Raw genomic sequence first — 64,669 nt, 5'->3', positions numbered from 1 at the left:
ATACAAACTTATAATATAATCTTAGTAGATCAATTAATTACCCGAAGGAGAGGGACAAGATGAAGGTGATGGCCGGAATCAGGTTGGATATGGCGGTTGCAAATGTTACAGAAGTTAAAGCAAGCGCTTCCATTTGTAAGTTCTGAGGCAATGCTCCCCTGAAATCAAATTAATTGAGAAAACACTTCTAGCCTACTACACTACTACATATGGCATAAGGTGGAAACTTAGGTGCAGTCGACTTCACATGAAATTGATAGTTGAGAGTTCTTTATATGAAAATTTAGTCAAATTAGTTAAATCATCTAAGGACTCTCAACTATCAACTTCACCTGAAGTCGACTGCACCTGATAGCATAATCTCTTTTAAATTGAAGCTACCTACACTTTAACATTACTTACATCTCAACATAATATATCGTATTAGATTATGTTAAGCAATTTAGTTAAATATATACATTATTTTTAACTATCATACACAATAAAAATTTCATATCACTAGTCACTTAGATTTAATGTGCTTACATGTAAGGCACAGGTAATGCACCACATAAAATATGAATTTAATAGAATTATAGTGTATAAATAATGAGAGGTATATTTTTATCTTAATGGATAACCATTGCTATTTCGAGGCTAGGTGTGTTTGCTTTATTTTTAAAAAAATTATTTATAACTTTTTTTTTCTTTTTTATATATGGTTGAAAATAAATAAAATAATTTTTAAAAATATGTGAAAAGTAATTGTTTTAATAAAAAAAAAATTTTTTTAAATTAAAAACTGTAAGTATAAATTCTATAATTAATTGGTCCCAAAATTATTCACTTACATCAACATCTCAATAATGATACAACATAATTTTAATATAATTTTTTTCAACAATAATATAACAACATATTAAAAAGAAAAGAATAATATTATAACAATAAAAAATATCTCTATTTTCTATTAACTTTTTAAATAGAAAAAAAAAAGAAAAAAACTCTTAAACTCATATCATATTTTTTACAAACTAAACTTAAGAATAATATCATATGCAAATCTTTATTTATAGGCAAATAATTATAACTAATTTTAATGTCTAACATGTTCTATGATTGGTGGTTAAAAAAATAAAATTCTATTATATGTTTCTATGCTTACAAGTTTGTATTTAATTGTCATATTCTAATTCAATTTTATTTTTGTTTCTTTATACTTTTAGAATCTTCAAGTTATACTTTGATCAAGTAAAAAAGCTTTCGACTCATCTTTAAAGATCTTGAATACTCTAGACACTTTAATTCGACTAAAATTTTTCAACTTATTATTGGTAATTGATGAATGTAATTAATTTAAAAGAAAAACAGAAACAAATACACTAAGATCAGAGCTAGAATGAAATTTAGGGAGACCCCAAAATTTAATTTTTTTAATATAAAAAAAATAAACTGAATTTTATATCTAATTTATAAAGAAAAGTTAAAATTTAGGGGGTTATGGTCCTTTCACTTGAGAGACCCCGCCCCTGAAATACACCCGTAATAAAGTAGGGGTTGTATATTAAAAATGTAACGAAGGTCCTGATATCCTAGGTGTTAATTTTTTCTTTTTCTGTTTTTTTTTTTTATTTATTTTATAATGCGACCAGTGTGTAACGCACTTTGTGTTTAAAAGCGTTAATAAAATCAAAATATATCATACTTTTGGTTGCTTGTATTGATATATAAATGAGTCTTCTTATATGTTCAAGCAATATCCCATGTCACCTTAAATAAATACGTGGCGCATTAGGGATCTTTGTAATTTAGAGAATACCTAATTGCATTATTTTTATTTATATTTTCATATAGGAGAAAAAGTAGGAGTAAATAAACAAGGCCCGGCCTTGGAATGCTAGAGAAGTCTGGTAAATTATAACTACTAATTACTACAAAGCTAACTTTCATTTCCCCAAACTTTATGTAAAACAAACACGGAAAAAGAAAAAGTGGCAAGAATAAATGAGGTTAATATACTAATAAGTATCAACAATATAAAAAAAATTATATGATTGAGTCTAATCCAGTTTTTAATAGAAATAATAAGAATTGAAAATCTGGTGTAAAAGTTTTGTTTTTCTAAATTTAGGTATAGCTACACTAGTAGATGCATGGAAATACAATATAAAAAGAAGCAATTATAGGTGTTGAAAGGTTAATTAAAGGAAAAGATGAACATATAGATGCATGATGAATTGAATGAGTATAGTGGATAGTGAAGATACAAACCCAAATAAACCGCACAAGAATGACTGAAAGAGAATGGTCCAAGTCATCTTTGTCCTTGTCTTCCTGCGAGAAATCATCATCAAAGAATCAAAGTAATTATCTGAAATAGTAATAGCATTGAAGGATTGGACATGATATGTTGTTTCAAAACCATTATCATTATGAACACTACAACCTCGTGGGTCCACCCCACTCCCACTAATAATAATTCAATTCATTCCATATCTACACGAAAAGCAGAACCTCGATTTGATGAACTACTGCAACCTAGAAAGTTAAACAATCATTCTCGAATCTCCTCCACTCACAACATCTATCTAGTTCATGTAGAAGAAATTAAAGCGGCACTACTGATCTGATCGTCATCATGCATGATGGACACACACATAGATAAATAGAAAAGATCAAATCAAAGAATTGAAGGGACTTCAATTAACTATGCATGTTGAATCTAAACTAGTATTATTAATTACGTGTATATATATGATATGATATGATGAGACTGAAGAAGAAAATTAAAGAAAGAATAGATGTATGTATTAATTACCTCTCGAGAATATAAGCAAGAGGAGCAATGAAAGCAGTAGCGAAGATATAGCGGTAGGCAACAACTACTCTGAGGCTCATGCCATCGTTGACAGCAAGCTTGTAGAGAACATTGACCCATGCATTTGCTATCTGCACAATCACCATCAACACCACCGGCTTCACCACTTCCACCACCTTCCACATGTTCTTCATCCTCAATATGCTTCTTAATTATTAACTCACCTAGTCTTATATATCCATATACTAATTAAACAGAGATATGCATATACGTTAATTAGTTGATTGGCTGAGGAGTGAAGAGTGTAGAGTGTGGAGTGTGGTTGTGGGGCAGTGGCATATTATAGAGTGGAGAGTCGGTATTTATTGGCAATGCAAGCTAAGTGCTCTTTCAACCCAAAAAGAAATTAAAGAAGCGGTGCTAATTTGTTTTTCTTTGTTTCCCACGTTATCATTTAATGTCAAACTAGATATGCGTGATGTGTCATGTAATAACGAGTAATAAAAGTAAAACCTTAGCACACTTGTGCAATCCTTATAAAACTACTACCTTAGGATATATAAATAATAAATAAATATCTATAAAAATCAATCTTCTTATTTGGTTGGTGCGCTGCCACGTGGATAGTGGACCTTCATTAAGGGTCAATTTCAAGTCTAGAGAATATATGAATATGGGTGCAACACTACTACTACTAGCTATAGCTACTGTGCACATCAATCAACTCCTGCTGCAATATGAATCTCAGTGATGAATTCTTGTGAGGTCTCCCTCTCTGCCTCCTTCAATTCATCGTGTTCTCTGTTCTTATTCTATTCTTAATTAACTTGAGCCTCAAACATGAGATATGGGATATATGCATCATGTATATAGAAGCATCCTGTTGATATGTATGTTCCCTTGTACCTCCAAATCTCTCATGAAATTTTTTTCTTGGTTAAGCTTAAATATGAGAGAATCTGAGTTATTGTTATTAGTGAAGATCGATCAGCTTTCAAAAAGTATTACAACATATATAGGTTTATTGATTGATTTATTTCTTATTAGCAACATATAACATAAACTCTGACTAATTAAGAGATATATATTAAGTGCGTGCCACGTTAAATATGTTTTTTTAATCCTGAGTGGGTTTGTGTGGCAGAAAATTAAAATAATTAGAGTAGAATATACTACAAATCCACATGTATGCAATGGTTGTATACATGTATATAATAAGGTGAATGCTACCCAACCCCCTCTAAAATAACATGTAAGTTACCCTTCATTATGTGTCATATTGTAATTGGTCCTTATCTTAACTATAGTTGGGGCGCCAACGTCATCACCATCTACTGCCCTCCCACACAACCTCTCTTCCCAGTATAGCCAGTGCCTCTTTTTATTATGGATCACTTCTTATCCACATAATTAATGGTTAATTTAGTTATTAAATTTTTTATTAAAAAAATATATCTTTATTTAATTACGTGATGGAACATATATTTATATGTAAAATATAATTAAATAATAAAGTACGAATAAATTAAAAATTAAAATAATAAAAATACTATAAAAAATACTTGTAAGAAAGTTAGATTTTATCATTTTAAACTTGTGTTATTAATTTTAACAATTTATTTTTTTTAAAAATAATTTATGTACGATAAAAAAATATATTTTTTTTATTTTAATTATATTTTAAGTACTCTAAATAGAGTTATTATATTATATTTTACATATGAATACATATTCTATCGTATAATTAAATAAAGATTTGTTTTAATAAAAAAATTTAATAACCAAACTAAACATTACTTAGGTACGTATTTCATATTTATCTCTTAAATATTTATACAATTTATTTTTTAAATTGTTATATTGGTCTCTTCTCTAATATAATACAAAAAATAAATTTTTATAAAAATAATTTATTTAATTATTAATTAAATAATAAAGTACTAATAAATTAAAAATTAAAAAATAAAAATACTATAAAAAATACGGTAAAAAAGTTGAATTTTATCATTTTAAATTTCTGTTATTAATTTTAATAATATATTTATTTTTTAAATAATATATGTATGATAAAAAAATATGTTTATTTGTTTGGAGTACAAATTTTATTATTATATTTGTATGTTCATGATTTTAATTATACTTTTAAATACTTTGAATAGATTTATTTTATTATATTATATTTTACATATAAATATATGTTTCATCACGTAATTCAATAAAGATATATTTTTTTAATAAAAAAATTTAATAACCAAATTAACCATTAATTATGTGGGTAAGAAGTGATCTATGGCAAAAAGAGGCGCTGGCTATACTGAGAAGAGAGGTTGTGTGGGAGGGCAGTAGATGGGGATGACGTTGGCCCCCCAACTATGGTTAAGATAAGGACCAATTACAATGTAACACATAATGAAGAATAACTTACATGTTATTTTAGAGGGGGTTGGGTAGCATTCACCATATAATAATCCTATTAAAAAAAAACCAAACTCACAAACCTTCCAGGTCAAAGAACATGGGTGGAATGGAGAGTATGCATTTGTGGGATGTGGGTTGTTTCTATAATAATTATTTATGGTGAAAATTCACGTGCAGTCGACTTCACGTGAAATTAATAGCTTAGAGCCGTTAGATAAAAATTTAGTCAAATCAATTAAATTATCTAACTACTCTTAATTATTCACTCCGTGAAGTCGACTGTACCTGAGTTTCTACTATTATTTAATGATATAGTACTCTTTGTTTTGGGACGATTGTCAGAGGAGGACGTACGTCATTTTTAGCCGAATCTAGTAATCTGGCCTTAAACAGATGCCATTTTTGGTGTTATACTATAATAGCACACACTCAAGAAATTAGAGATTCAGCTAGGCATGAAATAAAACTATTTTATGATACTATTTTTTCAAAATATTTAGGTTAATAAAAAAAATAATATAAATAGTTACATTTTTAATATTTTTTAAAATAAAAACCTATCTTTTTTATTATTTTTGGAATTCATTAAAGTTCAAATTCTTAATTTTTTAAACATAGAGTTTTCAATTGTTATATATTTAACAAACTAATTAGCAGCAGAACTCTCATCATCAAGCTCTATAGTGGGGTGTTCAGAATTTCATTACTTTCTTCTGATTAAAAAACAATATAGTGGCATGAACTTTTTGAAGCTCGCCATCTTTAATTTCTAGCCTCTAGCTACCTAACGTGCTTCCAATATTGGATTGCTGTGATATATATATATTATAAGAATAATATTATGTGAATATATATAAAATAGTGCACGGTTGTAATTAATATACCGCTAACATGTTGTAGGGGAAATTAAAATAGCGGATCCGGAGAAGAGAAAATGTTCTGTAATAATTATTCCTTAGTCATATACTCTATAATATTCAGTGGAATCAATTAATTAATTAATTAACCACAATGACATACCTAATAAGAAGCTTCTTTGCAAGCGCAAAGGCATTATTTGATGTTAAATAAATGGAAAAATATTGGTAGATAATGAAAAGAGAAAATTTAGGAATTAGTAACTTTTGTGTTTTGTGGTTAGTATTTATTCATTAAAGGAAAAGTAAGTGATCTCTTATTATTGAATGTAATTTCTCACCATTGAATGTAATCTCACACCATTAAAAATATTATTGATGGCCAATTGATGGTTACAAAACACAAAAATTGCTGGTCCTTAACACTAATATTAAACAATGTGAACAATAGATATATCGAATATTCATTTTACTAAGTGTGCGGATGATTATTCTAATATTAAGATTTAGGTAGATAATTTGGGAGTATAGTATATTTTTATTTTATTGAGTCAATTTTAAAGTCTATTATTTACATTGTTCACAAAAATTATTGTCTACCTAACAAAATCATAATAAATATATGGTCCTCATTGGCTTGCTTGGTAGCATTCACCCTGGGCCAGGAAAATTAGCATCCACTCATTACTACTCCGAATTAAAGGCAATAAATTAATTATAATTAAGCATCCCATATGTGATTCAATAACCACAAAAAAGCAAACTTGGCCTCTTCCATTTATAAGCATAATGAGTCATGTATGCTGAGTTTAGGCAAATGGTGGAAAATGAAAGTGACAACAATAATAGCCACTTGGCTTCATGCATGTACACGAGTGGATCGTCCTATGCTTTTATCCTTTCATTTATTTCCATTTAATCACACTTTTCCAATCCCTTTCAATGTTTCCTCTCCTTCGGTATATATGTTTCTATGCAAGCAAATTGTCATCATATATATACAGTGGTGGAAAAAATTACACTTATTAATAATAATACTCTCAGTTAATATCTAATAATTAATACTAATTTTAATATGAACCATTAGTTTGATTATATTATTGATTTATCGCTGTAAAAATATTTTATTATTCTGATTATTAAATTTAATTATTTTAATAGTTAATTATCTTACTGAAAAATATATAAATAATATGCATAAATATACACTAATATATTATAACTGATTAATTAGTAATTGAATTTTAATATTTATGGATATTTTTGTTTTAATATTACGATATTATTGTTAAATTCGGCTATATAATTTATATAATCTATTTTATTAGAATTGAGATTATTGTACTAAATGTGTCTAACTCAATTTTAAAAATTAACTCATGATGAGATGAGAAATATTTAACGTTTAAAAGACGTGAAATTTGTAATAACTATTCATGAAAAGGAGGAGATAAATGATGTATAGTTATGATGATGATGATGAACACCTTTCTACTTGTGTTACTTATTAGTGTTGTGGAGGTTACGTTTACAGACATTGGCACTTTGGGTTTTATAGAATATTCCCTGCTTTAAAAATTCAATTCACACATACCCATAATATATATACATCTATTATATTTTACTTTTCCTAATTTGGTTAGCGCACTATAGCAACATGACAATGAAACCTCATCACTAAGATTATTATATGCTACTCTCCATTAATTTGATCAGATTCAGCTCTGTTGTAACTTGTAATCCAATCTTTTTTAAGCGTCACAAAAAGCATTGCATGCTGATAGTGCCGTATAGTGGTAGTAATGTTGATGATGGATATATACATGTTTTGAGAGCCGTGGAAGATTAGTAAACAAAAAACAAGAAAGAGTAGTAAGCAAGTAGAGGAAAAGGCTCATATGGTTCTTACTCGTTTTTTCTTCATCAACACTTTAATGCATGTCTTCTACACTTCTACTATATAACTTATCAGCTTAGAATTATTATAGACAAGTTTAAATATTGGTACTTTAGTAATCAGAATTAGGAAACACATTAACTTGTAAGCTAAGTAACCAACAAGAGATCACATTTAACTTGCCCTACTATTATAGAGATATAATTATTTATATTGTTAGAATATAATTAGAATCAATTATGATCAATTAGAATTATTTAGTATATTTAGATATTTATTATAGAATATTACGTTTTTATTATTACGATTCTCTTAGTCCCTATAAATACCCTTCTATATTGTATCATTTCAGACAACTTGAACAGACAACTTGATTACACTCAATAATATATAAATCCTTCCTCCAGTTTAGTCTATTGATTCTAACAAAAGTATCAAAAGAGTGACAAAAGGTAAGGGAAAATGACATAGAAAAAAAAGTGCAAAAACTACGATGATTTCATCGCAAGGAAACAACATATTCTCTTCAAGGAGGATATAAGAATATAATTAGGATCAATTAGAATTATTTAGTATATCTGGATATTTATTATAGAATATTACGTCTTTATTATTACAATTATCTTAGTCCCTATAAATACCTTTCTATATTGTATCATTCCAGACAACTTGATTACACTCAATAATATACAAATCCTTCCTCCAGTTTAGTCTCTTGGTTTTAACATGGTATCACAGCCATGGTATCCTCCTTGAAGAGGATAGGTTGTTTTACTTGCGGTGAAATTACCGTAGTTTTTGCATTTTTTTTATGACATTCTTGTTTCTCTTTTGTCACTTCTTTGATGCTTTTTCACCTCACCGACTAGCCTATTTTCTCTATCTTGTGTTTTTTCGAGTCGAATGATCAAACACCATTGTCATCCGCTGTTTATCTATTCTCATGAAAAAATCATATAGTTTCGTTCTCTCGTGACAGTTTCGTCTGCGTTCTCTCGTGATAGTTCCATCTGCATTCTCTCGTGGCAGTTCCGTTTGTGTTCTCTCGTGTGGCAGTTTCGTCAGATAGCGACAGTTTTGTCTGCGCTTCCTTCCGACAAGCGGCAGTTCCGTCTGCGCTTCCTTCAGACTAGTGGCAGTTCCGTCTGCACTTCCTTCAGACAAGCGGCAGTTCCATCTGCGCTTATTTCCGGCAGTTCCATCTGCATCCGTTTTATCAGTTTATGTAATTTTTTCTCTTTATTTCGTTATTTTAAATAAGTTTCAAACTTAAGTTGTTACTTGAGTTTGAGGGGGATGTTAGAATATAATTAGGATCAATTATGATCAATTAGAATTATTTAGTATATCTGGATATTTATTATAGAATATTGCGTCTTTATTATTACGATTCCCTTAGTCCCTATAAACACCCTTCTATATTGTATCATTCCAAACAACTCGAACAGACAACTTAATTGATTACACTCAATAATATATAAATCCTTCTTTCAGTTTAGTCTCTTGGTTCTAACATATATTACTATTTTTTATTAATTTAAATTTTTTGGATGAATAGTTTTATTATGACAAAAATTAATTGTATTATTTTCGGAAAAATATAAATATTTAGTACTAAAGAGTGAGGTAGCTTTTAAGGAAAAAAAGGGTTGGAAAAAAGGAATAAAAGAAAAGAGAAATTTTTTTTTTATATTTTTCACTTTTTTTATCAATTATTTGTAAGATAAGGAATATATAAAATCTTTTTAAGTCAATATTGTATCGTTAATATTATAGTCAATTTTAATATATAAAAAATATCTAAAATTTTTAAATTTAAAAAAATATCCGAAACTCAACTAGAAGTAATATTGTTAAACTTAATAAAAATTCATCTTAATAGATTTTGTACTAATTTTATTATTTGACAATCTATTAGAATGTTAACTGGCTGTGATAGTAGCATTACTTTTATATAAAACATAGAGCATACTTATTAACTATTATAATACTAATATTATTATCTAGCCAGGTCGTACTTGGTCTCATCATTTGCTGGATAAATAGAGTTGCTTGCGAAAGTTGAACAAATTGATGAGACAGGTAACGTCTACTTAATAATATTGGATTATACGTTGATGGTAATGAACATATATATATAGATATTCGGTAACGCTAAAAAATAATATTTAAAATTATTTTATATAATATAACATTTAAACTTTTATATATAATTAATATCTATAATTATATATTTATTACATTTAGTTATATAATTATTCTAGTAATAATTAATAAATATTAAATAAAATAATTTTTAATTATTTGAATTGATTTTTTATTGTCTCTTAAATATTAATGATAAATTAAATGACCAGCCACAAGACAATATAATACTCATGATTTTCTTCAAATGAAATCTTCCCATGAAATACTAATTGCACTTAGCTTTCATATTGACGAAAAGGAAAAATAGAGGCAGCATCAATGAAAGTCATTGAGAAAGAAAAATTCTGTAAATATCAAATAAAGAAAAAGAAATTAAAGAATGAAAGATATTTGCATGCATACATGCAATCCACTTTTGGGCAATTGCAAATTAAAGCAGCTTCTGCCTCTTTAATTACTTGTTTCTTTTTCGGGCAAGTGTCAAGTGTGTGATGGCTTTTCGCTCCTTTCACTACATTTTTTCCGCCTACTAAAGATAGGATAACCCCTGAAATGACCTTCAGATTATAACACATATTACTATATTAGTACACTACTACTCTGCATTCCTGCAAAATTTAGTTAAACTTTTTAATTAGAATTTAATTTTGACACGTTATCGTTATCGGTATCGGTATAAAGTGATTTTATTCGTGTATTTAATTATATAATATTATATTAATAAAAATAATTATTTTTTTATATTAATTATATAAATAATTATTTAAAAAAATAAATATAATTATATAATTATACAAAATATTTTTGAATTATTCTAATAGTTTTGAAACAAATAAAATTTAAGATAAAAAGTAGATGTCAAATTGGTGTAAGAAAGTCAAAAGTATTGTTAACATATTGGGCTTGTGGACTTGTACTTTGAATTGGACTACGCTTGATTTTTAATTTGGTAAGGGATTATTGCTGGAACCTTAATAGTCCAGAAAATATTAAATAAACATAAAATCAATTATATCAATATATGTTTAACATTATTCTTCAAATAAATGAGAAAATTAATTTTTTTATTTACTATTACCATATTAATTAACTTAAAGGAATTCGTTTATCTGTAATATTTATATTATTGAAAAATCTGTAGTTAATAATTACTTTCTGTATTTTTCTTTACTTTGTTTATTGTTTCAATTTGTTCTTCATCTCACTCAGTGGCATAATCATTCGGAACAATATTATATAATCAATAAAATTTATCAATTTTAACTAATATTTTAAAAACTAAATATTAAATTTTAAATTTTAAAGATATAAAAATAAAATATTAATTAATATTGATAAAAAAAATATGATCACCTAATATTTTTCAATCATTAAATAAGGTAGTCGAAAATACAATAATGGCTTTGATTGGAAGGTGTCTCCTTTGGCATGGAGCAGTAATGGCAATGATAAATGTTTGTGTCCTTCCTGATTTAGTTAATATTGATGGTCAAATGCGATGCTGGGTGGTGATGAGGATTCAATTACTTCTTACTACTTGATTGCATTGCTTGTCCATCACACCCTCACCTCACTAATAAAACTATCCCATCAGATGTGAATCCACTCGCATGTTGCCCAAAACATGTTTTATAGAGAAAGAATGAAATATTTATGTTCGGGTGAATGCTGTGGTGTCTAAAAGGTGGTGTCTATTTATTAAAAAGAGTTAAAATTTAATATTTAATTTAAAAGATATAAAAATAAATAATTTTTAAAAATTCAAAACTTACTACAAAAAAAAAGTTAGGCAAAATTTAGATACTAATAAAATTGTGAAAGAATAGGAAAATAAAAGAATTGTGAAAGAAAAAGATGAAGAAATTTTATTGATTGTTTATTGAATGAATTGTAAACTATGAAGGTAAAATTAAGTATATATAGAGTATTGGCCTATAAAAGATAAAAGTAGATAAAGATAAGATATAGATAACGATAAAGATAACTATAAGATAAGATAAAGACTAAATTATCATTTAATTTGTGTATCCTGTTGGGCTGAATTTGTGGGCCGTGAGACGTCTTTATTGTTGTCATGGGCTAAGGTGGAAGAGTGGTTTAATATGCCCCCGCAAGCTGGAGGATGAAAGATGTCAAGAACACTAAGCATATTCAGATTAAGATGGAAGGGTTGAGAAGACAAAGGCTTGGTGAAGATGTCAGCTAGTTGCCAAAGAAGAGGGAATTGGGAGAAGTTTTATCACTCCAGCTTGAGCTTTTTGTCGAACCAAGTGACAATCAACCTCTAAATATTTGGTCCGTTCATGAAAAACCGGGTTAGCAGCAATATGAAGAGCACTCTGATTATCACAATATAAAGCTGGTGGGCGGATAGGAGAGATGCGTAAAAATTGTAACATATTTAGTATCCATTGAAGTTCACAAGTTGTGTTGGCAAGTGCACGATATTCTGCTTCCGTGGAAGAGCGGGCAACAGTGGTTTGTTTCTTGGTCTTCCAAGAGACTAAAGAACTGCCTAAGAAGAAACAATAACCTGTTAAAGATCGTCGAGTGTCAGGACATCCGGCCCAATCAGAGTCACTGAAGCCAAGAAGCTGAATTTCTGATTCCCTTGGAAAGAAAAGTCCTTTGCCGAGACTAGTTTTCAGATATCGTAACACATGCTTGGCAGCTTGAAGATGAGATTCAGTAGGAGATGCCATGAATTGACTTAATTGTTGAGTGGCATACATGATGTCCGGTCGAGTAGTGGTGAGATAGATAAGACGGCCAACCAAACGACGATATACAAAAGGGTCGAATAGCAAGGGACTTTTGTCTTGATATAGTCTTGTGGTACTATCCATTGGAACAGAGGCAGGTTTAGCACCTAATAAACCAGAATCCTCCAAAAGATCAAGACAATATTTTCTCTGAGATAAGCAAATTCCCTTCTCTGCTTGAGCAACTTCAATACCCAAAAAATATTTTAATGGGCCCAAGTCTTTAATTCGGAAGTGTTGGTGTAAAATAGACTTAATGGCAGCAAGTTCAGAAATGGAATTACCAGTGAGAACAATGTCGTCAACATAGACTAAAAGGATAGAAATTTGATCACCAATAAATTTGACAAATAAACTATAATCAGATGAGGTCTGCTGATATCCATGAGATAGCAAAAGATGAGAAAGTTTGTCATACCACATACGACTAGATTGTCGTAAACCATACAGTGACTTTAGTAGCTTACAGCATTGATTCGGTTGAGGAGATATAAATCTGGGTGGCAGAGTCATATAAACATCCTCAGAAAGATCACCATGTTAGAAAGCATTATTGACATCCAACTGATGTATAGGCCAATGCTTCATAGAGGCCAATGCCAAAACTAATCTGATAGTGGCAGGCTTGACAACAGGGGAGAAAGTTTTCAAGAAATCAACACCTTCAGTTTGAGTGAACCCTTTTGCCACAAGGCGTGCTTTATATCGATCAACTGAACCATCAGGCTTGCGTTTGATGCGATAGACCCATTTACAGCCAACCGGCTTAACCCCTGCAGGGCAATCAACAAGACGCCAAGTTTTGTTCAGCTCAAGAGCATCCAACTCATCTTTCATAGCACTACGCCAATTAGAATGTTGATTGGCGTCCTTAAAAGACTTTGGCTCAACATCAGAATGTAGAGATAAAAGAAACTTTTTATGTGAAGATGAAAGAGAAGAAAAAGACATGACTGGAGATAAAGGATACTTGCACTTTGAGGGAGATTGATTTGTAGAGATGAGAGAGGAATTACACAAGTAATCAGAGAGATATGCTGGAGGTCGGTGAGGCCGGTCGGAATGACGAGGATGGGGTTGCTCAGGTGGTGAAGAAGGTGACGGGGGATGAGAAGGTGATGGTGGACTGGTGTCTAGTGTTGAAAGTGATTCGGTGGTCATGGGTTCAACTTGGTTAGGAAACGATAGTGAGGAAGAAGGAGAGGTTGTTGGAGAAAATAAAGAACTAGGTGGAGTTGGGTCAGTGGGTATAGGTGAGGGTTCAACTGGAAGACTAACTGAATCTTGTTTTTGAGAAGGTGTGTTTGGCAATGTTGGGCTGAGTGTCTGGAATTGGACATTTTTTGTAACTAAGGGCAAGATCTTTTCATAAAAAATTACGTTTATAGAAATGTCAATTCTTTTATCTTCTAAAACATAAACAATATACCCTTTAAAACCAGATTGAAAGCCAATAAATACAGCCTTTTTGGCTCTTGGATCAAATTTTGATCTATTTGCCATTTGGGTAGAAACAAAACATAAGCATCCAAAAACTTTAATGTCATGATAATTTGGTGGATGATTGAATAAAATCTCAAATGGTGTTTTAAAATTAATTGCGGATGATGGAACTCTATTAATTAAATAAACAGCATGTCTAACAGCATAAGACCAAAAAGATGATGGTAAATTAGATTGAAACATAAGAGCACGAGCTATATTCAAAATATGTTGATGCTTGCGTTCTACCCTTCCATTTTGTTGAGGAGTTTCAACACAACTACGTTGATGAATAATGCCCTTTGAAGCATAAAAATCAGGTAAAATAAATTCTGGTCCATTATCGGAACGAATAGTTTTGACTTTGGAGTTGAATTGTGTTTCAATTAAAGTAATAAAATTTTTTATTTGATTCTGTACTTCTCCTTTTGATTTTAATAAAGTAACCCATGTAAAGCGGCTAAAATCATCAACAATAGTAAAAAAATATTTATGATTATGAATAGAATTTTGTCGAAACGGACCCCAAATATCAAAGTGTAATAAATCAAAACTTGCATTGGCTTTGTTAAAACTTTGAGAAAATAAAAGTTTCTTTTGTTTAGAAAGATGACAAATGTCACAAGCCTCATCATGATGCATAGAGATAAAAGGAAATTGTTTATGTAAATGATTAAGTCTTTACCCAAAAAGGTGTCCTAAACGAAAATGCCATATATTGGAAGGTGTAATGGGTGGAGATTGGATGGAATTTATAGAGTGTGTAGTGGATAAATTTTTACCGAAATTAGGTTCAAAGACATATAATCCCTCTCTCATTCTGGCCAAATCAATTGTCCCCAAATTGTTGCTCTGTAGAGTGCAAGAAGATGAAAAAGTGAGTTCACATATGAGTGCTGAAGTAATTTTTGAAACAGAGATAATATTAAAGTTGAAATGAGGTAAATAAAAAACATCATGAAGAACCAAGGATGGTGAAAATTGAACGATGCCTTTATAAGAAATAGTAGTTCGAGAACCATTTGGTAAATGAACAATAATAGGAGAAATTTGTGTGTAAGAAATAAACCAAGACAAATTTGATGCAGTGTGATCTGTGGCACCAGAATCAATGATCCAAGTATTCAAGAATGAATCTCGATTTGAAGAATTGTTAACAATAGAAAAGGTATTGAAAGAACAAAGATAATGAGTAGTTGGACTTGGCAGAAGCTTAAGTTGGTTTGAAGGACGAGCTTCTTCATTGAAAGAAAGTGCCATGAAAGAAAAGTGTTGGGCTGACAAAAGGTCCAAAAGAGACTCCGGATGAAGTTGCTGGTGTGCCCTTTCTCCTTGATCCATGGATGTCAGCAGAGCTCAAGAGGAGCTCTGATACCATATTAAAATTGTGAAAGAATAGGAAAATAAAAGAATTGTGAAAGAAAAAGATGAAGAAATTTTATTGATTGTTTATTGAATGAATTGTAAACTATGAAAGTAAAATTAAGTATATATAGAGTATTGGCCTATGAAAGATAAAAGTAGATAAAGATAAGATATAGATAAAGATAAAGATAACTATAAGATAAGATAAAGACTAAATTATCATTTAATTTATGTATCCTGTTGGGCTGAATTTGTGGGTCGTGAGACGTCTTTATTGTTGTCATGAGCTAAGGTGGAAGAGTAGTTTAATAGATACCAAGTAATAGACACCATAGAATTGACCTTTATGTTGGACCCCAAATTAGAATTGAAATAGCTTTTCTGTAATTTAGTTTAATTAGTGTAATATATATAAGAATTAAAGTAAGGTTATTGTTACGATGGGTAACCGGACATTAATGGGCTGAACTCGTTGGGTTGGCCCAATCGTCTGAGGAAGGAAACTTCTGAGCGGGTATGCGTCTTTGGGCCTCCGTCCGACTTGTGTGTGTGAGAAAATGGAGGGTGGTACCTGCAAAGACACTCCGATGCCTAAGTCAGCAATGGTGTAAGCAGGTTTAGAGAGTATTGGGACTTAGTGATACCTGAGGGTGTCAGTGTATTTATAGTGGTGAACCAATAACCACCGTTGAAGTAGTTCCACCTTTTAAGGAGGATAACCGTCCCTTTATCTTAGGGAAGTTGGGATATGCCTCATGGAAGTGGATTGAGAGATTTTAGGGGCAGTTACTTATTTGAATGAGTGTTATCTACCAACTAATCTTAGTCCCCGACTTCTTTGGAGCAAATCGTGGTAAGAACCGACTTCTTGAGGAAAGGTCGGTGTAGAGTGAGGGTCAATCCTTTGGATTGGACCTCTCATTTGAACTTGGACCTCAGTATTGAGTCAGGGTATGAACAGTTATATATCTAAGTTTTTTAACAAATAAATCTAACTAAGTTGATTCAAGCTAAACAAAAACTAACTTCATTATTAGCGTGTGTGAGCATGCTACTTTTTATATCATGCGCTTTTTTTGTGCTTTTTTCTTTTATGTTTCTTTTCTGTTACATATTTTTTTTGTCATTTTCGTTCTTTTATTGTTTTATTATTGTTGTATTTTTTGTTCCTCTTTTTTTTAGTGATTTTTGTAACATTATGTATGTCTTTTTTATTTGATTTTTTTATTTTTATTATGAGAATAAAATAAAAGAATTATGAGAAGTTGAAACAAAAAAAAGAAGATGATGATGATAACAAAGAAGAAGGAGAGGAGTTTTGAGTTATGTAGAATTTATCAGAAAATAATATCAAAATTTTTGTATCTGTTTCTTAATTTTAACACAAAAATTTCTTAACCGTGACACTAAAAGAGTAAAATAAAAATTATAAGAATGTGAAAAAGAAGAAAAAAATGACACAGGAGGAGGAGGACGAGGAGGGAGGAGAGTTTTAAAATAGAGTGATGTATCGTTTTTGTCTCCAACGTTTGGGGTAAGTCCTATTTGTGTTCCTGACGTTTAAATCGTCCTATTTGTATCTTTAACGTTTATAAAAGTGATTCAATGTTATCGTACTATCAATTATACTAACAAATCAGATTATATTTTTTAATTATTCTCACTTGGATGTATTCATTCTCAATTAGGTCTCACTTGGATGTGTTCGATTTTAATATTATACCCACTATTTGTGTTTAGATTCAATTATGTCCCTAGAAAAGTGAATTACGTAAATGTTGTAGGAATTAGTTTCAACATTTGATGAGCTATTCTTCGGAGTAGATAATCGATTCTATCCCAGACATTTGTATTCTAACTTCAAGAAGAGATTTTTAAAACTCAAACTAAAGCGCTCATGATGTGTAATTGACGGCAAGATAACATTGAATCACTTTTACAAACGTTCAGGATACAAATAGAACGATTTAAACGTTAGTGACACAAATAGGATTTACCCTAAACGTTGGGGACAAAAACGATACTTTACTCTTTAAAATATTATTTAGTTGAATAATGAATGTATGTTTACACTTATTGGATTGAATTTGTAACACCCTATTCCCAATTCAAGCCTAAGCTTAACCTGTTTGTTTCATTCTTAGTTTTCGTCTAACTCTTTCTCAATGACTGCAAACTTCTCTACCTTTTAAGAATTCCGTCTAAGTCAAATTAATCTCTAATCCTTCTCAACTATCTTAAATACTAATCAATTCCTCAATTTCTTAATCGGAATAACCCATTATAACCTAAACCACACACTCACACTTTCCATTTCTGACCTTACGACATCTCTTGAAATCATTCATTATTCCAAGTCTCCATTCTCTCATCTCTACAATTCTAGAGCCACCAAATTCAATGCGCTTCCACAGCGTTACTCTGATTATAATCTACTAAGATTTTAATCATGCTCCTACTCTGCCAGAACACTCCTTGAATTCCCTCATATCTCTAACTAGTACTATCGACCTTTACTCTAGCTGCACGAGTTATAATCCCTTAGTTTAGTTTATTACCAGGTCCATTACCGCCTCCATAACCATTCTTAGTTTGTTTGCTCCATCCCTTCAGTAGAAACTTGCACAACAGCAATAAGAGAATCAATCGTATTTCCTCACTTGCGCCCATGAGATGTCATTTGGGTATTTTTCACACCGAACAATTGATATTAAGGTGATCAGTCTTAATATCTAAAGTCTAGTGCTTCGAATCTCCAAAGATAATGCTCATGAACTTTCATGCTATATATGTCGAGCAGACATCCTAAATAGCAAGTACACACAGTCAGAGTATACTCAGAAGCATAGTTAGTCCATTCTCTAGGTTCTACGGGAATGAACTGCTCTGATACCATAATGTAATACCCTATTACATAGAGTCTTATGCTTAAATCATAAAATTGAGGTGGTGAGGTATTACGACCTTTAATATATATATATAGTGGAAAAAGTTTTATATCTAGGAGTCTTTGAAGAAAAGTTTAAAACAAAAGTCGTATCACTCACGTAAATGGAAACTTTCGTACGAAGAAGTGTAAGATATATGTATGAATAATAAAAAGAGAATGTCAAAGATATAATTAACAAAGCTTCCAACTCAGTTCGCGAAGATAAACCGGCCAGAACAGAAAACGAGAGGATCCCAAAATGACGCAAAACAGAAAACGACAACCTGTTGCTCCGAGTCAAACTCTAAGAGGGACAAATATAAAATATAAGGTGGAGAATCTATATACATATATAAATATAAATATAAACAAAATACGTCATTGAATCCCAAGAATTCTTCGTTTCATCAGAATCTCCAGAATATATAGTGGTGCTTCTCAACCTGCATCAACAACATACCAAGCATAGCCACCACTACTCTCATTCTACCACAACCAACCTCATCTCAATGTAAATTACTATTTTTAATTATACCAATACAATTATCAATCATTCAACTATATATATATATATATATATATATATATATATATATATATAATCATCATTACCATTTATCATCAACAAAACATATATCCACAATCAAGAATCATTAATCCCTTCAAACATTATCAAATATCTACTTAATATCTACTAAAATCACTAAACATGTTCCAAAGTCATGATTCAACTTATTCTAGGTCATCTAACCTAAATTTTCACAAAACATTATATATTAAATACGAGAAACAAAAATCATACCTTGACCGATTTTTCGATAACCCGAAACACCTCAAGCATTTTCGAACCACAAGCTCCACAATTCCAGCCCCCTCACCAACGATACCCAGCCTCTAAAGTTAGTCCTCTAGCTTCCAATTTCTCAAATTTACTCCAACCGATAACCAATTTCAATCGAACATCACGATTATCACTGTAATCAATATAGAGTTTACTAAATCAACATCTCACAAAAGGTTAGAGGGTTTTTACCTGACCCACATCTCAAACAAACTAAACCTCACAATACTCGCAGGTTAATTTGAACCTAAATACCGAAATTACACCAAAAGTTCAACATAATACTTATTAGATTTCGAAATTAGGGGAGAAAAAATTAAAAATAGAAAGTGAATCCCTTACCAAATTAGTTACTAAGTTTTGTAGAAAATTTCGAGATGAACGCATAGTCGCTGACAGCTCGTCAATTGGAATTTCGGATCAAAAGTTATTTGGATTTGAAGTAAGAACAAGGGTTTGTTCTTTTCTCCCCTTCCCTTGTGTGTATTTCAGCATCACATGCATGAAGAAGAGAGTGAATGAGCTGACGGTCATGTACTTAAGCATGTTGAGTTGGTCCTTGGACCCAATACGGATCCGGTTTGTTCAGTTTGGTCCGTTTGAATCAATTTTGGAGCAAATTCTTTAAAATTAGTGTCAAAATTCTTATTTTAATTAGCTTTATCTCCTTAAACTATAAAATTTTCTTTTCTAATTATTTTGATTAACAATTAATTTATTCGCTAATTATTTACTAATCTCTCGAGTTTTACAGAATTCTAGCTATAAACAAAAATAGAACCGAAATTTCATAATTTTAACACCAAAATTTTACTACAGAATAGAAATCTCTTCGTTAATACTGTATTTTTTTTGCTTCTTATTCTTCTTTTCTTTTCTTCTGCTCTTATATCTTCTTTTAGAATTATTACTTTTCATATTAGATTTGAATGAACACGTATTGCAATCTTATTTAGTTGAATAAATGTATGTTTACACTTATTAGATTGAGTTCTTGTCTTAAATAAAAATAGTACCGAAACTTCTTTATCTTAACACTGAAATTTTGTTACAAAAACATAGATTAATATTGTCTTTAATGCTGTATTTTTTTTGTTCTTATTTTTCTTTCTTTATTTTTTTTTTTCTGTTCTTCTTACTTCTTCTTTTAGGAGTTGTTTTTTATATTAGACTTGAATGCACATTTATTGAATTAAAAACTTATATGTGCAACAAGAAAGAATGAAGGAGAAAAAAAATTGTGATAATAACAATAAGGATGACGATGATGATAACAAAAAAGAAAAAAGAAGGAAGAGAAAAAATTCAAATAAAAAGGAAGAAGGAGGAAGAAGAAAAGGTGAAGGCGGTGACAGCGGTAATAATGAAGACAATAATAATAATGAAAGAGAAAGATAAGAAAAAAATGAGAAGAAAAAAAAGAAGAAAATAGTTATATAATTTAATTAGACTTAATTGGGTAAATCACTTTGTTTTAGAAATTTTTTATAAGAATATATATGCAAAACACCTAATAAGTGAGCATGCAGTGAAATAAGTAATTGCAATTGAAAGGGAAAAAGACCCATAGATAATTTCAACTACTAAATTTATTGAAAATGTTTGGTAACAAAAAAATATTAGTAAAAAACAGCCAAAATTTGCTTTATTTAATATTTATTAATTGTCGCAACTCGTAATAATTAATAAATACTAAATAAGGCAAGTTCCGACAATTTTTTTTGTCTTCCTAGCATTACCAAAATTTAATTGGCAGCACTAGCATTAATTAAATGGTTAAGTACTTTTTCCGTTTCTAACGTCTTAAGTCAATCAAAATCGTTTCCGACTTTTTTTTAATTAATATCATCTTCAACGTTAAATTTAGTATTAAAATCATCCTTTTAAACACAATAATTTTTTAAATAACACAAATACCCTTTCTCTATTATCGTTACCATTACTCTATCCCATTACTCCCACCCCTTCCACCTAAAACAAAAAAACAAAAAGTTACGGAATAAAAGAAGAGAAAACTAGAAAAGGAGAAGAAAGAAAAGGAAAGGAAGAAGAGGGAGGTGACGGTGGAAAAAAGTGTGGCCGCCGCCGTCGCGTCGTGATTGTAGAGAGAGAAAACGAGGAGATAAGAGAAAGAACGAGAGAGCAGAGAACAGAGGAAGAAGAAAGGAAAGGAAAGGAAAGGAAAAAGGAGGAGGTAACGGCGGGGAAGAGTGCGGCCGTTGTTGTCGCATCGTGAAGCCGCTGCCATCGCGTCATGATTGAGGTGAGAGCTGTTCTGTTGGCGTCGAGTTTCTGGTGGTGAGGAACTCTGCTCTTCCTCCTCTCTCGATCTGTTCCTCTCCCCAGCCACAACTGCGACGGCAACGGCAATAGTTTTTCGCGTCATCACTTTTTCTTTCTCTTCCCCTCAATTGCAATGACGACGGTCGGCAGCAACACCACCCCTCTTATCAGAATTTTTCTCTTTTATCTTTTCTCTCTCTCTTATCTCTTTTTTGCGTTTTTTTCTCTTGAATTTTTTATCTTGAATTTAAATATGATGTTATTGTTATTAAAAATTTGGATGAAATATAAATATATTGTTGTTAATTATGTGTTAGTTTTATTTAATTTTTTTTAAATTAAAAAAAAATTATTTTTGCATTATTGAAGATTTGAATGGAAAGAATAGAGCAAAAAGGAAAGAGGTTGAGATAAACAAAAATAATAATAAAAAAGACAGATAATAATAAAGGATATTTTAGTTCAAAATTTTAAAAAATAATAATTTTAAAATGTTTAACAACGTTAAAGATGATATTAATAAAAAAAAGTCAAAAATAATTTTAATTTTAACCTAAAATATTAGAGAGAAAAATATTACTAAACCCTTAATTAAATTAAAAGCATGGCAAGCTATCTACAATATTGATGATCTAATTTATATTACTACACTAGGGATAATGTCTTCTGCATTGGGAGAAATTCCCTCTTCATCATTTTGTTTTTCTTCTTCTTGTTCTTGATCTCTTGTTATTCCCTTATTATTATTACCATGATCTATTGAACCTTGGTTATCGTCCACGTGTCCATTGTTGTTGCTTTTACGATCTTCTCCTACTTTAGAATTAGACCTGGTCACAATTACTTGTAGAGTGTCATCATCATCGTCATGAGGGCATTGTGGTAATTGACTCATATTCTTCATCTTCTTCCTCTCTCTGCTTTTCCCCCAAAGAACAGCGTATAACCCACACACAATCAACACCGCTCCGATGAAGCTTCCAAGGTACAGCTTCTCGTTCAAGACGGTGGAGCTAGCCACGGCGACAATGACGAGCAAGAGAGGGCTGAAAACAGAGGCGAACAAGGGCCCTCTCTTGCGGACGCACCAGGAGATCACAGCCACCATCATTCCAGAAACAACCATGCCGGAATAAGCAACCGTCAGAAGCCTAATGTTCCAACCAAGCCTCCACTGACTCCAATCGTTCTCGACGGAAAGAGCGAACGCCGTGGACAAGAGCGCCGCCCAGAGAGACATGAGCGCAGTGCTGGAGTAATAGCTTGGATACCTCTCACTCATCTTTGTCTGTATGATGAGCCACAGTGCGTAAGAGATCCCGCTCGCCAACGCGCACACAGATCCCAACACCGTCCTACCACCGCCGCCATGAGCCGCCATAGAACTATTGTTTCTGTGATTCATAAGGTTAACATGCGATGCAATCTGGATTTCCGGGCCTTTCACGAAAGTCAGCACCATTGCTCCTGCAATTCCGGCCATTGTTCCGATTATCTTCGCCTTCCCTGCTGCTGATCCCAAATTCAATCTTTCCAAACTGATCGAAAAATAATTGATTATTTATTTAGAACTAAAAACGAATTCTTAAGTGTTTCATAATTAACTTGCATGGTTCTTATTATTAGTTCTTAATTACCCTATGCAAACGGCCATCACAAAGGTAATAGCAGGTATGAGGTTGGCCATGGCGGATGCAAACGTTGCAGAAGTTAAAGCCAGAGCCTCCAGGTAGAAATTCTGAGCTAATGCTCCTCTGTATACATTCAAGATTCAACACAAATGTCCAAACAATGTATTTTAACTTTGCTGTTATACAAGACAAGTTATATACATAATAATAATAATAACCATTAAAAAAAAGACAAAATTACATTATTGTTCTTTAACTTTTATAACTTTGTTATTTAATTTCTTTAAGTCACAACCGATCACGGGATGATATGAAAATTTATGACTTTTATAACTTTTATAATAAAGTATCTTATTTCGGCATAAGACATTAACGAGTGACTTATAGTTATAATAAGTACCTTAATTCTTGCTGTATGATTGTATATTCTATATATCTTCTTCATATATATATTTTAATAAAAAACCTTATATTATAAAAGGAATAACATGCATGTATGACTTTTAAATAGTTTTGCATATTTGTTTGTCTAAATAATAAATATCTGTTCTTTTAATAACATTAAGTTATATTTTAGTATAAAACATTGCATGTTTACTAAGAAATCAAAAAGAGAGAGAATTAAATTTGGTGAAAAGATCGCGTCAAAAAGAGATAGAAGGTGCTGAAAAGATGGCGCGTCATGGGAGACACATAACTACTTATTAATGCTCTTGAAACTGTTACGCATGCATAGTTTCGGGGACTATGTGGCCATCAACGCAATACTACTTTTCATATTAACCGAAAGAAGAGCATGAAGAAAGCAAGCAACATTGATATTCAAATAATATAATAATATGACTAGCTAGGTAGCTAATTAACGAATAGGAATGAATTGCATACCCAAATAAGCCGCATAGAAATGATTGAAATAGTACCATCCATGTCAGTTTCGCCCTCTTCTTCCTGCACCCACAAACATCAATAATGTACACTACTATTTGATGTAATGCCTCATTGCTTACTCAGTATTTTCAAATAGTAACGAAAAGACACATATAACATCATTAATCCTTTAATATTTCAACTGATGCATGCATCAATACATATTAATAAGTGGGAATGAATGAAGAAGAAGAAGAAGAAGAAGAAGAAGAAGGAATACCTTTCGAAAAAGAGAGCACAGGGAGCAATGAAAGCAGTAGCGAAAATGAAGCGGTAGGCGACAGTGACTCTGAGACTCATGCCATCGTTAACGGCGAGCTTGTAGAGGATGTTGACACCGGCGAATGCAATCTGAACCATGACCATAAGAATCACGGGCTTCAAGCCCTGCAAGGCATTGCCCTTGGGCTTGGTGGTCATGTGGAATTCAGAGAAAGCTGAGGAATGATGAGTGGAATGAGAGGAGAGAGTGGGATACCTATTTATGGGGCAGAGCCACTGCTTCCCTCATTGCCACGTCATCATGTACCACAAACGACATATGTGCATCGGGTCTTCATGGGTCAATATCTCCACCTCCCTCCCTCCCTCCTGCTTGCATGCATGCATCCATCATCAATCACTTGCATTCACTTCATTTATCAAACTCACTAATATTTAGTTTCTCATTCCAGATAAAAATATACAAACATATATAAAATAAAATAAATTAATTATTTATATAAAATATATATTAAAAATAAATTAAATAATATATATTTATACACAGATACATCAGTTAATTTGTTGTGTTTATGTAATATTTTAAAATAAAGATATAAAAGTATAAATATATTTAAAAAAATAAAAATTTCAAGACAAAAAATTATAATTTTTTTTTAATTCTAAAATAAGACACAACAATAAATTTATCTATTTTTTATTTTTTAATTCAATATTTTATACTTTAAACATAAAAATTTAAGTATAGTTAATTGAAAAAATATAGGATACCAATATATTATTTGTCAACTTATTGCCAACAATAATTAATATCAAAGATACCTCCACTAATAGAAGACACATGTTTAAAGAGACATATTCAAAAAACACATCCACAAAGATACTTTTATTAGACATAGCCATAAAAAATATATTTTTATTAGACACATCCACAAAAATACTTTCATTAAACACAGCCATAAGTAAGAGTTGGCAGAAATTAGTAAAATTTTTATTGGTAACGTAGCGAAATTATAGTTAATTTTATGTAAAATTGATAATAGAAATACTTAAAACCTAATATAAAAGAGCTTTTTCACCGGCCAAAAATCCCATGGAATTAGCTAGAAAGAATTAAAATTTGAATTTTCTGTATATGTTGATATACCCCTACTTTCAAGTTGCAGTTGTAAAATATAAGTTCTTTGATAACACAGTAGAAGTGGTTTGACAAATCATATAGGCCATTATTGTGACTATATCCTCGGAAAGCAAGTCTAATACTAATGGTTTCTTAACATGTCATTTTATTTTTGGGACAATATTATTAATGTAGTTAGAAGTCTTTTACCACTTAATTTAGCTACTTTATAATCTATGAAGCACGGACACTTTGTTGAGTTGCCGTGTCTGCGTGTCGGACATATTTTGGACACGACACTCACCAACATTCGTCCGACACGCGTGTCTGCTGTGTCCAAACCGTGTCTCAATAAAAAATAAAAAATTCTTCTCTAGACACACTTGGACACACTTAAATACCATCACGTGTCAGCGTGTCCGGTCTTATTCTTAATATATATTCTTAAAATAAATTTAGAAATAGTATATATTATTATTTAGAGAAAAGGACAAATAGGTTCTTGACCTTTTACCCCGCGGACATTTTCGTCCCTGAGCATTTGAAAATACTTTTAAATCCCCGACCTTCACAAATCTTGGACGGATGAGTCTCTCCATCGAATTGCCTCCGCCAGACTCGCCGGAGAAGTCTGATGTGGCTCTCGTATGGATGACGTGGCATGACTGGTTGACACCTGGACTGCTGACTGGAAAGCTACATTACAAAATTGGACAAATAAGTCCCTGCACCACTAAACTACGTCGTTTTGATTTCATCCCTAATCCTTAAATTGATTGCGTTTCTTTCTGGAGGCCAGTGTGAGGAGCTCAACCTCCATCAACCATGACTGCTATACCTCAATCCCCCCTGTTTTTGATAAGCTTTATATATGCTTAGAAGCATGCAAACGGGGGTTCAAGAGTGGGTGTAAGCCATTGATACATCTTGATGGCTGTTTTCTGAAGACTTATTACGGTGGACAACTCCTCACAGTAGTGGTTCAGGATGCAAATAACCAATTTTACGTGATTGCCTACGGAGTAGCTAGGTCTGAAACTAAGGAATCCTGGAAGTGATTTTTGACTCTGCTCCAAGAGGATTTGGGGGATGTGCAGACTCATGGTTGGAACTTTATGTCCGACCAACAAAAGGTAAATTTGATAACTACTTTATGCCCTGACATAGTGTTATGTAATTCTTTAATGATGAGTGTTATTGAATACTAGATTATTTCTTAGTAGCTGTATACAACTGCTGCTTTACTTAATATGAATTAGTGCTGTTAGTTTAATATGAATGTACAACTGCTGCATAACTTGATATGAATTAGTGCTGTTTTACTTGCTATGTATGTACTACTGCTGCATAAATATAAAAATTTATAGAGATATCAGTTAAAGTTATAATCAAAGAAAGTTACTGCTGCATAACTTGATATGAATTAGTGCTGTTTTACTTGCTATGTATGTACTACTGCTGCATAAGTATAAAAATTTTTAGAGATATGAATGAAAGTTATAATCAAAGGAAGTTACTGCTGCATAAGTATAAAAATTTATAGAGATATAAGTTAAAGTTATAATCATAGGAAGTTACTGTTGCAAAACTTGTTATAACTTGTAAGAATGTACTTACTATGAATGTACTACTACTGCTGCATAACTTGTTATACTCGTAATGAAGATTATTGAGATAAGAGTTAATGTTATAATCAAAGCAAGTTAATTAGTTAGTTACCAATCGTGATATGCTATATATGTTGACTTCTTGATGATATAATCAAAGCAAGTTAATTAGTTAATGTTATAATCAAAGCAAGTTAATTAGTTAGTTTTCACTATAACTCTGCTGTACATACTATATATATATAGCAGCATGTACTTCTAATCATGTAACTTCTATAATAATTCAATCCATGTAATCTTTATTAGTCTATTCCTTTCTTTTGCAAACTCTCTGAACTCGTATCAAATAAAATTGTATCGATTATTTTAGATATTTATGAAAATTTTTAATTAATTATATATTATAATTAAAAACTATCTAAATAACAATTAGGTTTCATAAAAATTCAATTTTTAATACTATGTTCTTGGGTAGCAAATGTATGATGACTGCTGTGTTACTTGATATGATTGTGCAACTGCTATGTAGGGATTGTTATCTGCATTGAAGTCAGTTATGCCAAATGCCCATCACTAAAACTGTGTGATGCACATTTGAAAAAATTTTATCAACCGTTTTAAGGACCTCTAAGATAACTTGCAGTAAATGTGGCTCAGAGGGACATAATTACAAGAGATACAAGGATGCTCCATCTAACCCCAACTGAAAATCTAAGACCAAGAAGTCCAAGAAAGGTGGGACAAGTCAGTCACTATCACAGTCAGCACCAAAAGATGATGTTAATATTGTATTTATTCTTAGTAATCTGGATATTTGGTGTATATATATGTTTAGTTCAATATTTGAGGATTTATATAGTAATGATCAACATTGGTCAATTTAATTGGACAGGATGCCCCTAACACCTAAAGTGCTCTATCTAGCCAGGCTGCTTCTAGCCAGGCTGCATCTAGCCAGCTCCAGATGTAAGTTTTATATATTATTGTGAAATGTTGACCCTTTAAACTGTTATTTATCCTAAGTCTCATGAATACTGTCTTATGTATCACAACCAAGTTCCAAGTGCTGTGGCAGCAACACCAAATCCTGTAACACCAGCTCCCGTGGCAGACCAACTCACAACCAGAGATACACCATTTAGGCCTCCACTTCAAGTTCCATCCACAGCTCACCAAACAGTTCAACCAAAAATTTCAAAAATCAGGCCCAAACAGAAGATATTCAGGCCACCTGCCTCACTTTGTCCTAGTTCACTCACCTCCAAGTCAGCCTGCACCACCACAGCTTCAACCACAAGGTGCTCCACATAGCCCACAACCATCTCAAGTCAGGCCAGGACCGAGTACAGCAGCTTCCAAGGAGACATTGGCAGTAGCAAGCACAGCAACAACAAGACTGTTCAAATTCATTCCTAATCCACCATCCATCAATCCAAAGACATGAAGAAATATGACACCTTGGGCATCCCACTATGCCTTGTAATAGCATTTAGAAAATTTGACTGTGAGAACAATATTTTTTTGGGAGAATTGGTTTTTTTTGGAGAAGCTCTTAGGATTTTATAAACTGTTGCAAACTTGTTAGGTGTTTGAGGCTTACTTTTGTGATGTTAAGCTTCATAATACTATACACTTAAACAGATTTGTTCTTTTTGGGCAGCTTTTAGAAAATTTAACTGTCGCAAAGATGTTTATATAACTTTCCATATATGTTATGCGTTCATGTATACAACTTTCATGCCTACTTTCCTCAATCATTTAATGCTTCTTTAGATATTGACAACATAATTTCAACAACCTACTAATATCATAACTTTAATTGCATTTAGATAGATAATATGATATATAAATTGCCTAAACAGCATGTTTCAATACACAACAAAAACCTGGATCAACACATTTTTCTACTCTACTTTCTAAAATTTATTTCTCAATAACTAAATACATAAAAAAGCAACCACAACTGCACATACAATTATAACAATACAACAAGCTAACGGGTTTTTTTTCTTCTCTAGCACAGTAACCTTCTCCTCCAGTACAGCCATCCTATGACGAAATCCCTCTTCTTCTTCAACAACTTCTGCCTCTTTCTCAATCAGAGGTCTTTTATCAAAGATGCAACCATTGCTTCCCATTCTAGCAAGATGCTCATCGACCCAAAGAAGAAACTTGCAATGCAGTTGGTTTCCCTGTCAAAATTCTCAAAATAATGTACTATATCAAACCATTCAAACAGAACAAAATTCCCAGGTTTTTTTTTATCTTACCTTATAGTATTAAACTACTCTTCTACTTTAGCCCACGACAACAATAAAGAAGTATCGTGGCCCACAAATTCAGCCCAACAGGATACAAAAATTCAATTTTAATTTTAGTCTTTATTATCTTATCTTTATCTTATCTTTAATTGTTCTTATCTTATCTTTATTTGCTTTTATCTTTCATAGGACAATGCTCTATATATATTTAGTTTTACCCTCATAGTTTACAACACACTTCAGAACAATTCAATCAATCAACAATCAATAAAAGTTCTTTTCTTTGCTTTTCCTATTCTTTCACAATTTTATCATGGTATCAGAGCCATGGTATCCTCCTTGAGGAGGATATATAAGTTATCATCTTTTCGGTGAGAAATCACCATACTTCTTTTTCAACCTCCTCCCACGATAAATAATCATAGATTTAGTTACATGCATCCAAGTGAAAATCTTACCACAGTGTTGGTTATCCCGGTTCTTTACCAACAATTTCGTCTGCGCCTCCTTTCTTCCGGTAGTTCCGTCTGCATTCTGTTTCAGCGGTTTAATCTGCATTCTGTATTAGCAGTTCCATCTGCACTCTTATCGCGCTCTATGCGCCCTCTTTCTTATTGCGCCATACGCGCCCTCTAAAGATCAATTTTATTGCGCTCTACGCGCTTATTTTTTTATTTTTTATTTTTTTTATTTTTTATTTTTTTATTCTTTTTTTTATGAAGATCGCTGCTTGCTCTCTCTCCCTCAAGCACAGCATCTCCTTTTATATTTTTGCCGCCGGCAGCTCAAGCTCCGCCGCACGCAGTTTTTGAAGATCGCTGCTCAAGCACAGCATCTCCTTTTATATTTTTGCAGTAGGCAGCTCAAGTTCTACCGCACGCATCTTCCTCCGCGTCACCACGTCAGACGCGCTTTTCTCAACAATTTCATCAGGAACTTATCCAAGCTGTGGATTATTGACATCTTCCATCCACCAGCTTGCGGGGGCGTATTAAACTACTCTTCTACTTTAGCCCACGACAACAATAAAGAAGTATCGTGGCCCACAAATTCAGCCCAACAGGATACAAAAATTCAATTTTAATTTTAGTCTTTATTATCTTATCTTTATCTTATCTTTAATTGTTCTTATCTTATCTTTATTTGCTTTTATCTTTCATAGGACAATGCTCTATATATATTTAGTTTTACCCTCATAGTTTACAACACACTTCAGAACAATTCAATCAATCAACAATCAATAAAAGTTCTTTTCTTTGCTTTTCCTATTCTTTCACAATTTTATCAATGGGCAACCCAAAAAGACTCTGTTTGGGTTGCTAATCGTCTTCGACATATACATTATCACATAAACTCCACAGAAACTTCTCGGGGCGACATCATCCTTTAGGTCTCCGTCGTGCACAACACAATGGTCTGAGCTTGAAGCAGAATTTTCTTCTCTTACTCCTCTGTGGCTTCTTCTCGATGTTGCTGATGCTCCATTAGCAGCCATGGTTGATGCAGGTTGAGCTCCTCACACTGGCCTCCAGAAAGAAACGCAATCAATTTAAGGATTAGGGATGAAATCAAAACGACGTAGTTTAGTGGTGCAGGGACTTATTTGTCCAATTTTGTAATGTAGCTTTCCAGTCAGCAGTCCAGGTGTCAACCAGTCATGCCACGTCATCCGCACGAGAGCCACATCAGACTTCTCCGGCGAGTCTGGCGGAGGCAATTCGACGGAGAGACTCATTCGTCCAAGATTTGTGAAGGTCGGAGATTTAAAAGTATTTTCAAATGTTCAGGGACGAAAATGTCCGCGGGACAAAAGGTCAGGGATCTATTTATCCTTTTCTCTATTATTTATTAAAACAAAAAATATTTTAAATATTTGATATAATTAAAATAAGATATTAAAAATAATTTAAAAAATTAATTTATATTTTAATATCAATAAAATATTAAAATATCATTATTGTTTATCTAAAAAATACTTTATATTTTATATGTATGCGTGTCCTCGTGTCATGTAAAATTTTCAAATTTCCGTGTCGTGTCGTATCCCGTATCCGTGTCAGTATCCGTATATCATAGCTTATAACTAACAAGAACCAAATGCCATTTTGGATGCTAAACACTTACATTAGATTTGGTTAATATCCACGAAGGAACATAGCACACAACAGATGAAAAGGGCTCCTCAGGTTAGTGGGTTCTTAGAATTCATCATCGATTCGATCTCAAAAATTGAAAAGAGTATTAGAATTTAGACGCATAATTTTTAAAATCAAAGTAGCCATCGATTACAACTTCTAATGTACTTTCAATTAGAATAATGATGATGTTAAAGTTATTATGATATAAGCAATTGTAAGTTGTAATGGCAATAATAAAAATTACATTATTGTAGTATATACTCTCATGTCTGATTTTTAGTCTCTGCAAACAAAGAGCTCGAATTGGAAGCTAATTCTTATGATAAAAATTCGAGTGGAGTTAATTTCACGTGAAATTAATTATTAAAAGTCGTTAAATAATTTGATTAATTTGACTAAATTTTTATTTAACAATTTTTAGTTATCAAATTTTACTTAAAATTAAGTGCATCTGAGTTTTCACCGATTCTTATAGTCATGCACCTAATCTTATATGTAATGCGCCATATCGACCATTAAGTCTATTGACATTTGGATTTGGCTTCTCATAATATAATCTTCAACGTATATACTTAGAAAAGATGGGAGAATTCGAGTTTGAGTTTATATAATTAGCTAGAGGGGAAAAGTAATTAGCATGCACTTTAAGTTTGACCTGTGAGGCGGTGCCTTATACATGTAGTTTTTCTTTTTTTCAGTAGAAGCCTTATATATGTAGTTGAGAGGGGCCAATTGCCACCTTGCTTTTGGAAATTGTACTAGTATACTAAAAAAATAAAAAAAATTATAGAATACTAATATATTATCTATTAATTTATTATCAATAATAATTAATTATTATATTTTAAATACATATATAAAAAGACATATTCAAAAAATATATTTATAAAGATATTTTTATTAGATACGACCATAAAAAAGATATTTTTATTAGACATATCTATAAAGACATGTCTATTAAACACACTCATAAATAAGAGTTGATTGGCAAAAATTGACAAAAATGTTATTGGTAATATAGTGGGATTGAAAAATATATTTCTTTCTCCCCTTCCTTAATTAATTTACTTGGCCTCCTCTTCAACGTATACGTAAAATTGAAATAACAAAGTTAACTAAGTTCAATGAAATAAAAAATAGGCAACATGCCTATTAATCCAATAATAATAATGTCAGATAAAATTATATCAAATAAACTACTATTTGAACAAAAATAGGAGATGAAATATAATAAAATATGAAAATTGGGGGAGAAAAAGTATTATTAAAAACAAATTGTTTAAAAGCATGTGTATTGTGTAGGACAGAAAAATGGAATAAACTGGTGGAATCAATTGAGAGAGACTGAAAGGTTTATTAATGGAAGAGTTATATGGTAAAGGCAATATATAATGGAGAAAGCACGTATTAAAAAGTATAGCAAAATATTTTAGAGGAGGAGTGCTAGCGGTGAGTAAATTTTGTGATTTGTAACTATCAATTAGTTATTATTAGTGTTTTTAATAATGTTAATAATGTGATATTATATTTAATAATATAAAAAAAAATTTATAGTTAAATGCTGATCAAATTTTAATAAAAATGCTAACTCTCTAAACTTTTTCAGGATGAAATTTAGAAGAAAATGCTAACTCTCTAAACTTTTTCATGATGGAATTTAGAGGCAGCAGCCTCAAATTTTGCGTGCACCATTGAAAGATAAAAAGAAACCAAAAACGGTTCCGAAATTGGAAAACTGGAAAGTTAAATTAAGGTAGCAAAATCATTAATGAGGATCAAAGTGCTGACTCATTGAAGTTTAAGTTTAACTGATCATCTTCATGCGCTCTTCAATTTTTTCATTTTCAACTTGCCTTTCCTTTATTTTTTTTTTATAAGTTTTCTTCTTGTCGCTTTTTTATTATAATTTTATTCGTGATGAGCTAATATATAGAACGTCATCCATTATATTGTTGTATACATGCATGCATGAAGATTGAAAAAAGTTTGGTGTACAAATTTTTGTATCATTAGTTATATATATTTTATAAAGGCAAAAAATATATTTTTTTTTATTTTTTAAAAATTGACTTCTGATTGTATATCACAAGTGTATTTTATATATTGTGTGTAAATAACAATAATAATTATGAAATAGCCTAAAATATAGCTAAAAAAGAATAAAATTTTCTTCATATGAGTGTTGGAATAAAAGGATGAAAGTCATGAACCTTAAAATAATATACTAAAGAGTTGAATTTACTATTTAATAAAAATTAAATTAGTAAAAGTGAATTAGTTGTATTTGAGGTGGAGAAAAAATTATCTAATTAAAAATAAACTAAATTAAATATTTTTTTATTAATATCACATGTGTCATGATAACTTTTTTTTAAAACAACTATAAAAAAGAAGGTGAATGGTATCCTACCTTCTCTAAAGTAATATGGAAATTATCATCTCTGATGTGTCATATTTTAATTGGGTGTTTATTTTAACTTGAGTTACCTTTTCCACTCTTTCGTCGTCGTTGCGCTTCCCAAACATCACCGTCTCATTGGTGTTTCGTTTTCTCTTCCAAAATCATTGTTCTAAAAAAGGTACTTCAACTATCTCTAATTGCATTTACTTCTCTTCACTCCTTCGTCATCGTCTTTACGCCTCTCAAGTATCACTGTCTCATTGAGTGTCTTATTTTCTCTTCCAAAATCATCCTTTCAAAAAAAGGTACTTCAATTTTCTCTAATTACGTTTTTAATTGGGCATCTTGTTTTCTCTTCCCAAATCATTTACTCCAACTCTCCTCCCCACTCCTTTGTCGTCGTCGTTGTGCCTCCTAAGTATCACCGTCTTATTGGGTGTTCAATTTTCTTCTTCTGTCAAGTCGTCACCGTCTTTCAAAATATTATTAACTCTCATGAGATTAAAGTAACTCAGGTTAAAATAAATATCTAATTAAAATATGACACATCAGAGAGAGTAACTTACATGTTATTTTAGAGAGAGTAGGATAGCATTCACCAAACACTTAACACTTAGAGCAATGTTAGAATTTCTGCCTCGATTTGTGGAAATTAATTTCTCTTCTTTCACTATTTTAGCGAAGAAAACTTAAAATAAGAAAATAATACTCAAAAACACCCCTTGACAATTAATTTATTTAGTGACTAGATTTGCATTCGAAGAAGAGACAAGTAGGATAAACATGTCCTTGTCAATATAGAGTAATGTTTTCCCCCTCCATAATGACTGGTCACTGAGTTGAGAATAATTTTTGGTGACCACTGAGTTGAGAATATGAGACTATAAAATGACCTTTCTCACTTCTTTTATCAAGTTTTTTTAAAACTTTGTGACACCATCTTCAAACTTCACTTGCTATACTAGTTCGTTCTATTGTTCTTTACTTTTAACAACTAAAACAAGAAAATTAATAAAGTGATTAATTTTTGGATATTCTACCACATTTGACAACACATTTTACTTAGGTTTTGTTCACTTTTAAAAAATTATTTATTCTGTTATAATATTAATGAAGATTTCAATATTTATTCTCTACCATTATCTCACATCTTTAGGTCTTATATTGCTTAATAATATAAGTATTTTTATAAAAATTTTACATACACTTAATCTCTCTTAATTTTTTTATTTTTTTCACAAACTTGCGGCCGAATCAACCTCAAAATCGTTTAGTTTAAAGTTTTTATCATACGCGTTATTTATTATTTTATTATACATTTAATAAATAACAAAGGTACATTAATGCTGATTACGAAAGAGAGAGAGAGAACGAGAGAGAGAGAGTAGTCAACTCAAGTAAGAATCAATTTTCCATTAAAGAAATTAATGTTAATGAATTATATCTTTAAGCACAAAATAACGGAAAAATGATTAAAATTAAACATTTGATTCGAATGACGACAGCGTTGCATGTATGCATTATATTTGTGATGGAGGAGTTTCTTCAACTTTTAAGCTTCAAGTTTTGGTGCCTCTTCTACGGTGGCTTTAGGCTTTTCCTCCTCTTTCTTCTCCTCATCAGCTGCCACCACCTCCTCGCTTTTCTTGTCTTCTTCCACCTTTGCCTCCTTTTCTTCCTTCTGCCCATCATAATATACGTACATGACAATGAAGTAGAACAACTTTTAAAGTAGTATATGAAACTATATATATAAGGGGCAAGCAATGAGTATGCTTAAAATAAAAGTAATATTACAGTATATTGTACCTTTTAATAAAGAGTAAAGATTGTTTCTTTTATGTGTAATACATTTATTTTCTATAAATTTAATAAAAATGTTCATTCTTCCCATTTTATTCATTCAAAAAATTTCTACAATAACCACCATGGCAATTGACACAAAATTTCGGATTATTTTGCTATTAAAAACTTGATAAAGTAATGTATGATCCGAATGCAACAATTATGTATTAGTATATACCTCAATGAATATGGTGCCTAGAGCGTTGTCATCGGAGGCGGCGGAGACAGCAGTGGCGGCCTGCTCCTGGTCGATGACAGGCTCGGGCACTGGCACTGGCAATGGGGCATCATTACCCTCGTTGGTCTTGGGAGCGCTAGCGCAGTTGCCCATGTTCAATGCAGAAAATTGTGGGAGAACGAATCAAGGAGCTTTTGGTTTCCTTCTTGATGTGTTCCCCCCTTTGGATGCAAATGAATGAGTAGTTTCTACTTCATCCTAACATGGTTTTTATAATGAGCCTAATAACTTAGATTAATTATATACCTTAACCATAATTAGCAAATGCTATATAATCTGTATGGTCAAACACAGGCTGTGTGATTGGCAATCACAGGCTGGGCTATGGTCAATCATCATATCCCCTCCTTAATTAATTTGCTTTCATTACAATAAATTTGAAAAAAAATTAGGTACATTAATTTCCTTTTTATTATATAGTTTGAATCAATATACGTGCATGCATGTGTATGCTTTTTACTTCTTTTAGTTTTATTTTTGAAGTGGTGCTTCTATCATGTACATGGTATATTTTAAGGAGGTACTACAAGAATTTCGTGTGAATTGCCAAATATACATAAAGACCCTGTTACACTTATTAGTACTAGAACTAGAAAAACGAGCTTGTGTGATTAAAAACCTTGTTCTGCCTAATACTATGGATCTTATGAATTAAGGAACTCACTAAAACAAATTCCTGACAAGAAGGAAACAATTGAAAGAAAGATGTGCCACCCACTTAACTGCTAATAATGCAAGGACCAATTGATATTCAATATTCATGCACCATTTGCTTTGGATGCAGCATAAAAAGCTTTCACGTGCTCCACGTCATCGTAACTTCCAAGGATTACAGGTGATCGTTCATGTATTTTCTTTGGAACCAAGTCAAGTGCCTACAATACGAGACAGAAGAGAACTCATTTTAATTCACTAAACTTCCTATGATGTGATACCAGATTTGATATATAATATAACATTCAATTAAACTTTTGTCCTTAGCTTATGTCAAATTCAAGAAGCAGAGATGCATGCAATGAAATTATGTAATTTGTATATATTAATATACGCTAACAAATGTAGCAAATCAAAGAATACATACCCTTCCTTTTCCAGTAAAAGCTTGACCTCCAGCTTGCTCCATCAAATATGACATTGGAAACACTTCGTAGAGAAGCCTAATTTCACAAGAAGTTTCCATAACTAAGCCACAAGTATATATCTATTTAGGATATAAAATGAGCAATGCCAATGGTGTGAAATTGAAATACAGAGTTGGAAATCCTAGTCCTAGATGCTAAATCATGTTATACGGTTAGAAGTTATAACTAAGAGTTGAAAATACAAAGCATGATGCTTAAATCATATTATATGGTTAAAAGTGAAGAGAGTCTAGAACACAAAGCACATCACACCTTAGCTTTCCATCTGGACTTTTCTTATCAGCAGGGTACATGAAGATACCACCATAAAGCAATGTTCTATGGATATCAGCAACCATACTGCATTATATACTCATTTCTGTTAGCACACAATAATTTAAGATATTTGAAAGATGGATAACATCAAATACCTTCCAACGTATCTAAGGGACTTTGGTGAAGAACCATCTTGAGGAAACTTGCAATTATCCACATACCTGGAAGAGATATAGGGTTGAGAAACAAGAACTTTGTCATTTATGAGTTTTGGAATTAAAGAACAAATAACAACAAATCCTTATCCCACTAGATGGGGTCACTCACATGATATAAAATCACCAGATTTTAAAGAAAAGATCTCATTTCGGGGATGTTTTTGTTATATTTTTCTTAGCACCTATATCTTTTGGGACAAATGTTTAAACTTACTCAGTGATTGGTTTCTCCCAGTTTTTGGCATTTCCTTCATTCACTGAATAAATATTCCCTTTCTTCGGTATCTGTCAAGTAACAAATAGTTGTTAAAGAAAGCAGAAAGCTCCCTCTTATATTCTATGTTCTAGCATTCACATGCTGCACAACAAAAGATTTATGAGCAGTATCAGCTCAGGCCTCAGAGCAAGGATAAAGGACAAAAGTAGCATGGTTTAGGATTAAATCAAATAACAAAACTTCCAGTGACATAATATTGATAATATAAATTTGGAAGGTGTACATGTAACAACTCTTAATCTACCAATTTGAATCCACTATGCATGTACCAACCTTGATGTTTGGGTGAGTTAATATGAACTCTCCAAGAGAAGGATCAAGTGTGAAACCATTTACACCATGTCCTGTGCTAATCACGAACTGCGATCCGAGAGTTTTCTCAATACAAAGTTATATTAAACGAACAATTCATCAGATTGGTGTTTTGTTTTACCATGCAAGAGCTACCATACATGCAGTAACCAGCTGCTAACATTCTGTTCCCAGGTTGCAAGACATCATCAAGTGTAATTTTATCTTTGTCCTTCGCTGCATAAATGCCAAAGATCTATAGGGAAAATGGCAGGTATCATTGTAATTTCAGTGATTATTTCCAATGCAGCAATTATATTTGAGATGACAATTTCATACAGTTCCAATAGAAACACCGCATTCAATATTTGAGGATCCATCCAAAGGATCAAATACAACAATGTATCTGCAAAATGGAAAGGGAAATTGTTACTTGGAATAGTCAATGTAGTTTAGAGTGAGTATTAGGTATTTCTAAAGCTCCGGAACTCACTTTCCACGCTGTTTTGGCTTCACAAAAACAGCCTCTTCAAGCTCTTCTGAAACAAGAAGGCACTGAAAAGAAAACAAATTGCAGTAATTTCTATGTAATAGGTAGATTAGGCTTAGAGCATTTGACAGTTACAGATCTAGAGAGACTCACAGTGCGCCCGCTGCTGATTAAGGCGTTAACAAACACCTCATTAGAAAGCACGTCCAATTTCTTTTGCTCCTCACCCTAAACAATGTATCTTAGAAATATTAATACAGTGAACATGATAGCTGAGAATCGTGAGATGCATTAGGTAACGGAACAGAATAATGCAACTAAAATTTGAGAATTATAACACTCTTAATATATTTTTCTACTTATCGATCAATTTGACAAAGTGAACAGACCTGAACGTTGGTTTCTCCAGCAAGTCCTAGAAGTTTGGCGAGTCCAGCCTGCGAGGCAGTGCAAAGAGAGTTATGAAAATGAGAAAGAATGAATGAATAAAGAAAAGGTTGATGGAAGATGAGAGTACCTTGTTAACAGCAGAGCAAACGTACTTGCAGCCAAGAACAATGTGATTGAGGAGGATGGTGAAATCGCCGCGTGATTCTGGATACTTTGACTGCTCATTCAGAACAAACCGAGTGATAGTCATCAAATCAGTCCTCTTAGCTTCCCCTTCGTGATCCATTCCGGTTGCCGTTATGGTAACAACCACAAACAACCAATTTATATTTGTAATATGTGTTTCCCAAGTAACAGGGGAGAATGCGAAATCTTTGGATCCCGACCTCTTTGCCACTCTTTCATTTCATACTCAAATTTTATATGGAAACAGTCAATATGGGGAAAATAAACTCAATATAAAAACTAATTCAAATCAGTTTTGATTGATTTTATTCTACTCTTATCTCAATTAATATGTAGTCTATTAATTGTTCAAACATGCACACCTTATCTTATATTTGACACATCATCTTTTAAGAACTATTATTTTAAATCTTTCTTCTTTTTCAGAAAATATAAGTTTCTTCTTCTTCTTTTTTTTAAAACAGGTTTTTATTCCCTCCCTATCTTTGGGAACTAGCGTTAAAAAAAATGAAAAATTAGAAAGGAAACAAACAAACAAACAGGATTGGAATGAATTGCTGGAAAAGAAATCGTTGGAATCTATTTATATCCGAAAAGAATACAATTGTAGTTTTTTTCTTTTTGGTGTCCATTATAGTAGTTATTTACAATTATATATATATATACACACGAGATTGAAACCCCGTTAAGAAATGAAAGCAAATTCACATATTAGAGACATCCCTTGTAAGCTAGTCTTATAATCCCTTCTGCTGTCAAACCTGAATTACTCAAATAATCCATTTTCGGAGGATTAGAATAATCTAATCAAAACTAAAATGAAATTGCCCATCCAATGGTGAAACAAAAAGCAACATTAATTTTCGTTTTTCTTTAACTTCAGTTCTTGTACATCTGCGCTAACTGGCTTACCTCAATTCATGGGGGCATGCATATAGATTAACCAAGTGGTATAAAGCAGAATAATCAAATAATATCATATCATATATCATACAATAGAGAAAGGCAACAACGCATATTCTGTCTAAACAGAGTGCTCTGCAAACATAAAACCCACTTGAGCATAAAAATAAATATAAACAAAAGCTGACTCCAAAATCCCTGTTTGAGTTTGAGAGGGAAAGATCCTAAAAACTTATCATTCTCCAAGGTCTAGGCACCCAAATTGATGGCCAAGACATGAAAAATGAATTAAAGGAAAATCAAACCAAACAACCTACTAAAATCCAATACAATCTTCCACCTGCATAGAATAGTCCAGCTTCCAAGGACCTAATAAAAAACATACTCAACTTAAAAACCAATTCATCCATTAAACTAGATACAGCTCTATTAAAAATCTCAAGAATCAAATAAGTCAACCAAACTTGACTCCAATATGGCACAAGACACGGTGCATTAAGAACTTGATCATCATCCTTGATCCTTCTCAACTTGACCCGATTAGAAGCACTTCCGATGAACGATAGCAGGTCCAGATTCATCATATTCACCCTTTGAAATCCACATCTGTATACAGCAGAACAGAAAAAGGGAATTCAGTGACTTCCATAAACTGGTCCGTTATACTAATTACGAGATACCACCAAACATACAAGAAAAGAACAGTGGGGAAAAGCAACTGTACAAACCTGCTGAAAGGTGCTAAGTGATGCCAAGATAGAACCACCGATCCAAACACTGTACTTCCTCTCAGGGGGTGCAACTACCTTGATCTTCATGCTGCTTGGAGCAAGTGCACTAATTTCTTTGCTCATCCGATCAGCAATTCCAGGGAACATAGTGGACCCACCACTGAGCACGATATTTCCATAAAGATCCTTCCTGATATCAACATCACATTTCATGATGGAGTTGTATGTAGTTTCATGAATTCCTGGAGCTTCCATACCAATTAGAGAAGGCTGGAAGAGTACTTCAGGGCATCGGAATCGCTCAGCACCTATTGTAATGACCTGTCCATCAGGCAATTCATAGCTCTTCTCCACTGCTGAACTAGTCTTAGTAGTTTCCATTTCTTGGTCAAAATCAAGGGCAACATATGCTAATTTCTCCTTCACATCACGGACAATTTCCTTCTCAGCAGAGGTATTGAAGGAGTATCCTCTCTCAGTAAGGATTTTCACCAAGTACTCTGTTAAATCACGACCTGCAAGGTCCAACCGAAGAATTGCATGGGGAAGTGCATACCCTTCATATATGGGCACTGTGTGGCTCACACCATCACCGGAATCAAGCACAATACCTATTTACATAACCAATACTTCAATAAGAATATCAGCAGTAGAATAAAATTTGAAGCTAATCATAATGAACAAACACAAGTCACAAAATAGATAAATGTCTGATGCATGTATTAATGAAGTTGTTCTTGGTGCATAGAACTCACTCAACCAACTTATGTTGAACATCAACCAGCTTTCCACTTCCCAATATTTACAGCTTAGGTTACAAATTTAACCTTGAGACCAGCTTCATATTCGTTAAATCTTAATTTAGCAAGCGTACACCATTTAGCCATGTAAAATAAAAAATTTAAAGAAAAAAAAATACCAAAAACCAAAAAGCAACTATTGAAACAAACCTGTAGTACGTCCACTGGCATACAAAGACAGGACAGCCTGAATTGCAACATACATGGCAGGCACATTGAAAGTTTCAAACATAATTTGGGTCATCTTCTCTCTGTTGGCCTTGGGATTGAGTGGTGCCTCAGTAAGAAGCACAGGGTGTTCTTCAGGGGCAACGCGAAGCTCATTGTAAAACGTGTGATGCCAAATCTTTTCCATATCATCCCAGTTACTGACAATTCCATGCTCAATAGGGTACTTCAAGGTGAGGATACCCCTTTTTGACTGGGCTTCATCACCCACATAAGCATCCTTCTGACCCATTCCAACCATCACACCCGTGTGACGAGGTCGCCCAATAATGCTGGGGAAGACAGCCCTAGGAGCATCATCACCAGCAAAACCAGCCTGCAAACATGAATTAAAATATACATTATCATGAGCAGAATGCCAAAATCCTGCAAAGCATAAGAATACGTGATCATAGAGAAACTAATCAACCTTGACCATTCCAGTTCCATTGTCAACAACAAGAGGTTGAATATCCTCACCATCAGCCATCTTTCAAAACCTGTACAACAGCAAGGGATTCCACTACTTCTCAGTTATGCATAATTCATCAATCAATTTCTATGTACGATCTTACAAATTCCAATCCTATATTACATGCATAGCAGAACATAACCACATAGCTCGCAGAATAAAAAAGACACGCAAATTATTATCATTTCCAAGTTCATCAACTTCAAAATCGCAGGATAGAAAAGCGAATTTTAAAATTCGGTGCATCAGAGTCACCTAACCACAAAATCAAATAAAAGTGGAAATCTACTCACGCAGAAAACAAAGAGCCACAAAGTAGAACCAGATCAACAAGATCAGAAAATTCTCGACCAAAAAAGACAAAGCAAGACCTCGTAAGCTAAAAAAATTCACCAAAAAAATTGAGAAAGAAAAAATATTAAAAAAAAAAAAGAAAGAAAGATCAAAGATCGAAACACACCTACTTGAAAGGAAACAAAAGTTGCAGAGAAATTGGTTTTTGTGGTGTGAGCAGCAGCAACAACAGCAGCAGGTGAAATTGGCTGTAGAGAGAGAAGAAGAAGCAGCAGCTTTATATTCGGTGATAAAGTGGACTGGTCGGGGAAGAAAAGCGGACTCTACTACAGCTGGGGTGACTTTTTCTGTGGAAACCGAGTGCCTGCGCTGAATTGGAATCCACTGAAGCAATCAGCCGTCCATTCTAGCAGATCAAAGACTGATTGGTGTTGTGGGTCCCATGCCACGTCATTATGGGCGGCTCTGATGGCCTTTTGGACCCGGCTCGTGCCGACCAATTCTGCAAAGTCTTGCTGTACCATATCACCTCCACCTCCTCTTTCAATTCATTAATCATATATTCCATATTCGATGCTCCCATCGACTTATTCAAAATTTTGGTGTATTTGTCAATAAAAGACAATTAACGCCTTAATCATATTGTAAATTCAACTATAAATTAAAAAATATTCTATGTTTGTATATATATTATAATATAATCTGTTAAACTAAAAAAAATTATTAATCAATATATTTAGAATATTCAATCTTTTTAGTTTTTTAGGAAAATGAATGAAAATTTATATGATTTCAACATATTTTAGATCCATTTCTAAAATAATATATAGACTATTATACATTGAACTACATGGGATTATATTAACTCACAATATAATACTCCTAACAATTACACTGCCATGAAATACACTTATTTATGAATATTTCCTAATTATTAATCCAAGTCCAAATAGAATATCTTAATAGTTAATATACAATCTTCTGGACAGTTCTAGTGACACGGTTTTATGCAAATGAACCCGGACCGAATCCAAATCCGAATCCATATTCGGATCCGGTTTTGACAAATCGGAGACGGATCTAAAATACATGCTCTGCTCTCTGCTTTCTATAGAACCCAACGCAGTTTGCTTATTGATAGTAGTGCCTACCGCCACAACCACCATCTGAAGCTGCAACAACACCTTTCCGCACTCTTCTCCAGCTGCAATGTATGCTCCTAAGCTTTACTCTTTCTCTTCCATTTCTCATCTTCTCTATCTGTTATTTATCTATCATTTCAATTTAAGCACTTCATGTCTCACTGTTTATCAATCTAGGGTTTTCAATTTCTGCTGCCGCTTTAGTAGTGTTCCTTTAGTATTAATTACGTACGAATGGTATTGCGATGATGAACTCTGAAATGAGATTTTTTAGCATGCGCCTGATTGCTGCAGAAATGGTTGAGACTGGAAGTTGAAGTTTTGGAGTGTGTTTGACTTTCATGCAAAAGTTTAATTTTCACTGTAATTGGTTTATTGCGTCTGCTAAAGTTAGCTTCTGCTTGCATGATATGAATTCATGACGGGATTCTGCTGTCTTCCAGAATTTTTGGGGATAACCCTTGAGGAGCTAGAAATGGATCGGTATTACTTTGTTAGCTGAATCCTGGTATCTGATGCCATGATAGTATACATTGTTCATCTGCGGCAAGATGATGGCTAATGATTTGCTTTTCAATGTGTTCTTCTATTCACTTTGTTGCATAAGCTTTATGTAAACAGTTGCTAGTGCAATGTATTTTGATACATCAATAATTGTTATACTACAGGATTGGTGTGCCTGCTTGAAAAATGGTTGAATTGTTGGTTTAACTATTCCTGCTCGTTTTGTTATGTCATTTTCATTTTTCTGCACTTTTATAATTGTATTGCATTCCTCTCCTATTTGTTTCGATTTGGATTTTATTCTGGATTCAGGGCTGATGAGGAACCTGTTGATCAGAAGAAATATCTTGAAGAGTCTTGCAAACCAAAATGTGTAAAAGCATTGCTTGAATATCAGGTGCACTTTCGTGTAGAATAATGAGCCAGATTGTATTATGCACTTTATTCTTAGTTGAAGTGATTAATACAATTGCAAGATTATTTTGTTGCTAGTATACTAGGACCTCAAATGTATTCTTGTACTCAAATGCTGTAATTGGGGACTTTACAATGTCAGTCACTGATTATTTGTTAATTTTCTTCTTCGCACTTGTTATGTTGACCACATTTTAAAAAAAAATTATATGATTGAGTCCTAAAACATACTCCAATATCTTCTCTATTTAGAATAGGAGGTTGGTTTGGGACATTCAGTCATTTCTCTTTTTCTTTTTTCTTTTCTTTTTTTTTTTTTAATTTAATGAAGAGAACACAATTTGAGTTTCGAAGAGTGGTCAGCAGGTACGAAAAGAAGGTTGACAGGGAGTACCAACAAAAGACAAGAAATCAAGAATGTAATGTATCAATGATAAGATTACAGGAGTTTTGTGTTGTCTTTAGCTGAGAGCATATCGTATTACAATCTGAACTTCAACTGATTCTTGTAGAGATAATGAATATGCTAGACAATTATAAAAATTTGTTAATATGCATAGCTATAACATGATAGTTATGCCCTTACCATACTCTAGAAAATAAAACCCTTTTCCTATACATCTGCTGTGCCCAAATTATTTCAGAAGCAAGGCCTCAATGTATATGTAGGCACCACAGCTTTATAGTAAAGATTTTATGTTGTTGCTGATGTTGTTAAAAGGATTGCACAGTGGAGCCTTCCTCTAAAATCCATTCTCTTTCTAGTTTAGAGAAGCACCTAACTCATTATTTGTAGGCACCTCAGATTTTGACTTGTTTGTTTAATAGAACAATATATTTTGGAATGGAGAATCAATGTTGGCAGTTTTCTTTTTGCCTTATATCTTCTGTTTCTACGAAGTTCAAGAGAATTTCTTGCTTGGGACAGAAAAGTAATGCTTGAAATTACTACAGGCATGTGTCAAAAGGATCCAAGGTGATGAAACCGGGAACAAACACTGCACTGGACAATATTTTGATTATTGGTCTTGTATAGACAAATGTGTAAGTATTACTATTTAGTTAGTAAATAACGGTTCCGTCATTTGGTTTGCTTGGTTATTTGTTCTCTGACAACTTTGTTATCCTGCAATGTAGGTTGCACAAAAGCTATTCTCCAAACTGAAGTAATGGGGGATAAATCTATGGTATATCGTCATTGCATTATGTTCTATTGTCATTCCTACACAACTGATCTCACACAATTGATTTTGTGACCAAACTATATGGCATGTATGGTTACGTGGATACTGCGAAATTTTGAGCTCTTCTTGTTGTTGACCTTTGATAATGATCAATAATAAGAACTTTGCCAAATCATGACTCAGGATGTATTCTGAAACCGATCTGACATTTTTAGCAAGTTGTAAACTGTGATTTGAAGTGTGGTTCTTTTAAATTTTTCTGGTTCAAGTGTTGCAGCTGAATAATGCAAAATCAGAGGTAGGTGATTGTTTTTTTTTTTTTTTTTTTTTTTTCGGTATACGAGGTAGGTGATTGTTATTCCAGAAGCTTATCATATTTTGTATTTCTTAAGCTTTTTGAAATTTAGTCCATTGACTTCTGGATTGGGCTTTAAATCTTTGGGCAGGTCGCCGGTTAGATAAGCCCATGGTTGTTGACGACAGGCCCACCTTATTAAGCTCAAATAGTCAAAGTTTATGTTAGGGCCTTAAAATAATTTTTTTAAGGAGTAGTAGTATTAATGACTGGTACAATTTTTAAAATTAAATTATAGTTTTTTAAAAAATTATTTAGAAGTTTATAGAAAAATTAAAAAAAAATAATTTTTTTCTTAATACTACTATTTTTTTATCATATTTTTATAAAATAAATATTTTTAGAACTAAAAATTTAAATACAAAATAATGTATTTATAAATTATTTTTAATATAATTATTTATTATTTAAATTATTTTTTCAAAAGGAGTTTAATTAAGTTTTTTATCTAAATTGGTTCTAAATCTTTGTCTAGGTACTGACCATAACAAAAACAGGGTCTTTGCCTAGTTTAGTCCTTATCTTGGAGGGGCGTATTAGGCTCTCACAATATGGTTTATAAATAGAATATTGATCTTGATTGCTTTATCATTGAAATAATTTTCGCTCTTCAAACTTTATTATTTTTTGTCAGTATTTTTAGTTATTAATCTAATTTTTTTAATCTAATAATTTAATAATATATTCTTAATTTATATTTTTAAATATTATTGGTTAAACTGTTAACAAAAACTAATAAATTCTATTAATTTTTTAGCATTTCTCTTATTTAAATGGTTTTGAGTGACAAGATGAAGAATACGAAGGGGATCTCGTCGATGTCACACTCACAGCACAAAGTTAAATTGGCATCCACTTTATTTTTTTCATTTTCTTGCTACTTCCTCTTTTGGAATCCAATGGCTTATAAATAATTTCATGTAAACACACGTAATCTTTGTTTTTCTTTTTTGTTCCTATTGCTAGCCATGACCAGATATTAATAATATTATCTGGTTACATTAACAGTTCGTCATATACCATATTTATATATGATTAAATTGTGACCCTTACAAGTTTTTAGTTATTTCACTTTCTCCACTTCTAAATTTGAAAGATGTCTCAATTAAACAATAAATTGAGTATACGAATTAAATCTGTCGTTAAAAATAGTTCTAAACCACTCTTTATTTATCCTATGCTCCATCTGAATATGTATCACAAAAAGATGAGTCATGAAATGCGATTTCCACCATTATGGCCTTTAGAAAATCGGAGGTACCTATATTTTTTTTGTGTTCAGGTGAAGTTGACTTCACGTGAAGTTGATATCTGAGAGCTGTTAGATGAAAATTTAGTCAAATCAGTTAAATCATCTAACGGCTGTCAGGTATCAACTTCACATGAAGTCGATTGCACGTGAGTTTTCACCAATTTTTTTTTGTATGGTGGTGTCTATAAATTCTACTGTCCATTTACGTTGTTTAACTTAAAAAAAAAACAATTCACAAATCCGATAGTTTGATTTACGTTTTTTGAAAATAAAAAATTATATTAAAATTAGACTTTTTTATTTATAGCTTATTTTTTCTTTTCAAACAAATCGGACCGCTTGATTTTATTAATATTAATTAAAGAAATAACATCATATGAAAAAAAAAACACCCAAACTTTCAATATTAACGTATTAGTGTATTACACATATTTAATAAATATTAAAAAAAAATAGCCGTTTTAAACTTCTAATCAATCTGTGGAACCCACGGATTACGGATATAATGCCTAATAACAACGAATTATGGGCATAAGGCCTAATAACAAAGTGTAACGCATGTTTTTCTTCTTTTGGCAATTTTTTTCTTTTAAAAACATATATGGTTTAAATTTAATCAAAATAAAGAAAAATGGAAGAAAAACTTATCTTTCAATAGTCATTATAAAATATAGGATTTAACTAACATATTTTCGTAAGACACGTGTTAATGTTACTAAACGAAATTTTTTTTATAAAGAACATACAAAATTTGAGTATTTGATTATTGTTTTCATTTTTTATTTTGTGAAAAAAATAGTAAAAAAAAATAGAAAATCCTATTTTTTATTCTTGCATCTATTTTTTTCATAAAATTCTAAAATAAAAATATTACAAATTAAAACATAGAGACAAAAATACAAACTAAATAACTCATGTATTTATTTTATATATTTTTTAAAAGTAAAAGTTCATGATATACACCTCTTGGCGAGTATGGCGACGTTAAGATCTAATCTTGAAATACTAATTGTTTATTTTAACTAAAAAGCAAGTGCATCCAAGTCATAACTAGCCACAAGTGCTAAGTACTTGTTCGATATTTTTTTAGTAAAATAATTTAAAGAAAAGTAAACACGTTTATTTAACGATGCTCTGCCTGATGAGCGCGATTAAGTATTTATTCTTTCAAAACCAAAATTTTGGAAAGAGAAATTTTTGGGACCATTAATTTTTAGTTATTTTTTGTCGTGTATAAATATTAAATTATTTTTAATAAATAAATTTTATTAATTTATACATATAAATTTTAAAAAATATAAATATATAATTTATGTGTACAAATTTTAGTAATATATTAGTATAAATTATATATTTATTGTGTATAAAATTTTTATTCATAAATATGAATATAAATTATTACTAATAAAAAATAATAATATCTATGGACTATATAACATTATTATTAAAATATAGTCAACATTTAATCAATAAAAAAATATATAATTTTATATTATTAAATATAATTTCACATCATTAAAAAATTAATAATAATTAATTAAAAATCTCGTTAGAATGGGCTATGAGTTAAAAAATGAACATCATTTCTACTATCCAGAATAATCAGATACCAGAAATAATAAACATCTCATGTCATGAAACCACTCATCCCAAAAAATTAAGTTGATAGAAAAAAGGTAACACTAATAGTTATATCTCTAATATTGAATCAGACATCCCTAAACCTCAATTTTACACATTGTACAAATATTTCATTAACTCCTGTACTTTCTCTTAATTAATAATTACAAATCACAAAATTAACCTAACCGCCACACTCTAACACTACCTACTGTTTTAAAAAATGTCACTAGCTTTTTATTTTCAAAACCAAAAAAATATGAATATGGATGGTTCTTTAGGAAGTATGAACGCATTAGATTCCATATATATTATATTCTGGTCCCACCTGGCCATATGGTCGAAAGCTAAGATGCCACACACACTGACTTTAACATTCTATAAATACCCTTTCATCCATGGCGTGTGTTCACCACACTTGCTATTATTCCAACTCATACCTTTTTACCTTATACACCAAATACCACCTTGCATTTCATTTCTTATCACCTTATTATAGCCAATGGCAGATACAATCCAACCATTTCACTGTGCTGAATCCAACAACAACCCCAAGTCTTCAAAGGTCTTCGACATGGATCTGGAGAAGGTAACGCCGGAGGAAGTGGAGGTTTTTGACTATGCCAAGAGGGCACAGTGGCTTAGGGCTGCAGTTTTGGGTGCAAACGATGGCTTGCTATCAACAGCATCCCTCATGATGGGCGTTGGAGCCGTCAAACAAGATGTTAAGACCATGATCCTCACCGGAGTTGCCGGTTTGGTGGCCGGAGCTTGCAGCATGGCAATTGGAGAGTTTGTCTCCGTCTATTCCCAGTATGATATCGAGTTGGCGCAGATGAAGAGGGAAGGCAACACGCAAGACAAAAACAAACTTCCTAACCCTTATACTGCGGCCACCGCCTCCGCCGTCGCCTTCTCAGTCGGGGCCTTGGTGCCCCTACTGGCTGCCGCCTTCATAAAAGATTATAAGGTGAGGTTAACGGTGGTGGTGGCGGTGGTGAGCCTTGCCTTGTTGGTGTTTGGAGGGGTGGGTGCTGTTTTAGGGAAAGCACCATTTGTGAAGTCATCTTTGAGGGTCTTGATCGGAGGATGGTTGGCCATGGCGGTTACTTTTGGGCTAACCAAGTTGGCTGGTCATGTTGGAGTTTGATTTATATATCTTTATATTTTTTTAACACCAGCTCCCTCTAGTTACGTTGGATCAATCTTCTTCTGGATTTGATGCAATTTTTTCCCCACCAACTTTGCAGTGCGTAACATAGTTTTATTTGATGTATGCATAGGATTATACATGTTTATGGTTTATCTCATGTTGTATTGTACCAAATCTAAAGTGGTAATAGGAATATTTGAATAATTTTATTTTTTTATTTTCGATGTGATGCAATAATATTAGTTAGAACTTTTATATTTGAAATATTTGATTCGTTAAAGTATTTGTTAATTACTTTTCATAAGTAAGGAATCAAGTTCCATTTTTTTTTATCTGGATTATATTGGAAGAAATATCTATCGTTAAAATTAAAATAATTAATCTTCATAATTAATAGATTTGATTCCAAGTTGAAAACTGGTGTCAAATAAACAAAGTGTTATATTGGAGCCATTCAGATAAAGATATTTAAAACGTTTTTTTTATATATATATATTTTTAGTAATTGAAATTTAATATATATAATTGATTAAATTATACTATTTTTGTCAAAATTATATTAGACAAATTAATTTAACCAAAAAATTGATAAATTAATTTTTGAATTGGCCTAAATTAATATTTTTTATAAACAATAACTACAATATTCTTATTATAAAAATAATTAATTAAAATACTCTTATTATTATTATTATTATTATTATTATTATTATTATTAATTTTAAAAATTCTAAATCTTAATCCTATGGCAGCATAAAGAGAAGAGAAGGATTATGATTTAGAGTTCTCAAAATTAATATTTTATATATATAATATAAGTATTATTTTAGTTATTTTCTATAATAAAAGTATTGTAGTCACTTTTTATAAAAAAATATTAATTTAAACCAATTTAAAATTTAGTTCATCGATTTTTTAGTCAAATTGATTTGTCCGATCTAATTATAACAAAAATGATACAATTTAATCGATTACATATACTAAATTTTAATTATAAAAAATTATCTTAAAAAAATATTTTAAATATTTTTATGTGAGTAGCTCCCATAATATTCACCCGAGAATTAATATTAAACTTTTGTAGGGATTAACTTTTACCCTATGATATAACACGGCGTTTTTATGTCATAAATATACTATACCATTCTTCAAATAATTAATTGAGAAAAGAGTGAATGAAATGGAATTCAGCACGCAATAATTCCAACCTCTTGCTATATATAGGAAGTACTTTAGTTCAAATCTAAAGAAGATATATAAAGTTTTTTTATTTTGGGAAAAGAATAAGACATACCGCTAAAAATATGATACAAAAAATAAAAATATAAAAATTAATATTTTTATATTTTGATTATTGATAAATTAAATATAATATAGAATAAATAATATAAATTTAATTATTTTATTTTTTTTACACAAAAAAATAATATAATAAAAAATATAATCATAAATTAATAGTGAAAATAATAAAAAAATTATTTCTTTTTAATGTATGTCTATATATTCTTTCTGGTATAAAAGATACAAAATATATTAATTTAATATTATAAAATATAATATTTTATTTATATTTTTGCCTGTCAAATATAATTTTATATTCTATATTTATATCTTAGTATTTATGTGCTCGTAAACTAATGCAACCTAATGTACTTTTATAGTTAAATTATAACTCTCTTTTTTTCTTGGAAGTTGAATAGTAATTAATTTAATAAATAAGGTTAAAGAGAAGAATGCATGATTTGGTAAAAAATTGACTTTGCAAACTTATATTGCTACAGCAGCATGTGGTTCTTTAATTTCTATATATGTCATAAAATTCTTCGGATCTTAAATTATTAGAAGTACATTAGTACTATTAAAATTTAAGTTACTATTACTGACACTTTTTTTTTTTATTGCATGTTGTTGTGACTAATTTCAGTCAATAAATAAGTAATTATTTGAATCACATGATCAAGATTTTTAGCATCAACTTAGTTTTACTCATAAGGTTAAGGTGTTATTATCAATAAATTTTATTCTATATCTTAGATATTGTCACAATTCGAGTAATATATGTAATTATGTATAGCTGTAACTTTAGTCTTTTAAAAATAAATTAAAAGACTACTCATCATATGATTAATAAATTCTAATGCAACTCATTGTTAATTAAGTTTAATCAATCTATCTTTGATTCAAAACGTTTGTAATAGTAATATAGATGGTGGCATTATTCAAGTAAACATTAATGGTGATCCAACCCCTTAGCTTCTACCAAAATCTGTCCTTAGTAATAAAGCTTCTAACAATGAAACAAATTAGGAATCCTCAGCAATAAGAAGCAGGTAGCATTTGGGCTGCGCATGCATGCTATAATACAGGGGATCTTTATTTATGTATTTATCTTGGTTTAACTGGGGATGTTTAATTTATATTATCACTATTATTATTGGATATGGAATATATAAGCCCTGTTTTCTTTTTATATTTACCACAGGATAAGAGCACACCTTATAGTTAAGCCTATGTTTTATGCACGAACACAAGATTAGCGGAAGGTAAAATTGGATTAATAATACTTTATACAATATTAAAAAATATTACTATTCAATTTCATTACGGTAGTGTCTAATTAACCTAGATAATAAGATGAAAACTCTTATTTTAAGAGAATGATTATCGGATAAAATTAAAAATATCGTATAAACATATAACAATAATGGCGTTCATTATAATTATATTAGAATGCATCTACTAATTTCTTATCTCTTTGATCATCATATGTTCTCGATCTCTCTTCTTTATGTATAGTATTTCATTTCATATTATAAAATTTAAATTCTATGTTGGAACTTAAACTCTTTATTCCCCTATCATGTATGTGAAAAGAGTTCGTCATAATGCGTATGTCAAATAGCTTAGTATAACCTGAACCTGAATCTGTTCACACGAAAACTTAAAGAAGGAACATTGAAACAGTAGCGAAAAGGTGAATTAAAAGAACAAAGTTCTCCATAAATTAGAATCAAAATGTGTACACCATCGAGTTGGAGTGTCCCCAAAACAAGTTAGCAATAATGCCTTTCTCCCCGGAAAAAATTATTAATAATATATATATGGATATGAGGGATATATATTGCACATTATGTATAATATAATAAAAATAAGGTGAACTCAATAATTATAAACTTTATTAGCTATCTAATTGTGAAATTGACATACATATTAAATTGATATACAGTTTATATCCTTTATATAATGAAAATCTGCAATCTAGCATCTTAATAATTTCATCAAGATATCTGATATTGAAAAGAAAAAGAAAAAAGAAAAAGGTAATGTGAATTATGAAAGTAATTAAAAGTGAGATTCACGCGCTTAAGAAAACTACAATATATGATAGGATCGGAATAGTTTTTTCTTTACCAAGGTTGACTGCAAATCCATGGGTACCTACATGATACATTTATACGAGTATGCTACTTGTATACTAAAATTAATCACTAAAATAAATTATTAATATAAAATATATATTAAAAATAAATTAAATTATATATATATATTTATACATAAATATATTGATGATTGATTTTAATAGCTGATTTTGATTCACGAAAACATTTTTATACATTTATTAATGAATTATGTTTCGATTAAATCTCAAGGAATATTAGTTGGAGCTTTTGGCGCAGTTGAGTCCAAAGTTGCAGCGATATAAAGTGAATAATTCAGAATGTAAGTGACTAACCGAGTATATACAAAATTAAATTATATCACCGCAGCTTCATTAATTTAGCTACTGAAGTTGCACTAATAAAAAGTAAAAACTGTTTTGGCATAAATCCAGAGGCTATTTAATAAGCATAGATTAAGCAACACGTTATGTTCTCTAACCATGACCGTCCATTAAACATATTCAATATGCCAAATACCCATTGTCTTGTCTTGCATCATGCATTCATTAATTGAGCATTTTGAAAGTAAAAAATAAAAAACCTTGGTACGTGTTCTCCACACGGAATCCACAGGCCATTTATTTTTTTATTAGAAGAAAAGGATCACCAAAGTCAATCTGATTACAATTAGATTGTGACAGAATATATAATCAGCAGCAATTATGACTAGAGAAATAAAATGTCACATCTTTTTTACGTGCATAAATTTTGGGGGAATTAGTAAATTAATAATATAATAGAATCTTTTATAATCAAATATCAACTAAAATGGAATTAGATAATAAAGTCAATTATGGATTGTAAGAGATATTAGGTTAAGGATAATGTGAGATGAAATTAGATGAGATTAGGTTAAGTATCCTTCCCTTGTTGATGAGTATAGATAGTTACTTATAGATGGATAATAATCTGAGGAGAGAGTAGTTATGTTACTATCTTTGTAATTACTTAATGAGTAAAGATCAGAGTTTATTTGCTGTGTTGGATCGGACCTATTATATACATGTTATACAATAGATATTCACTCAAAAAAGGAAAATGTTAACGTATGAAGAATTCATTGAAATAAACTACATACTTTATTCTTTAAAAAAGATGATGAAATATAAAAGAGTAGTTCCAAAATTAAAAGGAAAGAAGCAAAAAATCACAAGTGCTTTGCTCTCTTGTGCAATCTGAGATGTACGAATTACACACACTATTAGAACTTAGAAGCGTGTTTTTTACTGTTACACTGTAGTGCCCACAATTTAGATTTGACGCAAAACAAGGCTGTGTAATTGATGATCACTGGATCCATGTCAGTTGTATATCTTTTTTTTTTTGTACTAATACGATTTTTCCAAAGAAAAATGACCTGTTTTATTATATTGATGAACTTGAATTAAAGGTTTGTTTGGATGAACTTCTAAAAAAAAATTTTTTTTAGTTATCATTTTTTAAAAGATCTTATGAAAAAAGTAAAAGTAATTTTATGTTTGGATATTTCATGCAAATATATCTTTTTATTTATCAATTATGTTTGGGTATAACAATATAAAAGTACTTTTTTGTTTATTTATTACATGAAAAACATATTTTTTTAAGGAAAAAAAATCTTTTAAAAAAAGATGTAGATTACAACTTTTCAAAAAAGATTTTTTTTTTAATTTTCTAGTGCTTTTACTTTTACTACTAAAAATTGGATAAATACACTAAAAAATAAAAATAAAAAATTTTTACAATTTTTTTTTATCAAAATAATAGTGCCCAAACAAGCACTAAGTGTTATTCCATGCTAGTATTTTAACATATGTGCGTTTTGAAATTTTGATTATCAAATGATGTTCTATAAAATTACAATAATTAGTTTCTTAAGAATGCATTTTAACATTTTAATTCTCAGGTGATTTTTATAATATTTTATGCTTACAAAATTTTCAAAGTATCATAATTTAATCCACCATCAATAGTTTGTTTTATTTCTCCTAAATAGTTAATATATAAGATAGATAAATTTTCTGAATGAATGTTGGGAACAAGCTAATATCTAAAAATTATCTGCGAACTAATTACTATCAAGTGCAAATAAAAATGTCAATAATAGGGGAAACCAATAGATTATCAAGTGCATCAAAATCTCGATAAAACATGGATACATATATGCCCCACCATAAACCAACTAAAACCTTGAACCCAAGATTGGGAACCTGTTACAACTTTCACTTGCCCTTGTGCAAAGGGCAAAGACAACAGGTTTCACCCACTTCTGAGGCAATGCAATATTGTTGAAACTTGCCATCTTTGAACCATTGAGCGCGCTTCTCCACAAGCTCGTTCAGAAAATCATCAAGCTTACCCTTAGTGACATTTGGCATCACCACCACATGTGCTATGTTTCCCTGGCATGCCAACTGCCACTTCCGTACAAACTCCTCATCATGTGGCCTCTCAAACACAACTGTGCTGCTCAGCTCATTAAGCATTGCACCAACTCCGGCCTCCCTAAGGCGGTCCTTGAAGTAGTGTGCATTCCTCAGGCATTTCTGCACTTCTTTCTGGAAACCTCTGTATCCTTTCCGGTTAAGCGTATACCAAAGGAATATGGGAGCATGGCCATTCCGGCTACCCATGATTGTGGCATCCCTAGAAGCAAGGTATTCTACATTATTGGAAAGAACATTGATATGCTCCAATCTTGTTATCTGAACACCACAAGGCATTGGGCACCCCACAAATTTGTGGCCAGAAACACTAACACTACCAATGGGCTTCTTAAAAGAAACTTTTGGTGCCTGATATTGCAGAATACAGAATAATCAACATCATTGCTTATATAAAACAAACTCAAAAATAAGATGGCAAGATGTACATCACTAAAGGAATTGGTCTCAAATCTTGTTTTGGCAAGCAATTAAACTTGTAAATTGTTAAATGCAAGACAAACAACAATGAGCTATAATAGCATAGACAAGGTTATGTGCAAGAACCAAAATGCTATTTGCTGACATGGAAAACAACGAATTACAACAAAAGTAGAATAATACATAGGAGTTCCAATTAGATAACAGAGGGATAGCAAATATGACTTCAACAGCACATGTCTGAAGTTTAAAGATTTCTGGTACCGTGAACAAGAGAAACTTACAAGTTTCACAAAAGGCATCATGAGACCAAACAAGGCCCCATCACAATGGATGTAGAATTTGTCACGTGAAAATCCAATATCTTCAAGTGTCTTTATCACCAGATCAAGATCATCCACTGCTCCTTTGACAGTTGTACCTGCAAAGTTCCATCTGTATGAGTCAACATCAGCAAAGTAAAAAAAGGGCGGGAGAGGAGGGGCAATAGAGATAAAGAAACTTGCCTATGTTCACATTTACAATAGCTGGCTTATCTTTGTGAAGAAGCAGCTTGGCCTTAAAATCATTACAATCAATCTCTCCGGTATGAAGAGTTGCAATCTTCACACAATCCATTCTGTACATACGTGCAGCTTTAAATACAGAATAATGTGATTCTTGTGAGGCGTACAAAATCCCATCCGGAAGGACCTCTCTCCTGCAAATGTCATATTTAACAATATAATCGTGTTCTTTCCAAATTTGCAAAATGTTGAATAAAGTCAAACTTAAAACTAACCCAACTAGGATGCCATGGAGATTGCCCTCAGTACCACAGTTTGTCATATAGCCCCAGTACTCATCTTTCTCTATTTCCCATAACCGGGCAAACCAGTCCAAAACACCAACTTCAAACTGCCGGGAGTGGACTCCATAATTGCTTTCAATGAATGGATCTCCCAGGTTGTTTATGGAGAAGTGCTGAAGTTGAGAGAGTGCACCGTAGTCGAAATCCAAATTATAGGGGTAACCTGGCATAGATTGTTCACAAATTACATGAGTATATGACTATATGAAATAGCCTATAAGCTCCATAGGTTAAAAGAATGAATATAGGCCTTGAAAAGCTACACATCTTCTAGGTAATTTTTGCACAAAATGGAAGCCAGAATAATATAGATGCATTAATGAACTGTAATGGATCATAAACATTTTTTGTTTCCCTCTAACTAGTGAAAAAAACACTCTTCATGTAATAGACAGGAAGACTTCTTCTGTTATACGTGATTGAATGCTTCATCTACTTCCTCACACAGGCACAGCAGCCTCAAATGCATCTCATTCTTCGCCAAAACATTAAACATAAAACAATCTCAACTACAAATGAAGGATAACTAAAACGCACATTGTGGGTTGGACAACGAACAAGTTTGTATGCACGGACACTATCAAATCTCAATTATGATTTTTAAGCACTTTGTTTTTTGAATCAAAAATTAAAAAATGTTACATTATATTTGTTGTGTTCAAATAAAACCACCTGGATAATTAGAAAAACGTAGCAATAAAAACTCAGCAGCTGGAATACTAGGCAAACAGAGAATAACAGGGAAGCAGGTGAGGTTAAACATGTAGTATAAGTTGGTGCCAAGTATTGTATACCATCAAGTTAACAAACTTTTTTGTATGTCAAGTCAGAAATCACAGGGCCGAAAGTTGCATAGAAATGAACAGAATTACAGAAATACTAGTTGGAACAAACAAAAGCAACGATGATATCCTATCATGAAGCATTTGCTATGTGCTAAATGCAACAAGGTAAATGCAATCAAGAAAGCATAAGATTAAAAGAGCAAATGCTGTCAAACCTAAATGATGTTTTGTCCTTTCAGTCAATGATTTTTTGTATTTGGACAATACACTTGCCATGTAAGCATCCCTTTCCCCAGTAATCTCATCATCTGCATCAGGTTCTGTAACTTCTAGACACAGTGTGTGAACATTTTTTCCCAGTACAATAGCTCTTTTCACGTTCTCACTTTCTGCAACTGTGGGTGGCACAGGTTCTTTGATCACAGCTGACGCATCAAAATCCTCGGGCAATGGTTCAACTGTTCCGTTGGCGCCCAAATGGCCACTTCCAACCATTTTGCTGCTCGCAACACAAGATTACCTGTAAGAGATGGAGTCCAGGAGTGAATTGAGCAACAAAGTCCATGGTTAAATAAAGCAGCCATCCCTATTTTCCTTTTAGTGAAAGCATTTTCCAATTTCTATACACAAAAAAAAGGATGCCAGACCAAATCACGATTACCACCAATACAGGAAACTCACACAAATCTCTTCATTTCATATACATTACTTTGAGTCATTTATGTACAGAATATAAAAATTATGACATAAATGAATATCACAGAGATTTATGACACAAATCCTTGATCCGTTATTTCTGCAGCATTCATTATTGCTCAATATATTAATATCTCTACAGTACACTTTTTAATGTCAAAATAATTGCCAAAGGAAGCTGACCAAAACAAAACGAAACGAAACACACTGTACATGCATTGCACAATTCCCGAAATGGATAAATTCAGAAAGCAAGATTTAAATATATAAACTCACTAACTCAGGCAAGTACGATGCAAATTTGAAGAGGAAATGTTCAAAGTACAGCTAAATCCACAAAATTCATAGAAACGAAATACGGAAAGGGAAAAAATGAAGGAGACAGAGGAAAATGTCGGAACGCGAAAAGAAGAGTGAATTGAGAGGAGGAGAAGGAGATAGATCTAAGAGAAGAGGAATCACTGACCGGAGCGTGAGATTAATTAAAGGAGGGACAAAGGAAGCTGATGATGCGAGAAAATTGGGGGGCGACAGAGAGAGAGAGAGCGCGACGAGGTGAATGCCGCCATTTATAGCTATTAGCTAGTTGCTTTTCGTGAGTCACGCGCTTTCACGCACACTGCATGTGTCTGAGAGTTATTTTTTTTGTTAATTTTGGGTCTGGCCGGACAGATCCAACCCGGGACCCGGAAGGCCACTGCCCCAGATTCAAACCCATGAGGACCGTTGGTGCATGTTGATAATTTGGGGCCAGCCGAATCTAAAACCCTGGAGTATGATTGCAAGGCCTAGTTTTGTTGGTAGAACGGCGGAGATAGCGACATTGCGTTGCGGAAAGGCGAGACAAGCGAAGTGTCAACTGCGGTTAGAATGACGGTGAGTCAACAAAGACGCGGATTGGCGCTGCTGGGAGACGGGATGTCGTCGACGGCGAGGTTGAAGATGCAGTCCGATCATCGCGCTGCGTTGCTGAGGAGATGAAGCTGCAGTGAAGGCCAACAGGTTCAGCCTCTCTCGCGCATAGGGGGTGGAGAGCGGGTTGGTTTCGGGTCGGTTTTGGAGTTGGGCTGGGCTGTTGGTCTCTGTCAAAAAAAAAATGATTTGGTGATATTGATACTATGAATGGGATGGAAGAGATTGTGGGTGAAGCTTTTAGTTGAGGACAATTTAGGGTTGTTGCTGAATGACATTGAAGATTGTCCTGGGGCATTGGAGATGGTTAAAGCAAATAGTGTGATGGATTTCACTCATCATAATAATAATCCACCATTAATAAAGCATGATCATATTTCTCCAATAAAAAATTATTTATTTCATATGCATATTAAAAATTTTATTAAGAATAATAATAATTTGTCTAATCAAAATAATTTTTGAAGATTTTTATAATAATAAAAATTTATTGAAAATTAAGCTGTCTAATTTAAAGTTCTTTAAAAATAGTCACCAAAAAAAGTTCTTTAAAAATTAATTTAAGTGCTTAGTTTTATAAATTTTTACTCATTAAAATAAAAATAATTAAAATAGCAACTTCAAAAATATTTTGGTTATGTTATTTTTAATATCTTTATATTTTTATTTCTCTATCTATTAAATGTTTACTTTTTGTTTTTCTTAATATCACTTAAGTTTTGTTTATTTTCATATATTATACATGTTTATTTATGTTAGCGCAGATGTTTACTTATTCATATAAAATATAAAGTAACAATGTAGATGTGTTTAAAGGTTGCGAGAACCGGACCGGTCAATAAACCGGTGAAATCACTGGTTCAATGGTTCATTGGTTCGACCGGAATTCAACTGAGGTTCAACCGGTTTAATTAAATATTAAATAAAATTATTAAAAAACTTAAAATAATCTTAAGTATATAAATTCAATAATTTCTAACTTAATAAAATTTAATATTTCACATAATAAATTATCCATTACTCTGCACCAAACAATAACAATAATTCTTCCTTTTCAGTACCAACACAGATAGTGCCTCATGCCTATGACTCAGCCTTTGCCTCTCTTCAATTCCAATATCCATGGCCTTTAGCCTTTGAAGGGTTTCCAGAAGATAGAGCTGCAAGTGCTTCTAAGAGCCATAGCCAAGCAGAGAAAAGAAGAAGGGACAGGATCAATGCACAGCTTGCAACTCTTAGAAAACTGATTCCTAAGTCTGATAAGGTAATATTGTTTTTCAAAAATTCATATTCCAATATTGTCATAGACATAGTTAGTTACTTCTCTCCTTTTTGGCAAAGCATATTGTTTACTTTTACTTCTATCAGTTATGCTATTCAAAGTTTAGATTTTCTTTTTCACCCCTTGAATTCTAGCAAGAAAATAGAAATTACCTACCTTAGGAAAATGACATGATATGCAAGGTATCATTAGTTTATGCTATTAATAGCTTTAATAGGTTCCATGATAGAACTTAAAGCATTTGAATTCTACTTCATCAACCTTGATAGATAGAGAACTAGAGAAGCTATACATGTTTTTGTTTTCTAGACTGCATAAATTCCATAATTGATTATGCTTTCAAAATCAATTCAACTATAAGTGTAAGAGTAATATAAGTTCAACTTTGAATTATGCCCGACTGAATACTACAAAAGCAGAATCAAATTAATTAAGTTTTGTTGCGGATGCAGATGGACAAGGCTGCATTACTAGGGAGTGTAGTAGATCATGTGAAGGATCTAAAGCGAAAAGCGATGGATGTGAGCAAAAGCATCACAGTTCCAAGTGAAACTGATGAAGTAACAATAATAGAGTGTGACCCTGATCAAGATGAAAGGCTATGCTAAAGTGAAGATACTGAAGCACAACATTGTAATTTCAGTTTGCTGTGATGATAGACCAGAACTTTTCAGTGAACTCATTCAAGTCCTAAAAGGGTTGAGGCTCATAAATCAAGATCAGAACATATTCAGAAGCAGCAAACAGCTAACAGAAGCAGCAAAACATACTCAAAATAAAAAACATCAGAAAATCAGAATCCAAAATCAAGAAGGCAGCATAGAACAGGCGAGCTCACAGAACCTCAGAAAATCAAAATCCAAAATCAAGAAGGCAGCATAGAGGAGACAGGAACAGAGTCTTACCAGCGAATGAGGAGGCAGGCTCGGCCGGTGGTGGTCGCGGCTGCTGTGGATGGTTGTGGGTGGCGAATGAGGAGGCGGGCTAGGTGACTTTCGGCGACGAGGAGGCGGGCTCGGCCAGTGGTGGTCGCGGCTGCTGTGAGTGGCTGTGGGTGGCACTCGTGGCCTTCGTGGGTGAATGGAGGCTGGCGCCCAATGCACTTGGGGAGGGGAAGAAAGGGGAGAATGGGGGGTTACTCAGATTAGGGTTAGTGCTTTGGGACTTTTGCGTACGCCTTTTTTTTTTTTTTTTTTTTTTTTAAAAAAAGCCAAAACGACGTCGTTTGGCTAGTGAAGTTGCAAACCACTAAACCGCAAAAAAACTGAACGGTTCTTTCGGTTCGACCGGTTTTTTCACCGATTTTTTACCAAGTGGTTTTTTACGTTACCCGGACCGGCTAAATAACTAGTTTCCGGTTTTCCAATTGAACCGGTCAGTCCGATCCGGTTTTCAGAATTGTTCGGTTTTTTTGCGGTTTAGTGGTTACAAACCGCCGTTTTTACCCTGACAAAACAGCATTTTGGTTGGTTAAAATAGTAGTTTTAGTTGGTTAAAATGGCGTTTGAAACCGCCATTTTTACCGAATTAAAATGGCATTTTATATTGTTTAAAATGATAGTTACAAACTGCCCTTTTTACTGAATAAAAGTGACATTTTTATCATTTACAAAGACAAATTTTAACCGTCATTTTTATCAAATTAAACAAATAATTTCTTATTAAATTTTTTCAATAACAAAAAATCAATATTCATAAACAAAATATTATATAACTCATAAACAATGTACTAAACATAATATATTATTTTAGTATTAAAAATAAAAAGTAATCACCTCTATACAAATAAAGTATCTAACATAACATAATTTTTTAATTATAAATGTCTTAACATATAGCTCTTAATACATAAAATCTCAATCATAGTTTTTGGTGTACTTTGTCATGATAATCTGTCCTCACTCCAATCCTTCTTTTGTCTTGATTATTTGCTTCTAGAGTGCTTATTTTCATGCCCAATTTTTGCCTCCTGAAAGAAAATCATGTTCATTTTAATTATTTGCTTATAGAGTGCTTATTTGCTTAAGGATGCCAAGCTCATTAGAGTAATACCCAATATTAACAATACAACACGATATACAAAAAAGTTTATGGCAGGAGCAACTCCCTTAAACTGTCAATATCACTCTGTCATTGAGATTTAAAGCTCAAACTTATGAAATTACTGATGCATTACCTGAATTTCTGTTCTCAAACAGCCATTAAAGCAACCACAGTGTATCCGAATTGGCGAAGAACAGCTCCAACTTTAACATACTGCTGCCATGGAAATCTGTGACATGAATGCCTTGGCTCCCAACTTGCATGTAATGCCTATCTAAATTACTAGAAGATCTTCTATCATCAATACTTCATTGGAATAATGAACCAAGGAATGATTAAATGGACTTGCCAACATTTCATCAGAGGATTTTGAATCCAAAACAGCTTTATAGCCTTTGTATATTGGATCTTCAGACGATTTGTCCTCTCCAGAGGCTTCAATTTCTCCATAAAAATATTCATTCACACAAGCTGCAACATATCTCAGCATGGTTAAGTGCTAATTATGGCAAATTATCAATTGATTGTATATATATATATATATATCACCTTCTAGTGATTTTTCTAGGCCTTCAAGCTTGTAAACTGTTGAATTATGGAGATCTTCCCCTGACCAATTGAGAATATGAGCAAACTCATGAGGAGGCAAATGCCACAGCCTATAGCAATGGTGTAGATTCTGTCATGTGCAATCTTCAATACATTGTCAACCCTATAGCTTGACACCGTAATCAAGTTGAAGGTCAAGAGGAATATGATTATGCCATAGTCATAGTTCTTCTTTATATAGGGAAAGAACCTTGTATAAGTAGCTACAGCTCCTGGCTCAAGGATAACAAAATAAACCTCAAAATTATTAGTCATCACAACCTTCTTGCTACTCAATTGTCACAACCATTATTAAAGTATATACCTATAAGAAAAACTGCAGCCCCAATGAAAATAGCTTGAACCACCCTACTACATGCATTTGCAATATATCCAACAATAAATGCCAAAGACCTTGCTAACAGTGTCCCTAATCCTCTATTCAGCCCTTTGCATAAAATTGCTCCTGCACCCATCACAACACAACCAATATATTTATATATACAAATTAAATTTTAAAAAATGGGTGTTTATTTTAAATAAAATAAAAAGTAATATTTTATCATTTTTTTTATGAAGTGCAAAACTGTTATTCTAAAACACTTAATCATCACTCATTAATTATCCTTTTCAATTAAATCTTCTTCCTTTTCTTTATTTATTTTGGAAGAATTACACTAATAGATCAAGTGGAGGCAAACCTCATTAACAAAAATATATAATTACATAAAATCATCACTCCTGTTCCATATATATATATATATATGAATAAGCTAAGATC

At 31.9% G+C, this 64,669-nt stretch overlaps 9 protein-coding genes and 2 pseudogenes across 11 annotated transcripts in view; 3 read left to right on the top strand and 8 right to left on the bottom strand.

Annotated features, from left to right (window-relative positions):
- LOC107623431 (WAT1-related protein At1g68170) overlaps window positions 1–3,775 on the bottom strand; it is a 5,064-nt gene extending 1,289 nt beyond the window's left edge. The window contains exons 1-4 of the mRNA XM_088505773.1: window positions 3,044–3,775; window positions 2,798–3,001; window positions 2,251–2,313; window positions 42–158 (exon numbers count right to left, since the gene is read on the bottom strand). Of these exons, the coding sequence (XP_088361899.1) occupies window positions 42–158; window positions 2,251–2,313; window positions 2,798–2,991 (374 nt within the window). The 5' untranslated portion in view covers window positions 2,992–3,001; window positions 3,044–3,775. The remainder of the gene's footprint in view (window positions 1–41; window positions 159–2,250; window positions 2,314–2,797; window positions 3,002–3,043) is intronic.
- Window positions 3,776–22,287: 18,512 nt separating this feature from the next.
- LOC107620100 (WAT1-related protein At1g68170-like) lies at window positions 22,288–24,788 on the bottom strand. The gene is made up of 4 exons (XM_016322317.3): window positions 24,558–24,788; window positions 24,296–24,358; window positions 23,417–23,533; window positions 22,288–23,317 (listed from the first exon to the last, which is right to left on the bottom strand). The coding sequence occupies exons 1-4, from the start codon at window positions 24,755–24,757 to the stop codon at window positions 22,417–22,419; spliced, it is 1,281 nt and encodes a 426-aa protein (XP_016177803.1). The 5' UTR covers window positions 24,758–24,788; the 3' UTR covers window positions 22,288–22,416.
- Window positions 24,789–29,223: 4,435 nt separating this feature from the next.
- LOC148579141 (uncharacterized) lies at window positions 29,224–31,042 on the bottom strand. Its single transcript, XM_088488857.1, has 3 exons — window positions 30,833–31,042; window positions 29,557–29,562; window positions 29,224–29,478 (listed from the first exon to the last, which is right to left on the bottom strand). The coding sequence occupies exons 1-3, from the start codon at window positions 31,040–31,042 to the stop codon at window positions 29,224–29,226; spliced, it is 471 nt and encodes a 156-aa protein (XP_088344983.1).
- A 4,474-nt stretch (window positions 31,043–35,516) lies between these two features.
- Window positions 35,517–36,381, bottom strand: LOC148579140 (uncharacterized). The gene is made up of 2 exons (XM_088505156.1): window positions 36,110–36,381; window positions 35,517–35,767 (listed from the first exon to the last, which is right to left on the bottom strand). The coding sequence occupies exons 1-2, from the start codon at window positions 36,260–36,262 to the stop codon at window positions 35,639–35,641; spliced, it is 282 nt and encodes a 93-aa protein (XP_088361282.1). The 5' UTR covers window positions 36,263–36,381; the 3' UTR covers window positions 35,517–35,638.
- A 126-nt stretch (window positions 36,382–36,507) lies between these two features.
- On the bottom strand, window positions 36,508–39,603 carry LOC107621889 (fructose-1,6-bisphosphatase, cytosolic). The gene is made up of 12 exons (XM_016323867.3): window positions 39,360–39,603; window positions 39,232–39,279; window positions 38,996–39,070; window positions 38,846–38,907; window positions 38,692–38,758; window positions 38,495–38,608; window positions 38,335–38,421; window positions 37,999–38,069; window positions 37,722–37,787; window positions 37,564–37,650; window positions 37,251–37,326; window positions 36,508–37,044 (listed from the first exon to the last, which is right to left on the bottom strand). Exons 1-12 carry the CDS (start codon window positions 39,516–39,518, stop codon window positions 36,928–36,930), a joined length of 1,029 nt encoding a protein of 342 aa, XP_016179353.1. The 5' UTR covers window positions 39,519–39,603; the 3' UTR covers window positions 36,508–36,927.
- A 768-nt stretch (window positions 39,604–40,371) lies between these two features.
- Window positions 40,372–43,510, bottom strand: LOC107622580 (actin-7). Of its 2 annotated transcripts, none has more exons than XM_016324524.3 (5): window positions 42,992–43,510; window positions 42,490–42,559; window positions 42,003–42,396; window positions 41,050–41,663; window positions 40,372–40,927 (listed from the first exon to the last, which is right to left on the bottom strand). In XM_016324524.3, the coding sequence occupies exons 2-5, from the start codon at window positions 42,547–42,549 to the stop codon at window positions 40,862–40,864; spliced, it is 1,134 nt and encodes a 377-aa protein (XP_016180010.1). In that variant the 5' UTR covers window positions 42,550–42,559; window positions 42,992–43,510; the 3' UTR covers window positions 40,372–40,861. The 2 variants fall into 2 exon arrangements, with proteins under 2 accessions (XP_016180010.1, XP_020969464.1); XM_021113805.2 differs by having other exon boundaries at window positions 42,996–43,386.
- A 388-nt stretch (window positions 43,511–43,898) lies between these two features.
- LOC107624217 (cytochrome b-c1 complex subunit 6-1, mitochondrial) lies at window positions 43,899–46,241 on the top strand. The gene is made up of 4 exons (XM_016326699.3): window positions 43,899–44,036; window positions 44,784–44,868; window positions 45,840–45,929; window positions 46,023–46,241. Coding segments are annotated over exons 1-4 (210 nt in total). The 5' UTR covers window positions 43,899–44,034; the 3' UTR covers window positions 46,056–46,241.
- Window positions 46,242–49,724: 3,483 nt separating this feature from the next.
- LOC107621736 (vacuolar iron transporter homolog 4-like) lies at window positions 49,725–50,666 on the top strand. Its single transcript, XM_016323748.3, has one exon. It carries the CDS (start codon window positions 49,799–49,801, stop codon window positions 50,444–50,446), a length of 648 nt encoding a protein of 215 aa, XP_016179234.1. The 5' UTR covers window positions 49,725–49,798; the 3' UTR covers window positions 50,447–50,666.
- Window positions 50,667–55,963: 5,297 nt separating this feature from the next.
- LOC107622945 (serine decarboxylase) lies at window positions 55,964–62,398 on the bottom strand. Of its 2 annotated transcripts, none has more exons than XM_016325025.3 (6): window positions 62,163–62,398; window positions 58,583–58,887; window positions 57,514–57,745; window positions 57,239–57,432; window positions 57,017–57,153; window positions 55,964–56,663 (listed from the first exon to the last, which is right to left on the bottom strand). In XM_016325025.3, exons 2-6 carry the CDS (start codon window positions 58,860–58,862, stop codon window positions 56,091–56,093), a joined length of 1,416 nt encoding a protein of 471 aa, XP_016180511.1. In that variant the 5' UTR covers window positions 58,863–58,887; window positions 62,163–62,398; the 3' UTR covers window positions 55,964–56,090. The 2 variants fall into 2 exon arrangements, with proteins under 2 accessions (XP_016180511.1, XP_016180510.1); XM_016325024.3 differs by lacking the exon at window positions 62,163–62,398 and adding an exon at window positions 59,530–60,168.
- LOC107620099 (transcription factor bHLH51-like) lies at window positions 60,991–62,139 on the top strand (annotated as a pseudogene).
- Window positions 62,399–63,345: 947 nt separating the features above from the next.
- LOC110267564 (aluminum-activated malate transporter 14-like) lies at window positions 63,346–64,364 on the bottom strand (annotated as a pseudogene).
- Between the last annotated feature and the right edge of the window lie 305 nt (window positions 64,365–64,669).

This window comes from Arachis ipaensis, chromosome B10 (assembly GCF_059453495.1).
Source record: "Arachis ipaensis isolate K30076 ecotype BB chromosome B10, ASM5945349v1, whole genome shotgun sequence".
NCBI lineage: Eukaryota > Viridiplantae > Streptophyta > Magnoliopsida > Fabales > Fabaceae > Arachis > Arachis ipaensis.
The sequence above is the reverse complement of the archived record's forward strand: the minus strand, read 5'-3'. Positions and strand labels throughout refer to the sequence as shown.

Excerpts from the sequence above, each read along its gene's own strand:
- LOC107620100 (XM_016322317.3), bottom strand. The coding sequence starts at position 24,757 with ATGACCACCAAGCCCAAGGGCAATGCCTTGCAGGGCTTGAAGCCCGTG. Across the intron at positions 24,359-24,557 it reads TGTGCTCTCTTTTTCGAAAG|GAAGAAGAGGGCGAAACTGA; the intron begins GTATTCCTTCTT and ends TTGTGGGTGCAG. Across the intron at positions 23,534-24,295 it reads TTTCTATGCGGCTTATTTGG|AGGAGCATTAGCTCAGAATT; the intron begins GTATGCAATTCA and ends GAATGTATACAG.
- LOC148579141 (XM_088488857.1), bottom strand. The coding sequence starts at position 31,042 with ATGGCTGCTAATGGAGCATCAGCAACATCGAGAAGAAGCCACAGAGGA.
- LOC148579140 (XM_088505156.1), bottom strand. The coding sequence starts at position 36,262 with ATGGGCAACTGCGCTAGCGCTCCCAAGACCAACGAGGGTAATGATGCC. Across the intron at positions 35,768-36,109 it reads TAGGCACCATATTCATTGAG|AAGGAAGAAAAGGAGGCAAA; the intron begins GTATATACTAAT and ends TATGATGGGCAG.
- LOC107621889 (XM_016323867.3), bottom strand. The coding sequence starts at position 39,518 with ATGGATCACGAAGGGGAAGCTAAGAGGACTGATTTGATGACTATCACT. Across the intron at positions 38,422-38,494 it reads TGTATGGTAGCTCTTGCATG|TTCGTGATTAGCACAGGACA; the intron begins GTAAAACAAAAC and ends CTCGGATCGCAG. Across the intron at positions 37,327-37,563 it reads AGTCCAGATGGAAAGCTAAG|GCTTCTCTACGAAGTGTTTC; the intron begins GTGTGATGTGCT and ends TTGTGAAATTAG.
- LOC107622580 (XM_016324524.3), bottom strand. The coding sequence starts at position 42,549 with ATGGCTGATGGTGAGGATATTCAACCTCTTGTTGTTGACAATGGAACT. Across the intron at positions 41,664-42,002 it reads TGCCAGTGGACGTACTACAG|GTATTGTGCTTGATTCCGGT; the intron begins GTTTGTTTCAAT and ends TTATGTAAATAG. Across the intron at positions 40,928-41,049 it reads CACTTAGCACCTTTCAGCAG|ATGTGGATTTCAAAGGGTGA; the intron begins GTTTGTACAGTT and ends TGCTGTATACAG.
- LOC107624217 (XM_016326699.3), top strand. Across the intron at positions 44,869-45,839 it reads AAGCATTGCTTGAATATCAG|GCATGTGTCAAAAGGATCCA; the intron begins GTGCACTTTCGT and ends AAATTACTACAG. Across the intron at positions 45,930-46,022 it reads GGTCTTGTATAGACAAATGT|GTTGCACAAAAGCTATTCTC; the intron begins GTAAGTATTACT and ends CCTGCAATGTAG.
- LOC107621736 (XM_016323748.3), top strand. The coding sequence starts at position 49,799 with ATGGCAGATACAATCCAACCATTTCACTGTGCTGAATCCAACAACAAC.
- LOC107622945 (XM_016325025.3), bottom strand. The coding sequence starts at position 58,862 with ATGGTTGGAAGTGGCCATTTGGGCGCCAACGGAACAGTTGAACCATTG. Across the intron at positions 57,154-57,238 it reads TATTGTAAATGTGAACATAG|GTACAACTGTCAAAGGAGCA; the intron begins GCAAGTTTCTTT and ends GGAACTTTGCAG. Across the intron at positions 56,664-57,016 it reads TGATGCCTTTTGTGAAACTT|GCACCAAAAGTTTCTTTTAA; the intron begins GTAAGTTTCTCT and ends CTGCAATATCAG.